The following is a 72,089-nucleotide window of genomic DNA, read 5'->3' on the forward strand; positions in this document are numbered from 1 at the left end:
ATTGGTAAATAACTATTTTTGCATGTAATCCTTTGCTCAACATATTACAAAGGGTATTTAAACTGATGAGATAACTTATATATTTATATACATAAACAATTTTACATATCCAAATATGTATATTTGGGAAAAATATAAGTTTATAAAAGAGTTCAATATTTGTAGTATTTTTGATGCTTTAAAATCGTTTTATCGTGATTTGAAATCATTTATTTATAACATAAAGTTTTTGTGTTATACTTGTATTCCCCCCCCCCCCCCCCCCCATTGAAACAATAGAAATTATGAAGATATAGGGGTATGAACTCACATGATAGATGGTAATTTGCACAGAGTTTTGACAGGAGGGAGGATGAATTTTCAAGAATTTCGGGGCTTCAAGGCTTACTTCGGGTTCGAGTCTTAATACCGGGGTTTTAGGGGTTGTATATGAGCTTAGGGGAGTGGAGAATGTGAAAGAGGGTGAAATTTGGGGTGAAAAAGTGAAAATTCTTTGGAGCCCTCGCATGCCTTATATAGGCCGAAGCCTCGGATTTTCGATTGGTCATAACTTCTTTGTTATAACTCGGATTTTAGTGTTCTTTATATTTTTGGAAACCTTGTTACAATCTCTATCACTTGGTTTATCCCAATCGAGATTATTTAATAATTTATTTTTGAGGGTCAATTATGTAAATACACATAGCATGCTAAAATTTCTCTTTATTAATTTACAAAGAAGTACAAATTGACCTATACTATTACATAGGTTTGAAATAACGGTTTGTTACATTATCCCCCCGTTAGAGAGAATTTCGTCCCGAAATTTACATTAGAGATAGACTAGGGAAAAAGATGTGGGTATTTCTGTTGCATTTGATCCTCCAACTCCCAAGTGAATTCAGGTCCCCGCCTTGCATTCCAGCGAACCTTCACTATCGGGATGCGGCTTTGTTTGGTTTTCTTAAATTCTCTGTGTAGTATCTCTACGGGTTCTTCCGTAAAATTGAGGCTCTCGTTTAACTCGATTTCCTCGAGTGGTATCACAAGAGTCTCGTCGGAAAGACACTTTTTCAAGTTCAAAACGTGGAAGGTAGGATGAATGTTACTTAGTTCTTGGGGTAATCGTAGTTTGTAAGCTACAGGGCCGATTCGGGTAAGAATCTCGAATGGTCCTATGTACCTTGGATTTAGTTTGTCATTCTTTCCAAAGCGTATCATGCCCTTCCAGGGTGAGACCTTCAGCAAAACTTGGTCGCCAACCTGGAATTCCAAGGGTTTTCTCCTTTTGTCTGCGTAGCTTTTCTGTCTATCTCTGGAAGCTTTAAGTCGTTCCCGAATTTGTATGATCCTCTCAGTAGTTTCTCAAATAATTTATGGGCCTGTGAGAGCACTGTCAGGAGTTTGACCTTTAGCTAGCTGCGTGTCTCCCACTTCTTCCCAACACAGAGGGGATCTGCACTTGCGGCCATAAAGGGCTTCAAATGGAGCAGCTTTTATGCTAGTGTGATAACTGTTGCTATAAGAGAACTCAACAAGGGGTAAATGAATATCCCATGCCTTCCCATAGTCTATCACACAAGCTCATAACATATCTTCTAACGTTTGAATCGTCCTTTCACTTTGTCCATCGGTTTGCGGATAGTAGGCTGTACTCATGTCTAGCCTAGTTTCTAGAGAGTTTTGTAAAGACTGTAAAAAACGAGAGGTGAATCTACTATCTCGGTCTGAAATAATGGACATTGGTACACCATGCAGTCGGACAATCTCCTTGAGGTATGTTCTCGTTAGCTTTTCCATCTTGTCAGTCTCTTTGATTGGTAAGAAGTGTGCGGATTTGGTTAATCTATCGATGATTACCCAAATAGTATCATAACCACTTGATGTCTTGGGTAACTTGGTTATGAAATCCATTGTAATCCACTCCCACTTCCATTAAGGGATTTCAGGTTGTTGTAATAATCCTGAAGGTTTCTGGTACTCTACCTTAACTTTGGTGCAAGTAAGGCACTTGCCCACAAAGGTAGTGATTTCGGCCTTCATTTTAGGTCACCAATATAGTTTCTTAAGGTCCAGATACATCTTGTATGAACCTGGGACTTCAAGATATGGACTTAGAACATTTAAAACTTTGATTTTGAGCCATTTGAAGGAGTTTACGGCCAAGGCATAAGCTTAGGCCGTAAACTCATGTAAAAAGGGGTTTTTCATGCCCTAAAACCCTTCCAAATCACTTCTATGGCTTAGATATGAATTATAGGACCTTGGTTTAAGCATTTGGACACTTGAAACATAACTTTTGAGGGACTTATGTGAGTTTACGGCCAAGGTATGTGCTTGGGCCGTAAACTCCCCAAAACTTGACATAAATCTAATTCTAAGGTGTTAGAAAGCCATCCAACACCACCAAAAGCCTTGGAATAAATCAAGGGACCAACCAAAAATACTTTAAGGGCCTAAAACACATCATTTGTGGGATTTATAAGAGTTTACGGCCAAGGCTTGTTCTTGGGCCGTAAACTCCAAGATTTTTGGTGTTAGAATGCAAACTAAACACCCCTAAAGCCTTTAGATGAATTTTAGAAGCCCTTCTATGCAAGTTTTAGACCTTGAAACACTTTGTATGACCCTACATAAGAGTTTACGGCCATGAGGAGGGTCTCATGGGCCGTAAACTCCATAACACCCCTCAAATGTCCCATAAAACTCATGCTAGGCCTTGGAATAATTCTATTAATCACATGTGATTTGTTTTAACAACATTTAACACCATTTTCATGAAGATTAAGGAGTTTACGGCCAGGAGCCTATACTGGGCTGTAAACTCCCATATAATAATCATTTTGATGATTTAAATTCATTCCAAGTGTTCCAATGCAATTTAGATAATCCATTCTAGCAACCCCTATGTCCATTTGAGCCCCTAAACCATCAAAACCACACCCACATGAGTTTACGGCCGTAAACTCATGTATGTGTGTGTTCCATGGTTGTAAACTCATTTAAATGTTTACTTATGGAGAGTAAACTCAAGTCCCAAGTCCCTAGTGCCATTACAAGTCCGAAGATGTCACCCGCGTCACTCCGAACGCTCGTTATGAGGTGTTTAACCTCATTGGAGTGTAATGTTCCATATGATTAGTGAATGTATCTCTAATTGTATATATATGGACATTATATCATTTTACATAGGATCATTGCGAGTAATCAAACCCCGAACCGACATATAGCATTCAAAACCGACACGTTTCCGAGTCCGGTGAGTTCATACCCCTACCCTTTTTCACTGTTTTTCACTGTTTTCAGGGGGGGAACACAAGCAAAGTACAAGGGAATTCTTGTACTCAAAACATGTTTTCAAATGTGTGTTTCATATTTCGTACGCTTTTATAACTGATTACTACAACTGATAACAGATCGAACATACAGATGACGTAACATATATTTGTGAAATAAGTCTTTAAACTAGTATGTTATACATATATTTCACAAATAGTTTTCCACATTTTGTCAGTTAAAAGCATAACATTAAACATTTGAACATAATACCTGTACACTGTTCTGTCCTCGGTAACACTCCCCACACATATACGAGTGGAGGAGTATCATATTATTACTAGTAAATTTGTTATTCCTGTATGATTGGAGACACGTCCTCGGAGAACACTCCACCTAGATTACGCGAGTGGAGGACTACACCCATAACCAGAATCTATGGTATTTAGAGAGCGTGACTTGAGTGTATAGATCTATACGGGGCTGACTATCCCACACCTGGCTGCTAGCTACAGCCGAACAGAAATGGTTCAAGGGTGACGAAAGTCATAAGTATGTGGATGAGTTATTGCCACATGTGGACTACTTATTTCCACAGGTTTCAGTCTATTGTATGGTTATGGAACTCGCAATTAGGATAACAGAGATTTACTTACAGTAATAATGGATTACTTTATACATCGTTTACATCTTTTACATCTTTTACATCTTTTACTTACTGTAACCAACATTCAGGAAAGTACGGGACTTTCCTAGGGAAAACATGGAACCTAATTACGATTACATCTTTTACATCTTTAACATCGTTTACCTTAGATACATACATGCAGGAAAGCATGGGGCTTTCCTGGGTAACACTTACATAACTAGAAAGAGTAACAAACTGGATAACATTACATCTTTTAAAATTCGTAACATACAATAAGGAAAGTATGGGACTTTCCTGGTAACACATGATAAGTAAACAGAACAGTTTAACCAGTCAGATAACCAACTATACATTTTCACATGAGTAAACATGTTTTCAGTGTACAAACTTACTATACTTTACATCTGTGAAACAATAACCAACTTTTAAGAAAATACGGGATTTTCTTGGTGTACATAACATTTCAGAAACAGAAAGGAAACCGATGCATTTTCGTAAAACAAAACCGCTTATGAACTCACCAGCTTTATGCTGATTTTCAAACCGCTTGTGTTCTCAGGTCAGCGTTAGAACAGGTACCCGAAGGTCCTTTTGCTCGAAGACGGAGTACATGAAGATCCGTTTCATTTTGTTTATATATATATATATATATATATATATATATATATATATATATATATATATATATTGTATCACAACTGTACAAACTTTACTTTTGAAACAACTGTAAAATTTTCTTATGTAATGTATTGGTTGTTTTACTTTACTTACTATGTGCATTGGAATTGATACTCAACGTGGTAGTCAACCCCGGAAATGTTTCCGCCTTCGGTTTTCGGGGTGTGACACGGGTCTTGTGTGCTTCATTCATAACCACGTCTCTGTAACCACCGAACTTTGGTGTCCAGATTCGGTTCATGAAATAATACACTCCGTCATCCCTGACTTCGAAGTTCTTATCCATTCCTCTCAGGGTTTCACCTGCCACGTTTTCGGGTTTTTAGGCTTCAAATTGAGCTTCCTTGATCTGCGTGCACAGATGCAAATGGATTTTAATGGTCAACGACTTTACCCAGCGTCCCGAGTATTCTTTTCTACTAAGGGCGTCAACTACTACGTTTTCTTTACCAGGGTATTAAAGAATTTCACACTCGTAATCGTTCAGTAGCTCCACCCATTGTCGTTGTCTCATATTCAGCTCTTTCTGATTGAAGATATGTTGGAGACTTTTATGGTCCGTGAATATTGTGCATTTCGTGCCATATAAGTAATGTCTCCAGATCTTTAGAGCAAACACCATTGCTCCTAGTTCAAGGTGATGTGTTGTATAGTTGACTTCATGTGTCATTAGTTGTCTTGAGGCATAGGATATAACCTTTCCTCTTTGCATAAGAACACATCCAAGCCCTTGATTAGAAGCATCACAATACACTACGAAATCCTCTGTCCCTTCAGGGAGAGACAGGATCGGTGCACTACACAAGGCTCGCTTCAGCATTTGGAACGTTGTTTCTTGCTTTTCTTTCTAACTATAAGTTACACCCTTTTGGGTCAGAGTAGTAAAAGGCTTAGCTATTCGAGAGAAATTTTGAATGAATCTGCGATAATAGCCAGCAAGACCTAAGAATTGACGGATTTTTGTAGGTGTTTTGGGTGCTGACCAGTTTTCAATGGCCTTTATTTTGGAATGGTCGACGTGTATTCCTTCTGAACTGACCACGTGACCTAGGAAATCTACCTTCTTGATCCAAAATTCACACTTTGAAAACTTCGCATAGAGCTTCTCCGATCTAAGTGTTTGTAATATTTGACGAAGATGTTGGCCATGTTCCTCTTTGCTCTTTGAGTAGATAAGGATATCGTCAATGAAGACTATAACGAATTTGTCGAAGACGACACACTCTGTTCATTAGGTCCATGAACACTGCAGGTGCATTCGTCAATCCGAATGGCATCACTATAAACTCGTAATGACCATAACGATTTCTGAACGCGGTTTTGGGAACGTCTTCCTCCAAAATTCGTAACTGGTGATACCCGGATCTTAAGTCTATCTTCGAGAAGTAGTTCGCCCCTTGAAGTTGGTCGAACAGATCGTTAATGCAAGGCAGAGGGTATCGATTCTTGATGGTAAGTTTATTCAGTTCACGGTAGTCTATACACATGCGGAATGATCCATCCTTCTTCTTTACGAACAAAACCGGTGGTCCCCATGGTGAGAAGCTTGGGCTTATGAAACCTTTGCTTAGGAGTTCGTTAAGTTGGCTGGATAATTCCTGCATTTTAGAAGGTCCAAGATGGTAAGGGGATTTGGCTACAGGGGTAGCTCCAGGGATTAAGTCGATTCAGAATTCGACTTGTCGTTCGGGAGGCACTCCTGGAAGATCATCGAGAAATACATCGGAAAAGTTGCAGACCTCTGGAATGCTTGCGATGTCTTTCACTTCTTTATTTTTGTCTACTACATGAGCTAGGAATGCACAATACTCCTTGCGAAGGTATTTCTGTGCCTTAATGCAAGAAATGATCTGAAGGTTCGTTCCGGGTTTGTCGCCGTAGATAATAAGAGTTTCGTTAGTTGGCAAGTTCAAATGAATAGCTCTTGCATAGCATAGGATGTCGGCATGGTTGGGGCACAACCAATCCATACCTATTATGATGTCAAAACTTTTGATAGAGACTGGCATAAGGTCTATTGGGAAAGATAAGTTATTTAAGGTAAGGATACATCCCATGTATATATCATTGGTGGATTCGGATTTCTCATTAGCCATTTCTACTGTGAAAGTTTTATTTAGTGGTTGGGAGTTCTGATTTAGTAGATGTTTAAAGTTATGGCTCACGAAGCTCCTCTCGGCACCACAATAAAAAAGAATGCATGCATAAGTATTGTTGAGAAGGAACGTACCCGTGACCATTGCAGGGTCTGCCACCGCTTCTTCGTGACCTAGTGCTAGAATTCTCCCAACCCCACTGGCATTTCCAGCTTTTGGACAATTTTTCTTGAAATGCCCCACATCACCGCATTGGTAGCATGCTCGACTTACTCCAGCGGCAGGTACTTGGTTAAGGGGTTGAGGTGGTGTTCTACAGAATCGGGCAGTATGCCCTTTCCTGTTGCAGTTACGACACTGCATTTCAGGGAAATTCCCGGTGTGGTGAAAATTACACTTGTTGCATTTAGGGAGTCTACCGGCATAGGGTTTAGTTGGTGCTGGATAGTTAGGGCAACAGTAGGTGCAGTAGTAGGTATGGTAGTAGGCACAATAGTAGCATGGACTGCCACTATTTGTTGCTTCTTTGAAGGTTCCAAAGGAGATATTCACTTTCTTTTGTTCCAACCCTTGTTGTTGTTGTTGTTCTCCCTAGGTTGTTCTGGGGCAGTAACCACAGAGTTTTGATGGTTTCCGTGGTCAATAGGTGACTGTGCCAGTTCTTTGGCACTGTCAAAGGTGACAGGTTTAGATGCAATGACGCTTGCTTGTATTTGGGGCGACCGTCCCCAAATATACCTTTCAATCTTTTTGCTCTCTGGAGTAACCATCTCTGGACACAAAATCGCTAAGTCACAAAATCGATTTGTGTAAGTCGTTATGTCGGTACCAGTCATAGTAATACCCCAGAGTTCTTGTTCCAGTTTCTGAATTTCCCCTAGCGGGCAGTATTCCCGCATCAACATGGCTTTCAGGTCCTCCCAGTTTATAGTATTAGCCACTGCTAAAGTTAGTGACTTAACATGGCCATTCCACCATGTTAGGGCCCTATCTAAGAAGGTAAAGGCAGCAAATTTAACTTTTCTACCCTCTGGACAGGAGAAAATTTCAAAGACCGCTTCTATCTTCTCAATCCACTACCTTAAAACCATCACTCCTCCAGTTCCATTAAAGGTCCTGGGTTTGGCATTCGAGAAGTCTTTATAAGTGCACTCTCTCGAGTGCTTATGGCCCTCGACAAAGTTAGAAGGACGTGGATCAGCTCCCGACTCACTAGTACCAGGAGCATTGATATGAGATAAGGCAGCCGCTACCGCTGCTGTGACTGCCGCTTGGAACATGGCAGCATCGAACTGAGGGGGTGGTGGTGGAGGTGGCGTCGATGCTTCTGGTTCATTGTTACGCCTTGGATTCCTACGAGGCATCTTTTTCTATAAAAGACAATAAAAAGATAGTGAGATATCAAGAATGAATATGAATTTGATATCTTTGAACTTAAACACTCAATTCGCAAGAAGCTTGTAAAGAATTGGGAATAGGTGTCCACTGCAAGTATAACTTGCAATAGAATAATATAAAATGGAGTGGTTATTTTTCAAAGAGTATCTACATACCTGTCGATTGTCTTGATATGTATGTAATCTGTATATTTTGACTCTCAAATAGGTCCACAATATTATGAAAGTATCAATATCAAACCGACCTACCGAAATTAAAAATTTTCGCGGCCGTATAGAAAAGTATGAAAAACAACACTGGAATATATATCCCAAAACTTTAGAATGGAAAGTTTGTGAAAATTGTAATAGCTCTTGTTGAACTAAGGTGCTTATTATTTTATTGATGCTTGATTTTGTACATGTGCTGAAAGTAGTCTATACATTCAGTATATCAAACTAGAAATGTAGTGTAAACACTACTTGTGACGGTTGCTGCGACTGTTACTGGGTTCCGCTTCGTTTTGCGATTTCCAACACTTTTCTTGGGCAGCTTGATGCTCCCTTAGTTCTTTGATTTCTAATTCAGCATTATTAAGTTGTCTTTGAAGGGCTTCAGTATGGTGCTGGGTATCATCTTGCATCTCGTCAAGACGAATGATATCTGCGGCGTTAGCCTGCGCAGCCGCATTTACTTCTAGGATTTGGTTGATTGACATCCTTGATTGATCAAATTGTCGGGCTATTTGGTTCACTATAACTGGAAGAGCTCTATCAGCTGTTCCTCCTTCTGAGACGTTATAGAAGCCCCGTGCCATTCCGTAGGGAGGGTGTTGGCCGTCTTGTCGACTCCAATAGTTTATGTATTGGCCCTACTCAGGTATGGGGATTGCTTCCTTTTGCCTTTGGGGATGTATCCCCGGGTTGCAAACTTGTGGCTCTATATCCGTACCACTTGACTCGCTGTCCTCAAAGGGTTCTTTGTCTGAGTCTTCTTTTGGATCTTCCTCTATCCATCCTTGATTTCCATGATTTAGAAAATAAGGGTCCCCTGGTAGATGATGTCCTGCCGTTGTGTCTGTACGAGAATAAGATTACGAGAAATGCCTGACAAACTAAAGCATATCAATGTTTAAATATTCTTATAGTATTTTAGGTTATGTTCTAAAGTTTCTTCTGTAGTTGGTATGTTTTAGACACGTCACAACACTACTATTACTCCCAAACATATGTTGGTCATATCCGAAATCAATATAGTTGATCAGGCTATATTAATTCTAGATGTGATTACATAATTGTCTGGGTTTGACTGTAATGTTCAACATCCAAATACTTTTAAGTTCTCATGACTATGTACTTGTAGGTATGAGGGTTAGTATACTTCTTGTAAAAATACTCAGAATTCTTAAAATATACTTGTAGTCAGAGTTCTCAGCCCTAATACATTTATAGTTTGTATATCTTTTATGGATTGATATACTGAGTTAACTATAAACAATGCTCTGATACCAATCTGTCACACCCTCAAACCAGACAGCGGAAACGTCCGGGGGTGGAGGTCTTCATTTGTAGTATCACAACACATGCATCATAGTAATCAAAGTACAAACAATCATTGTATTTAAAAGTATAATATTTACATGTATTCAATCATTGTATATTGAAACCAAAATAGTTTTACAAAAGAAGAAGATAAGACTCATAATGGCTCCATCATCTCAAAAAGCTCGGGGAGTACCTGTTATTATTTCCGTGAGAATACAAGTAATTTGAAAAGAGAGTATCAACAATAAGTTGAGTGAGTACATAAGTCTTTATGTTTGCATGGGTGTCTTTGTATGTTGAATATGAAAACTGTTCTAGAAAATCCCATATTTTTTGTGGTATGTGAAAAGTAGTTTTATTCACATAAAACCGTCCTATTTGTGAACCAATGTATTTGTAAAACTTGTAACTGAGTGTGTGCCTGGCTTCGCCAGCTGTTATTGAAATATGTAGCATACCATTGTACTTTGTATTTTGTAAACTAGTACTTTGAAGATGTACTTACGTTTAGTTGTCTATACACTAACATATTGTTTATATCTTTTTAATGAGTTATTATAACCATACTAAGACCTGAACACCTGAAACAAACGCCATGTGAGCGCTTAAATTGTTGATAACAATTGCCACTCATTGGTGTGTATGCCTGACTGTAGCTAGCAGCCTGAGTGCGGGGTTGTCAATCTCGATATAGATCTACACACAACTTATTTCAATCCCCGGACTGGAGATTCTGGTTATAATGTCAGGGATTTACCTTGGTTGTCTAAAATGAATTAAACAATCTAAATTGGATATCTCATAAAAAGCATATAAACGTTACATGTATATTAGTTATGAAAACTCAATCATTCTGAAATAAATGATTGATAATATGTTCTTGAATTAGTATTCCGAACATGTATTTGACAAGGGTAAACCCTTGATTTGTTTTAATTTAAAACCCTTGTTTCATGTAAAACAGTGTATTCATGTATACTTAAATCATGAAGTATTGCTCTATGTATTATAAATTATACCTATTATAACTTATATGTACTTTATGAATTGGTAAATAACTATTTTTGCATGTAATCCTTTGCTCAACATATTACAACGGGTATTGAAACTGATGAGATAACTTATATATTTATATACATAAACAATTTTATATATCCAAATATGTATATTTGGGAAAAATATAAGTTTATAAAAGAGTTCAATATTTGGAGTATTTTTGATGCTTTAAAATCGTTTTATCGTGATTTGAAATCATTTATTTATAACACAAAGTTTTTGTGTTATACTTGTATTACCCCCCATTAAAACAATAGAAATTATGAAGATATAGGGGTATGAAATCACATGATAGATGGTAATTTGGACAGAGTTTTGACAGGAGAGAGGATGAATTCTCAAGAATTTCGGGGCTTCAAGGCTTACTTCGGTTTCGAGTCTTAATACTGGGGTTTTAGGGGTTGTATATGAGCTTAGGGGAGTGGAGAATGTGAAATAGGGTGAAATTTGGGGTGAAAAAGTGAAAATTCTTTGGAGCCCTCGCATGCCTTATATAGGCCGAAGCCTCGGATTTTCGATTGGTCATAACTTCTTCGTTTTAGTATTCTTTATATTTTTGGAAACCTTGCTAAAATCTCTATCACTTGGTTTATCCTGATTGAGATTATTTAATAATTTATTTTTGAGGGTCAATTATGTAAATACACATATCATGCTAAAATTTCTCTTTATTAATTTACAAAGAAGTACAAATTGACCTATACTATTACATAGGTTTGAAATAACGGTTTGTTACATCGACTATCTTAGAGAATGTGGGATTGTCTCACAATTGACACCTCCCAGGACATCACAGTTGAATGGTGTGGCTGAGAGGCATAATCGAACCTTTTTGGATATGGTTCGTTCCATGATGTGTCGAGCTTCGCTACCAATCTCATTCTGGGGGTATGCCTTAGAGACTGTCGCCCATATTCTTAATCTAGTCCCTACAAATAAAGTTGCCAAAACTCCTCACGAGATGTGGACTGGTAAAGTACCTAAACTAGACCACATCAAGATTTGGGGTTATGAGGCTTTTGTGAGGCGCGAGTCTCATGATAAGCTAGAACCCCAAAGCAAGAGGTGTATTTTCATCGGCTACCCACAAAGATCCTTTGGTTACCTCTTCTACAGACGTAGTGATAATGTGGTCTTTGTAGCAAGAAGAGGAGTCTTTAGAGAGAGAGAATTTATAAGCCAAGGAAACAGTGGGAGGCAAATTGACCTTGAAGAACTTCAAGAGTCAAGAGGTGAAGGAACTTCAAACCCTAGCCCTAAACTTGAGGAGGAAACTCTTGTTGAGCCAATTGACGAGTATGTACCTCTGAGGCATTCCACGAGAGTTAGGAATGCACCTGAGCAATACTATGGTTTCCATATTACTGCGGAAGGTGAGACACTTATTAGTGATGAGACAGTAGTAGGTCTGGATGAACCTAATAGCTACACGGAAGCCATGGTAGGCCCTGACTCTGCTAAATGGAAAGAGGCTATGGATAGCGAGATACAATCCATGTATGACAATCAAGTTTGGAACTTTGTTGAGAATGTACCAGGTCGTAAGACTGTAGGGTGCAAATGGATCTTCAAGAAGAAGACCGACACTTATAAGGCTCGACTGGTTGCAAAGGGCTTCTCTCAAATTCCTGGAGTTGATTATGATGAGACTTTTTCTCCACACGAAGAAGCTTATAACCAAATATGACAACTCCGATGAGATTCATCCTGTCACTCCCACAAATCTCATCAAGCATTACCCAGTCGGGTTTATCTCCTCAACCACCTGGTCCACCGTCTCGGCCACCCTACCGTTTTGCATTTTGATTATGTTAATAGTTCTTTTTTACCTTCTAGCAATAATAATAACAGTTCATGTGATGCTTGTTCCTTAGGAAGACATTGTCGATTACCTTTTTATGATTCATTTTCCATTACTTTTTCTCCATTCGATATTATTCACACTAACATTTTGACATCACCTTTACCCAACAAACTTGTCCATAAATACCACCTAGTCCTTCTTGATGATTTTTCACGGTACTTATGGACTTTACCACTCAAATCTAGGTGCAAAACATTTCACACACTTCTTTAGTTTGACAAATATACTCAAACACAATTCACAAGAAAAATCAAATGATTTCAGTGTGACAATGGTCGAGAATTCAACAACGCCTCATTTCACCATTTTATGAGTCTAAAAACATTCACATGCGTTTCAAATGTCCTTACACATATTCCTAAAATGGTAAAGCTAAAAGAATTATTCGCATTCATAACAATATGCTAGGCACGACTCTCATACATGCCTCTCTTACACCATACTTTTGGAACTATGCCTTGAAAACATCCGCATACCTTATAAGTATACTTCCCTCTCAATGTATAGCAAATTGAACACCCACCTAACTCCTATACCTCCGTACCCCCAACATATTCATATCTTTGTACATTTGGGTGTCTATGCTATCCCAACATTTCTTCCATTGTTCCTCATAAACTCCCCCCAAGATCCACCCCTCGTGTCTTCCTTGCTTATCCCAATAACCATCATGGATACCTTTGCCCCCCTCTCTCAAATTCCACTCCTATCATATCTCGGTATGTCGCATTCCAAGAAAAATATATTTCCCTACTCCAATATAAACAAATACCAATCAACTTCATGTGATTTCACAATAAAGTAGAACATTCTCCCTACATTACTCACCCCAACTCATTCCATCCAACCATCCTCCTCCAACTTTGATTCCTCCTGCGCCCCATCCCCTTCGGTTCCTAACCAAAACTCTACCATTACCTCCACCTCCATCTCACCCCTCCTTCATCTCACCCCATGCAAACTCGCTTAAAAAGCGGGATCACCAAACCAAAGACCATCTTCTCTCTACACACCCAAAACATCTCTCCTGTTCCACCAAATCCAAAAGTTTCTCTACTTGATAAAAATTGGCTCGATACTATGACCACATAATATAATGCTTTATTGAAACAGGAAACATGGTGTCACACCCCGAAAACCAAAGGCGGAAACATTTCCGGGGTTGACTCCACGTTGAGTATCAAATCCAATGCACATAGTAAGCAAAGTAAACAACCATTACATTACATATATGAAAGTTTACATTTGTTTCAAAAGTAAGTTGTACAATTGTGATACATAGTATATATGAACAAAAGAAAGACGTGTCTTCTACACACTCCGTCTTCACCAAAAGAGATCATCGGGTACCTGTCTAATGCGGACCTAGGAATACAAGCAGTTTGAAAATCAGCATAAAGCTGGTGAGTTCATCAGATGTTTATTTTCTGAAAAATGTACCAGTTTCCTTTAGTTTTCTGAAAAAGGTTTGTTACCCAAGAAAATCCCATATTTTTTATGAAAAACAATTTAGTTACCACTTGTTACCAATTCGATTATGTGTTGTATTTTACCCGAGGAAAATCCCATATTTTCCTATTAGTTTAGTTTATCCGTTCTTTTCTTAATTCGTTTATAAGTTGTTATGCTATCTCAGAAAAATCCCATATTTTCATAAGTGTAAGTTCGATTAAATATCACAGATTATAGTTTAATACATAAAACTATACATTGAAGATCATGGGATTACTATCCCGGACTAGATATAAGATAGTTGGATATACACACAACTATAGATAGAAATAGATTGAAAACCATGGGACTACCATCCCGTACTAGATATAAGATAGTTTGATATACACACAGCTATAGATAGAAATAGATTGAAAACCATGGGACTACCATCCCGTACTATATATAAGATAGTTTGATATACACAAAAGTATAGATAGAAGTAGATTGAAAACCATGGGACTATCCTCCCGTACTAGATATAGATTGAAGATCATGGGATTACCATCCCGAACTAGATGTATATATTGAAAATTATGGGATTATTATCCCGTACTAGATCTAAGTTGAAAACCATGGGATTACCTTCCCGTACTAGACATAAGTTGAAAACCTTGGGATTACCTTCCCGTACTAGATATAGAGTCTAAAGACTGAAAATAGATATGAAATCAAATCAAAAACCAAGATCAAACCCAAACCGAAACCGTGAATAAACTTATATTAATATGTATTGTGAGTCGGGTAACCATGCTGATACGACAACGAGACCTCCTTAACGCTTGTCAAACATCGGATGATATCCAGAATTTATCACCCCTGGCGTGCCCGCTTAACTGTAGCTAGCAGTTAAGGTGTGGGATTATCAGTCCTGAATAGATCTATTCACAAATTCCACGCTCTCCCTCCAGGAGACTCTGGTTACACTTCCAGGGAGGATTTACTGATGACCCAAAAGAGTAATGAAGAAACTCACAAGCTAGTACTAAAGTATTCACAGAGTTCTCATACGATATCAAACATACTAAACATTATGAAACATAATACAGTGAATACAGTTATATACAATGAAATTATCTGGCAATACACTCTAAATGAAACAGAGATAAACTGAATCAGACATAGTTTATCTAATAACTATATATATATATATATATATATATATATATATATATATATATATATATATATATATATCAGTACACGTCTAAACAAGAACTAAAGATCCCCAAATTATTCCCATAATAATTTGATTAGTAAGGTTGTTTCCTTTACTGTAATTCATATAGTTGTAGTTGATAAATTATCCCTTATGCTCAGCATAATACATAAGGGGTAAATATATTTATAAATTTGCCAAATATTTATTGAAATACATCAATATTCTGTTTTGAAAATATTTGTAGTTTGCTTGTATTCCCTCCTGAAAACATTGAAAAACCATTGAAAAAGGGTAGGGGTATGAACTCACCAATCGCGGAATGTGTCGGTTTGGATGCTAAACGTCAATCCTGGGTTTGCAAATGCACAAGGTTCCTATGAATTATAAAAGATACACATTTGTATCTAATTAGGACTTCAATTATTTATTTGTTAGGGACAAACACTTCTAGTTGCGGAAACACCTCATTACAAGTGTTTGGAAGGACCTAGGTGGCATTTGAAGTCATGTAAGGCTTGGATATGGAGTTTACTCTTCAAGAGTAAACTCATAGAGGAGTTTTCGGCCTTAAACACCCCATCCACATGATTTCACGGCCGTGAACTCATGGAAGGTGTTTTTGGGTGATAATGGCTTAATAACTCATGGATAATTTAGCTAGGATTGCATCTAAGGCATTGGGATGAATTTAAACTCACTTAAGGACCATTTATTGGAGTTTACGGCAGTAAACATGGATTTTATGGCCGTAAACTCCCCGTCACACAAATCCTTAATGTTTTACTCCCTTAATCAATCATATGTGATTCCAAATGATTTTTCCAAGCCTTGTATAAATTTTTGGGGGACTTTTGGCATGGATTTAGGAGTTTACGGCCCATGAACCCCCTCATGGCCATGAACTCCTTGAAAGAGTGTTTTAATATGTTTTAAGGTCCCAAACTTGATTGTGGTCACTTCTAGAATTTATCCCAATGCTTATGGTGTGTGTAAATGGAATTTTAACACATTAGAAGGAGTTTACTCCCCATGTAAATGATTTTATGGCCCAAGCATGTTCTTGGGCAGTAAACTCATGTTTACTCCTCTAAATTAATGTTCAAGGTGTTCTAAGGCCAATTCCATAATTCTACAAGTCATATCTAAGCCTTAATGGAGTTTTAGAAGGGTTTAAGGGCATACAAACCCCTTTAATATGTGTTTACGGCCCAAGCATGCTCTAGGGTGGTAAACACATGAACAAGGCCCTAAATCATGGTTTAATCTCGAATTTGAAAGCCAAAGATGTTCTACTAGGAGTTAGGGAAGGTACCTTGGTGATTAGAAGCCTTAAATTGGTGATTTTGGACCCTTAAACTTGGTTGAGGAGAGAGGTTAGAGAGAGAGAGTAGAGAGAGGAAGAAAAAGCTTCAAATTAAAGTTTGACCTTCTTTTAATAGGTTCCAAAACTTGGACACGGTGGAATTCTACCCGATACCGGCATTAAACAGGGCTTTTGGTCGCACCCAATTAAATTGTCGTAACCCGGCGGGGACTTTTCTAAAACTTTTGAAATACACATTTTGGGCTAATTTCATGAGTTCCTAAGAGGTTTGGACACTCATGAGATTAAAATTAACATATAACTTTAAATAATATAGCCCAAAAACAAAATCGGACCAAATTGGTAAACCGCGGATTTTTACGGGTAGAACGGGTCTTCGGCAATGGACAACTTCGGGTTGTTACACATGGGATCTTGTCCTACGACCAACGGATGAAAACATAATTTGTTGCCACTGGATTTTTGACACAAATTTAAGGCTGATGGTACTCTAAAACACCACAAAGCACGATTAGTTGTAAATGGCAAAAACACAAGAGATCGGTATTGACTGTAATGAAACATTCAGTGTTCTTGTCAAACCTCCACCATATGTACTCTTTTTTCCCTTTCTTTGAGTTGAAATTGGGATGTCCATCAATTTTATGTTAAAAATGTCTTCTGACTTGTCCGCATGAATGAAACAGTATACACGCACCAACCTCTAGGGTTCTTCGACCCTAAATAGCCATACTATGTTTGCAAACTAAAGAAATCTCAGTACAGACTTAAGCAAGCGCTGAGGGCTTGGCGAAAACGGTTTGCTACATATCTTCTGACTATTGGGTTTGTTTGTAGTAAAAGTGAAACTTTCTTATTCATCTACAAAAAGGGTAATGGCATTGCTTACCTTCTCATTTACGTGGATGACATTTTCTTAACAACCTCCTCTAAAACTCTCAAAAATAGTCTCAGCCTTTCTCTAAAACAAGAATTTGTGTAACGCTCAATTTTTCAAGGTGTTTATTTAATTTGATTTATGTTGTAAATATTTCTGGTTAGACCTTGGATTTCTTGGACTTTCTCCATTTTGGGCCTTAAGGGGGTGTCGTACGCTAGGCATACCGCCTTATGTATACTGAGCGTACTAGTTGTTTATGGGCGCAGATGCCATGTACGTACGCGTTGCATACTAAAGCGTACACGTAGTGTTTGTGTCCATAATCAAAACCCTAATTTTTATGGTTGAGCAATGTATTAAGGACGTTATATCTTAAGGACCAACTTCCCCCTCATCTTTAAGTAGCTCCCACAAAATCCTAATTCGTATATTGTGTGTTCTTGTGCTTGGAAGGCCCCTTGAGTGAATTCTGGTGTTTTGAATCACTTTTCCAAGGAAGTAAAGGTTAAAGCAAGGTGGTGGTTCAAAGGAGAAGGTGTAGATCCAAGTTGGTTGCTTCATTTCAGGCTTTTGGAAGGTATAAAGTCTTCAACTTCCTTATGAATACTTAGATCTCTTGTGTTGAGTTTGTGGACCTTTTTGGTCCCAAGGATGAAGCTTTATTATTCAAGGTCAATTTCTAAGCTTAGGGATACCACCCTTGGTGTTATAAATAATAAACCACTTACCTTGCAATATTTACGGGTTCTAGAGGATTTCATCATCCAAAGATCCGCATGTCTGTCTTCGTGTCTTTTCATATATATATATATATATATATATATATATATATATATATATATATATATATATATATGTGTGTGTGTGTGTGTGTGTATGTGTATGTATCCATATATACATGTGAATGAATGTATGTATGTATGTATGTATGTATGAATGGACAGACATATACATTCATATGTTGATTTGTATATACAAACAAACAAATGTATATATAAAATCTTATTTAACAAATTATTATAACATTAAACTAGGTTACAGACTTGTGCATTACACGGGTTTGGAAATTAAAATATCAAACTACATTGATATAATACGAAAATGGGATAATGACTTAAAAGGGTAATATATTATTTGATTTGTACACATTAAGTCACTGACTTTTTTTTCGTCGACATTTACCCCCTTCAACTTGTGAAACTGTACACATTTAGTCTTTATGACCAGCTACTCTAGGTTAGCCGGTAATATGACTTAATAGGGTAATATATTTCTCACTTTGTACACATTTAGTCCTTAATATTTTTGTACACATTTAGTCCTTAATATTTTTTTGTTGCAAAATGAGTCATTTTTTTTGTACTCATTCAGTACTTATGAATGATTTCTTTAGGTTTTCTCATGACATCTTATGTGGGTTAGTTATATGTTGGTGGGACAGGTTCAGGTAGTCCTGCTATATTTTGTAGGCTAAGATACTTGGTGCGGTCCGGATGTAAGTCATTGGCACGGAGGCTCAAGAAGAGTGCTTGCGTTAAGGCAGCATGCCAACAAACCCTGAGTATTCTAGTCCGCTGACCGATTGGACTTGTTGCATGTTGGCATTCGAGTCCGATAACTAATTAGGCCAAGGTATTCCTATCTGATGAGTGTGGGCACATTATGTATGATAATACGTTTGTTGTATTGGGTTTTTTGGGAGAAACCCACTAAAATTTATGCCTACCCAATTTTTTATGTTTTGAGGTTGTATCGTTGATCGTTGGAAGGCGAAGACATGACTTTACAAGACTTTATATAGTTATCAATAGTATTGAGGATTCCGTGTTTTTTATATTCCTCTGAATTTGGATTAATGTATTTTGGAATAAACATTTTTTCTTAATAATGGATTTATAATTAGGAACTTTTTCCTTATTTAAAATGAAAATTTTGATTGTGAAAATGAGACATTACACATAAACATCAACAACACCACACATTCATAAGTACCGAATGAGTAACCGGTCATAAGGACTGAATGTGTACAATTTAGCAAATTGAAGGGGTAAATGTGGACCAAAAAAAACACAGCGACCAAATGTGTACAAATCGAAAAATATATTACTCTTTTAAGCATTATCCCTAAGAAAATTTTAAAATTCAATACTAAAATATGGTGAAATATAGAAAATATTAAAGTTTATAAAACTATAATGGTATGGATTTCAATGTAGAACGTTATTGTACTTTAATAAATGAGACTTTAAAAGTACAATGCTAAAATAGTATAAATTGGAAGTATAATGTTGAAATTTTATTTATTTATTTCCATATAATATCTAATGGATATTACAAATACATATTTATAAACTTAAGAATAAGAGAATAAAGATGGAACGTGGATGAAAGATTGAAGGAGAAGCAACTTCGATGCTTGAAATCAAAATAGTGAGTGTCTAAAATGTTGTGAGTTAAAAGAATAAGAACAATGGTATTTAGAGAATAAATTGAATATAGAAAAAAAATTGATATCAAATTAATCGGGATCCTAATCAATAAATAGAATGATTATACTCTATATTAATGGTAATATATCAATTAAGTGATTTTAAATTTCAAAATTAATTGCTAATTAGTTTCATTTTTTATGAATTATCGGTAGATATGGAATAAGTATGGATTACATGTATTTTAATTTTGAATGAAGCTAAAATTCTCGTGTTCAAAATTAAAAATGAATATATATTTCTTTGGATGATTTTTAGAGTACATTAAATGAAAATGTTTATTATCTATTTTATTTATTTAATGTCAAATCCTATAAAAAAAATGTAAATAAGGAATTAATTGTTTGACATTTAAGATCAATTAATTGATTACCAGTATTTTAATTTGGAATAAAGTTAAAATTCCAGTCTTTAAAATTCAAAATGAATGGACCTTTTTTTGTTGATTTATAGATTAATTAAATGAAAATGTTAATTAGATAATTTATTTATTTAACGTCAATACCTATAAATAAGGAAGTAAATAATTTAGTAAAATATCATTATATTGACTATAAATATGTATGTTACAATTTTTTTAAAAATTAATCAATAAAAGTCACAAAGTATCGTTCACCATGTCTTGCTGTGGATCTTAACGGTCTACACATATATGTGTATATAAGGTCCAACAAATCCTTGCCTCTTTCACAGTTACTTATTAATGGTGCTTTTATCATCTTGCAAAGTAAGCATGGTTCGCATACATGTCAAATGATTCCAAGATATCATTTAATTGGAGCTTGATGATATGTTTCTATTTTATATGGCCAAGATGACGATGTCATATACATGATTTATCTGAAACATTTTCGGAAGAATAAATGTTTATGATTAGATAATTAGATTTACTAACACAAATAACGTTTTCATATGTACCATTGCAAATGCTAGCTTTAAAGTAAAAATAACCATTCTTACAAACCAAAATATCAAAATTTTCATTATCAAAAGAAAAATGAAAACCACCATTGTACAATGCATAAAAAGAAATAATGTTGCATGCCAAATAAGGCGAGTAACAAGAATTTAATAATCTAAAAGTAACACCACTACTAATCACGAGCTACTAATCCCCAATCCTTATAATAGGTGCGGTGTGTTTATGTCTTTTGATTGGGTTGTGCCCCTTATGCTTCAGCTTCCTACTTTCCTTTACTCCTTGCCTATTAGAGTAAAAATGAGTATCACATCATGTACCAAGAACCCAAGAATTGGAAGTTGATGTACTATGGAATTCAATCCTCAATATATCTGAGGCGCTACGCTCCTTGACTTTGTTCTTCTTTAGATCCTCCATGTATTTAGAGCGACTACATTTCCAATGTCCATTTGACTAGCAGTAGAAACAAACACCTCCTTTGGTTAACTGGTAGGAACTATCTCGAAATCGACCTTTCTCTTGAGACCTTGATTGGAGTGTCCGACCAAGGTCTTTCACTTGCCTTTAGGAGGAGAAACCTTTTTTTTTCCTTTTAGCAGTATCCTGGCCAATGGTGAATCATTAATATACCTAAAATTGTGCACTTTCGACTTTGGTTGAAATATAAAATGTCAATAATATATGAACCATGGACCATGATTAAAAATTTAAGATTATGCCCTCAGCCTTTTTGCAATGTACACGTTCCACAAACAATAACAAGAGGAAACCCTAATCACTCTCATTTCATTGTATGCAGCCGAGATAATTAGAAGAAAAATCATTTAGATTGGGAAAGGGAATTCCAGGAAGAAGTAACGCAATCGATTTTCATATATATCAAAGTCAAATTTGGTAAGTTTTTTTACATGTCTAATTTGAAGATTGTAATGATTAAAAAATGAATGATATATATAGATGTGCGTATCTTCTAATTTCTCAATCGCTACAACATTGATTACTATAATGATTTTTAATTTGATTTAAGCGTGAATGGAAACAATATCATGAAATAATACTTATGATGAAATAAATTATTCCCTAACAAGAATATGAAAAATGGATTAAAAGGGGTTATAGAAAATACAATTCGATCCATTATAATGTAAAATTATAAATTCAAATTTAGATGATATAGAAAGTTTTACAAACACTATTATTTTGTTAATACTGTTGGAATATCATTTTGATGATGAATCGACCTTACTAACAGTTATGTTATGCACAACCTGAGTTTTACCATACAAATAATTGCTTTTACCATACAAATAACTAATACTTAACATGATATTTTAAGACTTTTTTTTTAATATGTAAGACCATGTGGGATTTTCATTAATACATTATTTGTTGTATAATGAGTTGAATAAGCTTATGGATAACTTTATAGTGAGGTAGATTCGTAACCATTTACAGTTTTATTTATTTATTTAATTATTATTTTTTTAAAGAGAAAATATAAGTATTTTATTTTAGTGTTAGTCTATACTATGAATTTTAGGTCTGTCCACATTTGATTAGGAATCACCATGATCTTTAATTACTTTTTAAAATATATAAATTTATAAAATTACAACAGGATTTTTATTAATATGCCATCTATATCATTTGTAACCGGGAACTACTTAATTACTCACCAAATATAACATTATATTTTACCACTTTTAGGGCACTAACTTTTATATACATGAAAATTATAAGGCTTAAATTTGAAATTTCTCATGAAATAGTGCATGAGAACTAACAAATTTAGACCAATAATTTTTCAAAATTATAAGAAAGACGATCAGTAACAAAAAAAATTTAATCTAGTGCCTCGAATAAATAAAATGAATAATCCCTTAATAATTAACTTATTAAAAAAAATTGAATACTTACTCTAGTTTATATCAATAGACATTTTCAGCGTGTTATATAGATGCAGAGAGCATCTTCATGACCGAGTATAACCTCTAGATCAAACAATTCTTTAAGATGATACATAAATTTTTACAAACCAAGTATGTTAAACAACTCGTTAATAGGTCACCTAGTAAGACATAGTAAGACATGTTAAGCTACATGTCATAGACACCCTAATTTGAATCTAAAGAGATTCTAAGGGATGTCGAGGTGTATGGTGTGTGAATCAGTGTTGTCAATGGGCAAGTTTTTTCAATTTGTGTCATAACTTAGGGACCCACAAAAATATAAAACTATTCATGTCGCTCATAACTAAAATATTTTATATGGTTACAATCGTTGTACTAGAAAGAATGTATTGTACCTATTCATTTAATGATTACCATGATACATTTAATTTAGAAAGATTTATCTTACTGGAACATTCATTTATTTTTTTCAAGGCATAAAACATCTTTTGTTTTATTGTAGAATCATTTACAACTCTAATAATACATGAGTTCTATTTTCCTAGGAAGTATAAATATATGTCATAAAGCATTATGAAGAATTGAAACCTATTAAGGAACTTTCACATAAACACACACTTGAATTCATCGATTAGTACCAAGATCAAGGTATAATTCAATCCCACTCACCAGTTTCTTCCATCTTTCTTGATTAGCTTTACAATGAATACGGTAAATAATTTTCTTTTGTATGAGCCCATGACAATCCAAGGATTCTAGTTTCCAAATGGCACCTTTTGTATATCGTTGCTTTTTTAGAAAGTATAATCTCCACTTCATTTTTATGGTTATAATTCTTATAATATTTGAATATATTCTTGTCATAAGATTTGGAAAATATATTGTGATAGATCCCTTGGTACTAAAAGTTCACCGTTGCTCAAAGGTTGCAAACCATACGTTAACTAAGTTTATTTAGTCCTGCTAGAAGAAATTTAAATCTCTAGATTATGACTTATGGACGATTTAACTATTTGTGCTTTATCATCATGTTCTTCGTTATTCAAAGTTTGGTCCTAGAAATAGCTAATGTATTTCTAAGATAGAATTTTTTCATAAAATCATGACAAAACAATTTCAATACCTATCATAGACATAAATTTAGTGTATGTTTCAGAATTTTGATACTTATTATGGTTATAGTAGCGACTATTCATCTAGACATAATTTTTTTATATATACACATTAAATTATTGTTGCCCCATTTATGGTCAAGTTTTAGGAAATTGAAAGAGAACGGTTTCTTTCAATCATGATTTCTTGGGTGATACAATAATGTAACACCACAATATTAATACATAGAACACCCATAAAAGAAAATACTTTCTAGATCCTCATATCTCATATAGTTTATAAGCAAAGTCCTTGCCTTTGCTACTAGCATACACATATGTAATAGTGAAACATACAAGCAACCAGAAACTGCAATAAGCTTATTCGGCAATCTAAAATTTTCTACATCATAAAGTCATCATATACGTAACAATAATGTGATCATCATATTCTTCAAGAAACATGTGAAGAATAACAATTTATAACCATAAATAATATTGACTTATACATTTGGGTTTGGCCCCACCACACTTTTGGGTGAACTTAGCTTGGGTCACTAAATAATCACCCCTTTTAGCTTGCATTTTGGATCACTATATAGTGTTGGTAACCCATCTACATTATATCATCAGTGCCTTCAGATCATGATGTAATGTCAAGCGGACCTCTACACTTACGAAATACCCATGGTTAACTAGGTAGTCCCACATGAACACCATTTTCAAAATAAAAATCATAAGAACCATAAAAATAGCTGTGTTTACTCACCTTGATATTTCATGGTTAAAAAATTCCTAACTCCTTGTATTCATTTGCTTCCAATACCTAAGAAACTTGTGTTTTACCATCTATGACTTTCTATTGTCAACGTACACCACTTTAAATAGCATCAAACAAGTCTGAGTTATATAAATCCACAAATCTACTTAATATTTATTATATTTTAGTCTAATTTTAGCGTTTTTCACTTCAATTGACAACAATAAAAACAAACCATCATACAAGATCTAATTTTACTATCACCACAAGTAGATACCAAATCAACTACTCTGAGATTCATGAATCTAGATATAATTATGGAATAAACAAAATACTTTTTACCTCTTATTTGGTAGCCAAACATGTAATATAATCTACTTACTAAATTTCATCAGTGAGTACTCTTTCTTCATAATTGGCAAATCATTTTCCTTTTCCTTAATACGAAGGATATAAAACGAAGAGTGTTTACCATTTTGATCATGGATAAAAGTGATTGATAATTGTTGATGAAAAACTACTCAATTTGATATTTATATAATTTACCCTATTCATTCCCCTGTAACTCTCTTTCTAACGTTTAAAATTGAACCACACGAAGAATGTTGTGAAATAATAATTACCCATCTAATTAAAGACAAACCATTTTTCACACGCGTTTACCGAGAACCCTTTTTTTTCTTAATTTTTATTTTTTATTTTTTTAATGTGCTGCCCATAGTGGTTGGCCAACTGAAAATCTTCAAAAATACGATATGATTGGGCCACATACATTCTCCTTTCAGATGGTGCGCGGGTCACATGTAATTCTTTCTTTTATCGTTTTTGACGTAGCTTTCACTGCCACCACTTCATTAAAGTAGATAAGTTCCAATCATCCATAGTTTGTAACAGATGGTCATGATAGGTCGTTTTATAAACGACCATACATCATTCCTTGTGTATGTTCATCTAGATAGTTTGTTTTTCATGGCCTATTCTTCTGAAGGTATTTAAGCTTAAGATGAAACTCGAGATGGAAACAAGTTAAAATCCTTATGGTGTTTCTACTTTCTTGGATTATCCTTGGACCTGCAAAGCCCCATGAAGATCTGTTGGTCTGCATATTGGAGGAAGGAAAGGTTGGGCCTGGAGTTATGCATGTCAATCCGGTGAAAGAAAAAACATGTCCCTGGACGTGTGATAGGTTGTAGGTTGATTGGGCTGCAAATTAATGTTTCTTTCCTGTGTTCTATTCCTAAGCAATGCCCACGACTCCAAGATTGGTATCGGTTTGGACAATATCAATAGAAAATAAATGCCCAAAAGATAACAGGCTGCTTCTCTCAAGAGTCAAGACTACAAGCGATATATATGAGATTTCTGGTCATTTACCCTAGGCGTGCCAAACATATCTTCTGCCGCCGTCAGATCACGCACCTGATCACTGTCTGCTGAAACGCTGCTATCCGATTTTTATTTCTACGTTCCATCTCTGCAGCTCTCCATCGTCTTGTCGATTATAGAACGTTTTACCTTCTGTCGTTGATGATTGCTATTTTTATCCTCTTATTGGCGCCGGCTCTAAAGAAGAGGAACAAATAAATAGCAATTATAAGTTGGAGATTCTTCTGGAAGATCAAACTCACCGGATAATCAAGGAAAGAAGGTAAAACAATGACTTTATCCTTGAGTCTGATTATATAATCATCAGTCATTTTTGGCATTCAGATTTCTAGACCTGTAGACCTAATCCAAAATTCTTTTTTGTTCGCTTAATTAAATATGTATGTGGCAGATTCAGTCGTCCAAGCAGGCTAAAGATCAATCAACTACGGATATGAGGACAGGAATCAAAAAACGAAAGAGGAGAAATAAGCAGCAAAATACTGTTGAACTTGCACCTTCTTTTTGGAACAGGATCTGTCCACAAGATGTGGTTGACGCTGGAATGCATCTGAATCCAGCAAAAAAGAATCATTCTGCTTGGTTCAGTTTAACTCCTTCCTGTGATCAGTGAGCTATAAAGATCCCTTTTAAATTTAATCATATAGCTAATAGTATCTTCACCATCTTATCTTTTTTATTTTCTTGTCTTTGATTCGGTACCAACAGAAAGAACACTCTGCAACTTCTAGTGGAACCATACTTACAGATAACGTAAGTACATCGGCCTTTTCAGTATAATGTTGTTTAATGTCCATATAATTCACCAGTTTATTAGGAAATAAATTTTTGACATTCATTTTTCTGGTCATTGTAACTTGCATGTACTGATTAAAAACAAATTATTCTAGCATGGAGGGGAATCCAGATGTGTCTATTCTCATGAAGTATATCGCGTTGCAACTTAAGCATGTTCACCAACAGGAGGTATCTTGTAATTTTTCTGATTCAATTAATTGCATATAACTTTGGTTCCATTCATCAAAGAACTAGTGGATTTTAGTTATAGATTTTTAAACATATATAATTTAGTAAATGTAAACTCCTTTTGAAGTGCTAAGGGGACAAAGTGCATTGGAATATGCAGCTGCTATCAATGCATCATGCACAAATTGCTATAATGAACAATATTTCATAGGCAGAAGGAAATTGTCCCCATGTAAATCTAATAACTAAAAAACATGAAACTGTTAGAGAGTATGTTTTGCGTTTCTTATGTGTTCTTGCATAAACATTGAACCATGCGACTCTTAACTACATACAATAACTTGATTTTTGTATGCCTAAAAAACTTCAGTTTTCGTTAGAGTTCAGTTGTCCGTTAATTGTTCTTTTTCCATGGAGATTCAGCAAATATAGACTTTACTAATAGAACAAGGACGTCACAGTCTCATAGACATGTATTTGTTCTTCTTTTTCATGTTTTTGTATCACAAAAATATTTTCTGTAATGACTTATATTTTAATAATCTGAACAGGTTGGTATCTTCTTGAATGGAAAACTTCTTGCCCCGGAAATGAAGCTGCTTGACGTGGTGAAGCAGTGGATGGCTATTGTTGATTCAGAGAGGAAAATAACCAAGATAGGAAGTTCTGCCGAGAACTTCTGTGTGAAGCTGACTTATGCTTGAAGAGAATAGACAAAACTATGCATTTATAATAAAATCCGACAAATGTTTGTTCCTTAATTATGCCATTTAGCCGATTGACTTTTACAATTTCTTGGTTAATGGTGATGGAATGAATTAATTAGTTGGTTCCATAGTGATTATTAGACTTTTAAAACTAATAATGGTTACATTATTTTTGAGTAACCAACCAGCAATGATCTTTGAAAATAACTTACATTGGAGTTAGGGCTCATTGACAAGTTCTAAATTTTTAAGATCTGAATTTATAAAAGTTCTAAATTTTTAAGATTCTGAATTTTGAAGATCTGAATTTTAAAATGTTGTTTAGTTGAAACATCTGAATTGTTGTGCATAATGATAAAAATGACCATTCCCTTGATTTTTATGTATTATTTTTTATAAAATAACTGACTAAACTTAGTAAATAATTATAACAAAGATACCGCTAAAATTTTATTTTCAAAACACCCAAAAAGATACAAACAAATGTTCCAAAACCAACGCCAATATAAATATTGTCAACATCAGAGTAAATCCAAGTAACAATGAGGAATAAAAATCAAGGGGATGTTGCGATCACGGCGGACCCTTTCCTTTGGAACCAGAAGTACCTGAAATGTTTTAACCACACAACTATAAGCATAAAGTTCAGTGAGTTCATCAAAATACCACATATGATACGTAACATCAACTCCCACTTACAAATTTGGCCCCGCCCATCATAACGAGCCCCGCGTAGCATAAAAATGGGCCTTACACAACATACAAACGAGCACGTCCAACCTACATGCAAGAGTCACAAAGATAGTTAACATCCTACACGGTATAGTGAGAAGACTCACCTCACTCACAAAGCCATACAAATCCCAACTCAACCTCACGAAATAGGTGTTACAACCTACCTATCGAATCACACAAGGTCACACCTTAGTCTACACTTTAGAACTAGCAATTTAACCAAAACTCAGGGTCAAAAAGTCAACGGTCAATGTTCTTTGACGATATATATACATTCTATATTTTTGTATTTGATTTTGTCCATACAATGTTTATCCTTTCCTTATTTACACGAATGGTTCTCTATTTATAATTGATTTAGTATAATGAGAAGAATCAATCGAGAATACCATTTTTATGGTATCAGAGCCTTGCCCTAGCCTTAACCGTTGCTGCCCTCTTCTTCTCCAACATCCGTCTCATAAAACATTGTAGCACCAGGCGAATCTTCTTATTCTTGGAAGACACCATTCCACCCATCATTCACTGTCACTAACATTAAGAATGGTGTCCTTCACATTCTGAATCAAACTTAAGAGCAATATGCTTCGTGGGTACTGTTTCACATCCACACATGTGTTTAGAATCTACTTGATCGCATTGATCCGAACACTCCGTGGCCAACATACATCAAAGAAGAAACATGGAATCGTGTTGATGCTATTGTTAAATCATGGATTTACAACAACAGTCTGTTGCTTCTTGGCGGAGTTCTGCGTCGGTTGTTTCTTGTTTATTGTCCCAGAACTTCCTCTTGTTGTTCCCTCCTTTTGTTGGGTCGGTGGTGGCTATCACAGTACCACGGCTAGCCCTGTGATCGATAAGTTGTTGTTCCAATTCCTTGGTACTCTCAAAGGTAGTAGGTTTCGAGGCCAGTACACTATCTTGAATCTGGGATGACAGCCCCCAAAGGTATCGCTCCACCTTCTTCTCCTCTGGAGTGACCATTGTTGGACAGAGGAGTGCTAGGCCATTGAAGCGGGCAATATAAGTTTCAAGATATGTGCCCGACATCCTAAGGTTCCAAAGTTCTTCTTCAAGTTTTTGTATTTTGCCTCTCAGGCAATACTCCTTTAACATCAAAGCATTTAAATACTCCAAGCTTATAGAGTTAGCCACTGTAGGAGTAAGTGATTTAACTCGGCCATTCCACCAAGTAAGAGCTTTTCCGGTGAAACTGAATGCAACATACTTGACCTTGCTCGCTTCGGGACAAGCACAGATTTCAAAGACTGCCTCGGTCCTTTCGAACCATTGCACCAGTGTGATGACGCCCCCGCTTCCATTGAAAGTGTCAGGTTTTCCATTCGTGAAGTCTTTGTAAGAGCACTCATTTGTACGCCCAATGCTGTCCCCATGAATTGAATTGGTAGCTCCGGATCCAAAACTGCCAGAACCATTTGTACCCATTTGCAACGTTGCTGCCATCACGGCTGCCGTCACTGCAGCCTGGAACATCGCAGGATCAAACTGCGGAGGTGGTGGCGGAGGGGGCGGCGCTGTGTTGCCGGAAGGTCTTGGTCTTTTCCTTGGTGGCATGGTTTTGTCATAATTTAAAAAAAATGACCAGACGGTAAGACCTCAATGGTAATAACGAGTCGAGTGTTACTTGTTTCATCTCATTTGTATTTTTATCACGACTTTATTATTTGTAAACTATTTGTGTGATCGGGTTATGAAGTCCAGAGCCAAACATTCAATAAAATAAAACGCAAGCCGAAATTCATTGATAAACTTTTAGTACATAATGTTTTGGGGAAAATTTGACCTCATAAGGGTCTACATTACATTAATGCAAAAGATAGTTTCGGCAGCACAAAAGCCCTTTGAATAGTGTAGTCACTTAGTCGCAGGGTCAACATACATACAAAAGAGTAGCACCAATGCGTACTCATAAACTTTTACTACAAAGATGTGAGAATAGTAATGCGTTCTAATCATGACGATCCTTCCCTGATGGAGTCTGGGATGATGTCGATGCGCCCTGTAGTTCTGCAAATCTCCATTCGGCTGCGACAATTCTCTCTTCGAGTGCCATGTATCTTTCCCGATACTCCCTTGCTTCTGCTCGAGCAGCGAAAAGGTCCTGAATGAGTTGGTCTCTGTAGTGGGAGTCTTGTTCCAGAGCTATGGTGCGAGAAGTGGTAGACTCTACGATGGCACTCAGCTCCCTGACCTGATCGGTCGTCGTCCTATCATGATCATCCATACTTGCTATTCGTTGAGTCATGACTGGGAGGGCTCGATCAACCGGTCCACCATGGATGAGGTCAAAATAACCTCGTTGGTCGCCATATGGTGATCGCACACATTGTTTTCGGCTCCACCTTTCGATCACCGTTACCTAACGGGGCTCAGGTCCGTTGTATCCAAAGCAGTGTGCGGGTACCCTCGTGATGTAAGGAGGGTTAAATACTTCCGGTTCTTCTTCAATTTCGTTCTCAATCATGACTATATCATCGTCTTCCTCTTCTTCTTTTTCGTTTTCCTCCTCTTCTTCTTGTTCTTCCTCGGATTCCTCCTCGGGTTCCTCCTCGGGATCCTCTTCGGGGTCCTCTTCAATTTTTTGCTCAGGCTCTTCTTCGATCCATCCAACATTTCCCTGATTGGGAAAGTATGGGTCCCCGAGTATGTGAAATCCTGCCATGTCGTCTGCACGAGAAATGGGGGGTAAGAAGCACATATCGGATAATAATAATAACATGGCGCTATAGCAATATACGAATACTCCTATAGTATTTTTAAATTTTTATATTTGGTTCTTAGAGCATTCTTTGTAGGGTGAAGTTAGGTTATTAAATTTGTCGGCCATTACGACTATCCCCCGGTATGCGTAAGTCACTTCTCGGACGGATATAGTTGATCAGGCTATATCCTTCCCAGAACTGATTACACATGCTAGGGCATACTCGTAGTGTTCAACTCCTCCTCTTTCACTTTATGTTCTCCTTAGTTATGACACTATGCGAACATGTAATGTATGTTATGTACACTTTAACAAGAAAAACTATTTATTTTCTAAAATGTATCTAATTGAGAGATGTTTAAAATCAGAGACTTTTAGTCCTAAATGCGTTTATAGTTTGTATATCTTATGTGGTTTGATATACTTAATTCACTATAAACCATGCTCTGATACCAATCTATCACACCCCCAAACCAAGGATGGCGGAAACGTCCGGGGGTGGAGGACTTCATGTATAGTATCATAACCACAATGGCAATAGTGATGAAAGTAAACACAACCAACATATATATATATATATATATATATATATATATATATATATATATATATATAATTGAAAGAGTTACATCATTGTATTAATTACATGTTTCAAAATCAATTACAATATGTTGACAAAATATGAAAAGTTTGACGCCTTAACTTCCCATCCTCAAAAGCACTTGGTTACCTGTTTAGTGATTCCTTAAGAAAACAAGTTGTTTGAAAAAGTGTCAACACAAAGGTTGGTGACTTCATAAGAAATTTCTTTAGAGAAGTAAACCGTTTTCCTTATAAAAGCGATAGAAAATGTATCCAAAAAATCCAATATTTTCTTTAATATGTGTATGTAGTTCTAAATCCCAAGTGGTGTGTAGTCTTAAATACCCAGACCGAAAGTGTACAGTAATATCCGTACTTATTGATATAAAAAGTGATTTTAAATCGACATAAACCCCTTTTTGTTTTATAAAAATCCCATAAACTTTATTTATTGTTAGCTCCCTATATGAATCGCTATAACCATACTATGACTAGAGGTAACCTGCACAACGTCTTTCAGACGCCCTGATCCTATGACTCTTGTCACCCGCAGACCAGCTGATCCGGTTGTAGCTAGCAACGAGGTGTGGGATGTCAACCCTAATATAGATCTATACATAATTATCATGCTCTCCCTACAAGAGATTTTGGTTATAACTCACAGGAATTTGGATCCCGTACTCGGACGTACGGGGAGTGAATGTCTCACCACTTAAGTTAACAAGTTTACGTGTAGTGTGCGTGAGTGTAGTTTATCATAAACCATACCTATTATAATTTGGATCCCGTACTCCAGCCGCATTCATGGACCTAATGAATCGTGTATGCAGACCGATGCTGGATCGGTCTGTGATAGTATTCATAGATGATATCTTGGTGTACTCCAAGACTCAGGAGCAGCATGAGGAGCACCTGAGGGAGGTGCTAGAAGTTTTGAGAAGGGAGAGGCTTTTCGCAAAGTTCTCCAAGTGCGAGTTTTGGTTGCGTGAGGTGCAGTTCCTTGGTCACCTCATCAACCAGAAGGGTATATTGGTAGATCCGGCCAAGATACAGGTCGTGATGCAGTGGGAAGTCTCGAGGTCTCCATCCGAGATTCGGAGTTTCCTGGGGTTGGCAGGGTATTACCGGAGGTTCATTCAGGATTTCTCCAAGATAGCAGTACCGCTCACCCGACTGACTAGGAAGTTGGTGGTGTTTCGTTGGGGGCCTGAGCAGCAGACGACATTCAAGACCCTCAGGCAGAGGTTATGCGAGGCTCCGATTCTTTTCCTGCCCGAGGGAATAGAGGATTTTGTAGTCTACTGTGATGCCTCAAGCCCATGTATGGGAGCAGTGTTGATGCAGCGAGGGCATGTGATAGCTTACGCCTCGAGACAGTTGAAGCCTCATGAAGCTAACTATCCTACGCACGATTTAGAGCTGGGGGCAGTGGTGTTTTCCCTCAAGATTTGGAGACATTATCTTTATGGGGTCCGTTGTACCATCTACATGGATCACAAGAGTTTGAGATACCTTATGGATCAACCGAGTCTAAACATGAGGCAGAGGAGATGGTTGGATGTGCTGAAGGATTATGATTGTGAAATCCTTTACCATCCAGGGAAGGCCAACGTAGTGGCCGATGCCTTGAGTCGGAAGGTGACAGTAGCCCCTATCAGAGATTTGTGTTTGAGAATGACAGTGATTACTCCGTTGTTGGAACGGATCAGGGAGGCTCAGGTTGAGGGCCTCAAGGAAGAGAAGCAGAAATGTGAGAGGATTGTGGGCCGAGCAGCTGCGTTCGATTATGATAGTCGGGGGTTGTTGACCCTTCATGGGAGAGTGTGGGTACCGTACGGAGGCAGAGTACGACAGGTGTTGATGGACGAGGCTCATAAATCTCGATTTTCTATCCATCCCGGGGCAATGAAGATGTATAGAGATCTTCGACCCGATTATTGGTGGCCCTGCATGAAACGGGATGTTGCTTGGTATGTAGAGAGGTGTCTGACTTGCAGGAAGGTCAAGGAAGAACATCAGAGGCCTCACGGCAAGATGCAGCCGTTAGACATTCCCGTGTGGAAATGGGAGGACATCACCATGGATTTTATCACTAAGCTTCCCAGGACCGCACGAGGGGTAGATTCGATTTAGGTGGTAGTGGATCGGTTGACGAAGAGTGCTCATTTCATACCGATCCAGGAGAGCATATCAGCGAAAAAGTTAGCCAATATTTATGTGCAGGAAATAGTTGCATGTCATGGAGTGCCGATACCAGTGGTGTCAGACCGAGACGTCCATTTTACATCCAGATTCTGTAAGCGGTTCCATGACGAGATGGGTACTCGTCTTTATTTCAGCACCGCTTTCCACCCTCAGACGGACGGGCAGAGTGAGAGGACGATTCAGACTCTCGAGGACATGCTCCGAGCATGTGTTTTAGACTTCGGGGGCAGTTGGGATACGTATCTTCCGTTACCGGAATTTTCGTATAACAACAGTTATCATGCGAGCATTGATCGACCTCCCTTTGAGATGCTTTATGGGAGGAAGTGCAGGACCCTGATTTGTTGGGGCGAGGTCGGTTAGCGGGTTATTGGGAGCACGGAAGTGGTGCTCAAGACGACCGAGTTGATTCAGCAAGTTCGTGGTAGACTGCAGACTCGTCGAGTAGGGTCGCGTTGTTGATCAACTTATAGATTGGCGACTCGGCGAGTCCATATTCGGGACTCGGCGAGTCGGCCTGCCAGGTTGAAAACCTAAATCTCCGGGTTTGCACCCTATTTAAACCACCTTATCAGCCCCAAACTCGCCTCCTTCACCTCAGAGAGCTGTGAGAAACCCTAAACCCATCCCTTGATTGATTGAAGTGTCTTTGTGTGGATTCTTGAAGGCTTGAAGAAGAAGAAGAAGAAAGGAACAAAGAGAAGAGGTGTAGAGCAAAGATCCAAGGTCAAAATCAGAGTTCTTTAAGGTATTTCTCAGAATCCTCCTGTTTTATGCTTAAAATCTCCATTATAACATTTCTAGGGTTAGTTGATGTATTTTTCCAACCTTATAGTTGATTAGATGCCTTAATAGGTCGAAATATCCTTAGATCTGCTCATTTGGGAGTTGTAAAGCCCAGATCTATTGCCTTTTTGAAGTTGCTTTGTATGAGAACCCTAGATCGAGCCTTTATCATGCTTTTTGAACCTTATTATATTCTTGGATGCTTATGTACACGTAATGGTAGAATCTTTACGTGTTAATTGAGCTAAGGAAGCCCAGATCTATAAGTTTTAGATGCTGGATTCAAGCAGAATCGAGTTTTGAGTAGCTGCATGGATGCGACTCGGCGAGTCGGAAGAACGACTTGGCGAGTCAAGCTGCGAGTCCTGATTTTTCCCCTTTTGAGTGATGTCGAGTGGGAACCTGTCAGTGGTAGAGTGGACTCAGTGAGTTGGAGGGCAGACTCAGTGATGGAGGGACTCGACGAGTTGTTCATACAACTCGGCGAGTCCAAGGCAATCTTCTTATGATTCAAGAACAACTCGTCGAGTTATTCATACGACTCGGCGAGTCGGATGCAGATGACCTGAGTGTTGATATAGAGCGGGAACTCGACGAGTAGCAGCGAGCAGGGTTGAGAAATGAGAGTAGGGACTCGGCGAGTTGGCGGCCCAACTCGGCGAGTCAGGTCAACTGTAAAGTTGACTTTAACCAGGAGGGTTGACTTTAGCCAGGGGTAAAAGAGTCATTTACCCCAATGCAGTTATTAGTACTTTGATTGAGTGTAATTGTGGATTTGTAGTCGGGGAGATACCGGAGCAACAGCAGATAGTTCCCGGAGCCACACACTCAGCAGCCAGATCACGAGGTGAGTTTCCTTTCAGTATGAACGGGTCTAAGGCCACAATGTCGGCCCGTTCAGCTAGCAGTAGTATCCGGATTTCGGTTCGATCCAGATTCTAGTATGTTTGATGCCTTCGTGGCTCAGACAATATTTTGTGTTATGTGTTCCGGGTTACATCCTGATGTAGTATGTTATCTATGTACTCATGTTAATTGATATGCTTATGTGATGCTATGTTTAGTATGTTCCGGACTTCTGTCTGATGCAGTCAGTTCCGGACTTCGGTCCGATGTAGTTAGTTCTGGACTTTGGTCCGATGCAGGAGGCAAGGCCTCAGTAGTTACGGATCCCGATCCGATGCATAGGGCAAGGCCCTGGTTAGTTCCGGACTTTGGTCCGATGCAGTTTCCGGACTTCGGTCCGATGCAGTGGGCAAGGCCCAGTATGTGTTTATATGTATTATATGGTATGTGGTAATTTGGGGGAGCTCACTAAGCTTCGTGCTTACAGTTTCAGTTTTGGTTTCAGGTACTTCCGCAAGCAAAGGGAAGAGCTCGGGTTGATAGCATCGCACACACACCACAGCTTCAGCTGTCCTGGGAGTTGTTTTGATTTTCATAGATGTGATCGATATAGTCTTGATACAGTTTACTCATAACACTTTACTTTTGTTTGTGAGATATTGACAGACGAGTTTATCTTATGATTTTATCATGGTGTTTTAGTAATTATTCAACAAAAATTTTTGGGTCGTATTTTGGGATGTTTCAAATTTAGCTTTTACACTTGACATATTTAAATTGTTTTTAATTCTTTTTAAAAATAGTAATTCATTTTTTTAAGTATATTTGATCTTTTTATTTAAGTATTTTGTTTAATATGTATATTTATATCCATATGTTAATTACATTTTGCTAATAGTTCAAAAAACCAACCAATTTATGTTTAGATTTTATATTTAACAAAAGTAATAATCTAAAAAATATCTTTTAATAATTTTCTCTAATTTATTAAAGTTCCCATTTGTATTTTGAAATTGAAATTATATTTAAATTAAGAAATTAGTTATATTTGATTAATAACTTTAAAATGTTATCATTAAAATATAAGTTTACATCCAATTGAAATTATTAAATTAAACATATTACCTTTGAAACTGGAAAAGTAATATTATGCTTAGAATAATAATTGAGTTTAATGTATTATCTATTATTTTCATTTTTAATTTCAATCATGATCATGGTTAATTGATATCTAACCATTGTTTGTAAGTTAATACAATATAAGTGTTTCATTGTTTGTAAGTTATCACAACGTACTTTTTTATGTTAGTTATTTAAAAACCACTTATTTTGAAAAAATTAAATTATAATAAAAAGTAATTTTTTTATATTTTTTATTTGATTTGTATTTTTGTTTTATATTTAATATGTAAACATTCTTAAATATTTTGAAAATAGTATTTGAAATACTTTCTAAGTTTATTTAAAATTTTGATTTACTTATTGGATTTAAACTAACATGTAAACTAACAAACAAGTGCATTATAATTGTCATTTTAAAAGTCTACCAATAATAAAATAATATTTTGCATTGAAAAACATATTTTAAATTAATAGATTAAATATATTAAGTTTAAGGGTTTAGGTCATTTTCGATCACTTAACTTTTGGTTTTATACCCATTTGGTCACTTAACTCTTTTTAAGTTTTAAAAGATCATCAAACTTTTGGCTTTGTGCTCATTTAGTCACTTAACTTTTGGTTTGGCCACATTTAGTCACCTAACTTTTAAAATTGTGCTCACTTAGTCACTAAACTTTTAAGTGGTTTCAAAAGTTTAGTGACTAAATGAGCACACTTTTAAAAGTTAGGTGACTAAATGAGCACAAATCAAAAAATTAAGTGACCAAACCAAAAGTTAAGTGACTAAATGAGTACAAAGTCAAAAGTTTGATGACCTTTTAAAACTTAAAAAGAGTTAAGTGACCAAATGAGTACAAAACCAAAAGTTAAGTGACCAAAAATGACCTAAACCCTAAGTTTAAAATTGAAAGGTCATTGATGCTTCTAATGCATAATACATTAGTATAGTACGTATGATTTTTAACTATTTTGCCCATCATTGCTTTTGTTTAGTAGGTTGCCTTTTTTTTTTTTCCCTTTGCATTTTATTTAGTTATACTTCTTTTTATATGTAAGTGAAAATCTTGTGAGAGGCTTTGGCATATATACGTTGTTGGATCTGTTTGTGCTTGGAACACCTTTGCTTATCTAAAAGGAATTCTAGATCTCAAGCATATGAGTTATGAGCGTTTTGTATGGATTACTTTTGTTTTATCATTTTTTTATAATTCCTTTTATTCAAAGTCCAAATTACTTGATTTATTTTTTATTCACATTCTTTGGTTTAGTTATGGATACAAATAAATGTAACATTGAAATCACAAACTAAAAAATTATAGTTGTACTTTAGGCTTAAGCACCTTTTATTTTATTTGATCACATACCTTGTTTATAAAAGTGATAGTGACTTAAAAGGGTACCATATTTTTTTTGATTTGTACACATTTAGTCACTGAGTTTTTTTTGTCAATATTGTCTAATTGAAGTCATTGAACTGTTCAATAAACATCATCATGGCATGTAATCAGTGTTGTAAAACTCGCTGAGTTAGCCGATTACTCCTCCGAGTACTCGCTACTCCCCCCCCCCCCCTTACCGATGCGAGTTACATTATCCCGAGTACTCCCCGATCAGCCCCTTACGAACTGAGTAGTGTTGTTAAATTCGGTCTACTCGGTGATTAATATATATAATATACTTAATGATTTATTATTTAACACACACATGTGATTATTACTACATATATGATGCAACATCGACCTCCGACAAGTCTTCTCGTCTTCTGCTACGGCGGAGATCTGGACATCACAGAGCAAAGTTCTTAGAGCTGCCCCAGGGGCTGTGCCCCGGGATCAGACTCCGACGGTCAAGTTAGATCATCTGGTAGATCTGAGATGGTTCTCTTTAGCTAGAGAGAACCATCTTGGTGCTGGTGGTGGTGTATGGTGACTGACGGCGATGGGTGGTGGCTGAACCACCCTACCAGAATATAGTGTGGTGGCTGAACCATGGGGAACAGATAATCTAGGAAAGGTTCTAGGGGAAAGGTCTAGGAGAGGTCCAAGGGAAAAGCTCTCCCTTCATGGAGGAGGTACTGCACTATTCTATTTATAGGGGAAAACTAGGTCAAGGGGAATTAGGTCAGGCCTTAGGCCAACCCAATTCAGGCCCAACTAGCAAGGAGTTGGGCAAGGCCGCCCGGAAGCGCCGGGCAGGGCTGGCGGGCGCACCCAAAGCAAAGCTAGCGGGCACGCACTAGGAAAGGCTGGCAAGGGGGCGCCAGGAAAGGGAGCGCCAGGTCGGGCCGGGAGGAGAGTCCTCAGCATGGATGACTAGGGAGCACCAGACCGGGCTGGCGGGAGAGGTCCCAGCAAGGCTGGCAAGGGAATGCCAGGCAGGGTTGGCAGGAGTGTGCCAGGCCAGTCTGGCGCTCTAAATCAGTCTAGGCTATGTTAATGGATCATATATCATCAATATATCTTATATTTTCAGTAATTATTCACAAAGTGAGACCATTATGTGTTTTTCATTTTTTGTGTATTCACATGTATCCAATTTTGTTATATATTTCAATCAACTTATGATTTTATCTTATGATTTTGACATATATAATTTCCCTAAAAATATTTCTACACAAATTTCCAAATCCGAGTACTCCCCGAGTACTCTCTACTCGGTAGTTGGCCGAACAGGTACCGAGTAACGAGTTCTACAACCATGCCTGTAGTCATAGGTTTCTCCGGTTTCCAACGTATTTGACAACTCAAGTGAGTCTCCGGTTATCTTCTCCATCAAGGCTGCAATGTTCATGATTTTTCTGGCGAAACATAACCTTTTTAGAAAATAAAGATTAACACATCAAATATATTACAAATTCAAGAAAACATACACAAATACACATCAAATTACTATTCATCATCTTCAACCTCCAAGCCACCATTAAAATCGAGTTATAGGGTTTATGATTTTCAGATGATGGTGTTTGATGGGGATTGAAAGGTGGTATGTGTTGTTCCAAAATCAATTTCGGAAAGTAGAGAAGAGAGAAGTGTACATGTGTTGTTCTAAAATTGAGCATAAACACACAGTGATTTGAAAATCGTTCCAAAAACCTAAAACCCAAAACTAGGGAAAAGATGAGCATGATGAAGATCTATAAACAAAGAAGATGAACACACACTTCGATTTCTTTGTGGAGGATGAAACACGTACATCATATAGGAGCATGAAGACACACACACACACACTTCAATACGATTTCTTGAGCAAAACTTCGATTTTTTGAAGAATAAAACCCCAGAAACAATTTCCTGAGCAAAATGATTTCATCAATGACAGATCTAGTAAAAAACAAAATCATACACACATGTAGATATGGGTTTGTGTTCTGATCTAACACACACACACATTTAAATCTGAAGAAGCTCTCAAGAGCAAGATGAACAAACCAGATGAACCCGATAAAGATCTCAACGACATGAACAAACCCATCAGAAGCTCTCGATAGATCTGGAATTTTTAATCGAAGAAGATGAAGATGGAGAATTATTTTCTGGGTTTGAGTTCTTGAGTTTGAACAACAAAAGATGAAAATGAAGAATTGATTTTTAGGTTTGGGTTCTTGAGTTTGAAAATCGAACACACATATGGGTTTATGTTTGAAATTTGTTCAGATCCAACACACACATACACACACTCACACACAAATCTGAAATCATTTATGGTGTTTTTAGCCGGAGACTCGCCGGAGCCTTTGGAAACCAGCTAAACCTCTCATAGCAGGTTATAAAGATGTTTTTTGAACAGTTCAACAAATTCAATCGAAAAATATAAACAAAAAAGAAATCCAATGACTAAACATGTACAAATCTAAAAATATATTAGCCTTTTAAAACATTATCCATTTATAAAATTATAACAAAAAATAACTTACTAGGCGTACATGACAGCCCTATCTTAGCTTCTATCAAGAGTCAAAGACTAGAAGTTAGATGGGCTTTCTGGTCAATTACATTGGGCTCCTTAAGAGAGTGTATTGGTCTAGGGATCGGTTAGTATTTAACCCTAGTCGTTGACATGAAAACCCTATCATATCTTTCCCGTCGGATCACACACCTGACTGTCTGCTGAAATCTCGCCATCGCTTTTTTATTTCTATATATATTCCATCTCTGCCCCCATAGTCTTGTCGATTACCGAAGATTTTGCCTTCTTTTCTGATTATCTGGATCTTCCAGATGGTGGAAGAATCTCAAATTTTGGTTTTTCCATTATGATTGCAAATTGTTGGTCTGATTCAGAGGGTCAACCACTTCATGTAGACAAATCCTTTTCCCACAAGAATGTTAAGTCCCTTTTTTCTGTTTATTTCTCCTATTTGATTTGTTGATTTCTGTCCTCACTTCCATAGGCGTTTTATTTTTGGATTTGGTGAATATCATGGCATTTTCATGGACATGAAGTATGACTTTGATGGTGAACTGATATTAATCTTTAATGGCATTGACTCTCACAAATCGTTTCGTTTAACTGGTAACTCATTAATTTTCTCATTCCTCCATTCTCTTGTTGTTGGTTATTGGACTATTTAAGGAAATTGTCATTGGTATAATTTTGAGATAGTATATATTATTCAGAATTACAATGACTAGATCCATGAATCTGATTATATAATAGCTTCATTCGTCCAAACAATCTATAAACACCAACAAGGGGAAGAAGAAAGTTAATGTGTTACCAGCGAAACACAATGATTTGTGTGAGTCTATGTCATTGAGATACCATACAAAAGGGATTACTATTTGTTCACCATCAAAGTCCCACTTCCTGTTCATTAAAATGCCATAATATACATCAAATCCAAAAATAAAACACCTATGAAATAAAGGATAGAAAACAAGAAACCAAACATGAGAAATAAACAGAAAAATGTTGTTGAACTTTATTTTCTTGTGGGAAAATGAATTGTCCACAAGATGTGGTTGAGGCTGGAATACATTTGAATCCAGCAAAAAAGGAGCATTCTCCTTGGTTCAGTTTAACTCCTTCCTGTGATCAGTGAGCTATATCCCTTTTAAATTTAATCATATAGCTAATAGTATCTTCACTATATATCTTTTTTTTTTTTTTTTTTCTTATCTTTGAACCTTTCTGTTTGGTTCAGTTTAACTCCTTCCGTGATTATTGATTATTGAGCTATAAAGCTTCCTTTTAAATTTAAATGTATAGCTAGTACTATCTTTACTATCTTATCTTTATATTTTATTGTCTTTGACTCTCTAGGAACAGAAAGAACATTCTGCAACTACTAGTGCAACCATACGTAAGTACATCTGCATTTTCAGTATAACGATTGTTTATATAATGTCTGTTCAGTAGGATATAAATTATTGACAATCTTTTTTCTGGTATTTGTAATTGCATATACTGATTAACAAGTTATTCTTGCGTGGATTGGAATTTTCATCCATATGTGTCTGTTCTCATGAAGTATATCGTGTTGCAAGTTAAGCATGTTTGCCAACAGGAGGTATGTTCTTTTTTCTATGATTCAGTTAACTGGATATAACTATTGATTTTGTTCATCAAAGAAGTGTCGTTCTTTTCTCATGATCTCCACTGAGTTGATTTTAGTTAGAGAGTTTTAAACATATATAATGTAGTAAATGTAAACCCCTTTTGAAGTGCTGTGAGGAAAAAATCCATTGAAACATGGAGCTTTCAGTGCATGATGCAGAAATTGGTATACTAAACACTAACGGATATTGTCCCCATGTAAATTTAATAACTAAAAAGCATTAAACTGTTAAGAGAGTATGTCTTGCTTTTCTTAATTGTTTGCATAAACATTAAACCATGCAACCCTTAACTACATACAGCAACGTGAGTTTTGGTTGACTAAAAAAACTACAGTTTTGGTTAGACTTAGCCAATAGAACAAGTACATCTAGTGGCCATGCGTATGTATTTGTTCTTTGTTTTTTGGATTTTTTTTACAAAAATATTTCCTTTAGTGACTTATATTTTTAATAATCTGAACAGGTTGGTATATTCATGAATGGTAAACTTTTTGCCCCGGAAATGAAGCTCCTTGATGTGGTGAAGCAATGGATGGCTATTGTTTGTTCAGAGAGAAAAATAACCGAAGGATGTTCTTCCGAGAACTTCTGTGTGAAGCTCACTTTCGCTCGAAGAGAGTAGACAAGCAGTGGATAACTATTTTTGGAATCACCAGGAAAACATCCCAATTGACATTTGATTCTAATGCTTCCTATCAGTCCAATAAACTTCACAAGGGTTTTGAAAAATGCTACATATTTATCTTTAAATGATTGATCTTGATCTTTTTTTCATGAGATTATTGATTTATCTGTCAATTTCACATTCATACACTATTAGGAAATCAGTTTTCATCCTGGTTGCCGCCCACGGTAAAAAAATAAACATTATTGATGAATGGTCACAAATTGTTTTACAAATTTAGTGATGAATTCGCAAAAACTATATAACGTGCTATAATTACTTTGTTTGAAATCAGCGACAAATTTGATAGAGAACAGCTATGAATTTACCCATGTTGCTCATCATTTGAAATAGTTTTCCATACTCTATCACTAACTGTCACTGTATCTCTGCTGTTGATCCATCACGAAGTTTCCATTAATAGTTCATCTTAAAGTTTCCATTACAAACTCTATCCTGATCTCATATATTTTTATAATTGTGAAGCATAATAGCATGGGATAGGCCTAGGCATATCTCAAGATTTTTGGCTTGTTCAAGCCGCTATTCTTGTGTTGCTAAGCGTACTGCAATTGCATAAATGATGAATATGCTATAAATATTATATTTACTGATAAATACGGGGAATAAAGGAGAAGATAATTTTATTGTACAAAACATAACATAAAACTGTCTCATCTTACAAAAGAATAAGATAATGGTTTTTAGGGGTATCAAATATTTCTGACACGACATGAAAATGATTTATATAACATGAACACGACAAAACAGAATGACAAGTTTATTCATGAAAAAAAATCAATTAATACACGACAAACACGGCACGACATGAAAGTTGTCTTGCTTGCTTGTTTTCTTTTTGTTTACGCTTAGTGTAAACAACACAATAGCATAGGCTAGGTTTGACTTGTCTTAACGGATACCAACACAACAATAGCCAATAAAATATAAGCAACACAAACCATAATATATATGTAGTTCCACTTCTCAAGCTTGCTCCACTAAATAAAAAGTCACTAATAATTTAGGAACTAACTAAAGGTTACTAATAATTTAGGAACTACAACAAGGATACTATAATATATTAAATTCCACATTATATAATAACATAAACTTCTTGTCAACATTATAACCTAGTTCTCATAAATTAGTAGAACATGAGACATTTGTTGAGCTTAAACCATGGAAATGAATATATGCTTTACGATGCCAACTATTTACGAAATTTATAATGGTAAATGCACCATGTCTTTGCTTTCTTGGGAAGGCTAAAAAAATCTATCTTAGAGGGGAAGCTTTTACTCTGAATGCTAGGCCTTTTGGCTCTAAATAAAGTTTTTGTAGCATAATCAAAGTGAAGGTATGGTGTTTAACAAAGAACATGACATATATCTAACTCTGGGTTTCTAAGTGCATAACTCTTGAGCAGACGAGAAGATATGATCTCTTCATGACTTTTGTGTAAGAATCATGAGAATTTGCTAACCCGAGAACCTAAGACAATACTTGATTCTTCTCGGGGAGATACTTTAATAGCTTTAAAAGATGTGTCATGACCTTCGATGCTTGATGTTCTCTAAAAGTTGTGTTGTCCAAAGGTAACTCTTCCAGAAATACGTGCATCCAAATGTTCAATTATTGTATCTACGATCTCAATAGTGTCTGCGAGAACTTGGAGTAAGCTACAGAAGAAGAATACGACAAGCTCAATGGAAGGAAAACAAATTCAAAAGAAAACTGGCTGAAAGTCTTCGGTTGTTGTTGCACCAATAAAATATTCTTTTTCGCAACTAAGAAATTGTAAATAGGACTAATCACTCCATATTCTTTTTCGCAACTAAGAAATTGTAAATAGGACTAATCACTCCATCAATTTTTTGCTCCTAGCAGATTTTATCAATAGTACTAGTCCATCCAGGATGTCATGTTGATTGTATCAGAAAAATAAACTATATAAAGTAATAAACCACTTAACTTGCAATATTTGCGGGCTATAGAGGGTTTCATCATCCAAAGATCCACATGTCTGTCTTCGTGTCTTTTCATATATATATATACATATATAAATGTGTGTGTGTATGTGTATGTATCCATATATACGTATGTATGTATGTATGTATGTATGTAAAATATGTATGGACACACATATTCATATACAAATATGTATATACAAACACACACATGTATATATAAAATCTTATTTTACAATTTTGTATAACATTAAACTAGGTTAGAGACCTGTGTATTACACGGGTTTGTAAATTAGAAAATCAAACTACATTGATAGAATAAGAAAATTTTAAAATTTAATACTAAATATGGTGAAATATAGAAAATATTAAAGTTTAATTATAAAACTCTAATGATGAATAGGTATAAAGTATGACTTTCAATGTAGAATGTTATTGTACTTTAATAAACGGGACTTTAAACATACAATGCTAAAATACTATTAATTGGAAGTATAATGTTGAAATTTTATTTATTTATTTCCATATAATACAAAATTGATATTGCAAATACATATTTATAAACTTAAGAATAAGAGAATAAAGATGGAATGTGGAAGAAGGATTGGAGGAGAAGCAACTTCGATGCTTGAAATCAAAATCGTGAGTATCAAAAATCATGTGAGTCAAAAGAATAAGAAAAATGGCATTTATAGAATAAATTGAATATAGAAAAAAAATTGATATCAAATTAATTTGGATCCTAATCAATAAATAGAATAATTATAGGCTATATTAAAGGTAATATATCAATTAAGTGATTTCAAATTTCAAAATTATTAGCAGAGTTTAATTTTTTTTTATTGAATTATCGGTTGATATGGATTAAATATGGATTATCTGTATTTTAATTTTGAATGAACCTAAAATTCCCGTTTTCAAAATTAAAAATGAATATATATTTCTTTTGATGATTTATAGAGTACATTAAATGAAAATGTTTGTTAGATATTTTATTTATTTAATGTCAAACCCTATAAAAACAATGTAAATAAGGAAGTAATTTTTTGACATTTAAAATCAATTAATTGATTATCAGTATTTTAATTTGGAATAAAGTTAAAATTTCGGTTTTAAAAATTTAAAATGAATGTACCTTTCTTGCTGATTTATAGATTACATTAATTGAAAATATTAATTAGATAATTTATTTATTTAAAGTCAAAACCTATAAATAAGGAAGTAAATAATGTAGTAAATTATGATTATATCGACTGTAAATATGTATGTTACAATTTTTTAAAAAATTAATTGGGATTGATTGTGAGGAATATCACTTCAAAGGTTTCTGACTTATATTTGATTAAATAGATATATCTATATCTACAAAAATAATCAATAAAAGTCACAAAGTATCGTTCACCATGCCTTGTTGTGGATCTTAAACGGTCTAAACATATATGTGTGTATAAGGTCCAATAAATCATTGCCTCTTTCATAGTTACATATGAATGGTGCTTATGTCATCTTGCAAAGTAAGCATGATTTACATACATGTCAAATGATTCCAAGATATCGTTCGATTGAAGCTTGGTGATATGTTTCTTTTTTATATGGTCAAGACGACGATGCCACATACATGATTTATCTGAAACATTTTCGGAAGAATCAATGTTTATGATTAGATTATTAGATTTCTAACACAAATAACATTTTCATATGTACCATTGCAAAGGCTAGCTTTAAAGTAAAAATAACCATTCTTATAAACCAAAATATCACAATTTTCATTATCAAAAGAGAAATGAAAACCATCCTTGTACAATGCATAAAAAGAAATAATGTTTCGTGCCATATCAGGCGAGTAACAACAGTTTAATAATCTAAAATTAACACCACTACTAATCACGAGCTCGTAATCCCCAGTCCTTATAACATGTGCATTGTGTTTGTTTCTTATGAGTACCACATCATATATCAAGAACCCAAGAATTAGAAGTTGATGTACTATGGAATTCAATCATAAATATACCTGAGGTGCTACACTCCTTGACTTTGTTCTTCATTAGATCCTCCATGTATTTACGGCGACTACATTTCCAATGTCCATTTGACTCGCAGTAGAAACAAACGCCTACTTTAGGTAACTAGTAAGAGCTATCTCGAAATCGACCTTTCTCTTGAGACCTTGATTGGACTGTCCAACCAAGGTATTTCACTTTCCTTTAGGAGGAGAAACCTTTTTCCTTTTAGCAGTACCATGGCCAATGGTCAATCATTAATATACCCAAAATGTGCACTTTCAACTTTGGTTGAAATTAAAATGTCAGGAATATATGAACCATGGACCATGATTAAAAATTAAAGATTAGGCCCATTAGCCTTTTTGCAATGTATAGGTTCCATAAACAATAACAAGAACAAACCCTAATAACTCTCCTTTCATCGTACACAATCGAGAGAATTAGAAGAAAAATCATTTAGATTGGGAAAGAGAATTCCAGGAAGGAGTAACGTAATTGATTCTTAGAACTATCAATGTAAAAGTTGGTAAGTTTTATTACATGTCTAATTTGAAGTTCGTAACGATTCAAAAATGAAAGATGTATATAAATGTGCGTGTCTTCTAATTTCTTAATCACTACAACATTGATTACCATAATGATTTCTAATTTGATTTTAAGTGTGAATGGAAACAATATCATGAAATAAAACTTGTGATGAAATAATTTATGCCTTAACAAAAATATGAAAAACGAATTAAAAGGGGTTGTAGAAAATACAAACACTATTATTTTGTTAATATTGTTGGAAAATCATTTCGATGATGAGTCGACCATACAAACCATCATGTTATGCACAACCTGCTTTTTACCGTACAAATAACTAATAGTTAACATGATATTTTTAGACATTTTTATTTTCAATATATAAGAGCACGTGGGCTTTTCATTAATACATTAATTGTTGTATAATGAGTTGAATAAGCTTATGGATAACTTTATAGTGAGGTATATTCATAACCATTTTAAACAAATCTTTTATGGTTCTTTATTATTATTATTATTATTATTATTATTATTATTATTATTATTATTATTATTATTATTATTATTATTATTATCTTATTTTATTTATTTATTTTTTTAAGAACAAATATAAGTATTTTGTTTTAGTGTTAGTCTGTACTATGAATTTTAGGTCCATCCATGGTTGATTAGGAATCATCATGATCTTTAATTACTTTTTAAAATATATAAATTTACAAAATTAGTATATAACTTTTCTTAATATGCCATGTGAGTTCATTTGTAACCAGGAGCTACTTAATTACTAACCAAATATAACATTATATTTTACCACTTTTAGGACACCAACTTTTATATACCTGAAAATTATAAGGCTTAAATTTGAAATTTCTCATGAAATAGTGCATGATAAGTAACAAATTTAGACCAATAATTTTTCAAAATTATACAAACACGATCAGTAACAAAAACAATTTAATCTAGTGCCTCGAATAAATAAAATGAATAATCCCTAAATAATTAACTTATTAAAAAAATAGAATACTTACTCTAGTATATATCAGTAGACATTTTCAGCGTGTTATATAGATGGAGAGAATATCTTCATGACTGAGTATAACCTCTAGATCAAACAATTCATTGAAATGATACATAAATTGCTACAAAGCAAGTATGTTAAAGCACTCGTTAATAGGTCACCTAGTAAGACATGTTAAGCTATATGTCATAGAGACCCATGTTCGAATCTAAAGAGATGCTAAGGGATGTCGAGTGTATGATGTGTAATGTAGTGCTGTCAATGGGCAAGTTTTTTCAATTTGGGTCATAACTTAAGGATCCACAAAATATAAAACTATTCACGTTGCTCATAACTAAAATATCTTATATGGTTACAATCACTGTAGTAGAAAGGATGTATTGTACCTATTCATTTTATGATTACCTTGATACATTGAAGTTAGAAAGATTTATCTTTTTGGAACATTCATTTATTTTTTTCAAGGCATATAACATCTTTTCTTTTACTGTAGAATCATTTCACAAATCTTATAATACATGAATTTTATTTTACTAGGAAGTATAAATATATGTCATAAAGCATTATGAAGAATTGAAACCTATTAAGAATCTTTCACATAAACACACGCTTGAATTCATCGATTAGTGCCAAGATCAGGGTTATAATTCCATCCACTCACTAGTTTCCTCTATCTTCCTTGATTAGCTTTACAATGAATATGGTAAATAATTTTCTTTTGTATGAGTCCATGACAATTCAAGGATTGTAGTTTCCAAATGGCACCCTTTGTGTATCATTGCTTTTTTAGAAAGTATAATTTCCACTCCATTTTTATGGTTATAATTCTTATTATATTTCAAATAAATTCTTGTCATAAGCTTTGGAGAATATATTGTGTTAGATCGCTTGGTACTAAAAGTTCACCGTTGCTCAAAGGTTGCAAACCATACATTAACTAAGTTTAGATAGTCCTGCTAGAAGAAATTTAAATCTCTAAATTATGACTTATGTATGATTTAACCATTTGTGCTTTATCATCATGTTCTTCGTTATTCAAAGTTTGGTCTTAAAAATAACCATTTGTGCTTTATAAACAAAGTCCTTGCCTTTGCTACTAGTACACACATATGCAATAGTGAAACATACAAGCAACCATAAGCTGCAATAAGCTTATTCGGCAATCTAAAATTTTCTACATCATAAAGTCATCATATACGTAACAATAATACGATCATCATATTGTTAAAGAAACATGTGAAGAACAACAATTTATAACTATAAATAATATTGACTTATACATTTGGGCTTGTCCCCACCATACTTTTGGGTGAACTTTGCTTGGGTCACTAGATAATCACCCGTTTTAGCTTGCATTTTTGGATCGCAATATTGTGTTGGTAACCTATCTATTTTATATCAGTACCCATGATGTAATGTCAAGCGGACCTCTACACATACGAGATACCCATGGATAACTAGGTAGTCCCACATCAACACCATTTTCAAGATAAAAATCATAATAACCATAAAAATAGCTATGTTTACTCACCTTGATATTTCATGGTTGAAAAATTCCTAACTCCTTGTATTGATTTGCTCCCAATAGCTGAGAAACTTGTGTTTTACCATCCATGACTTTCTATTGTCAACATACACCACTTTAAATAGCATCAAACAAGTCTGAGTTATATAAATCCACAAATCTACTTAATATTTATTATAGTTTAGTCTAATGTTAGTGTTTTTCACTTCAATTGACAACAATAAAAACAAACCATCATACAAGATCTAATTTTACTATCACCACAAGTAGATACCAAATCAACTACTTAGGGATTCATGAATCTAGATATAATTATGGAATAAACAAAATACTTTTTACCTCTTATTTGGTCGCTAAACATGTAATATAATCTACTTACTAAATTTCATCAGTAAGTACTCGTTCTTCATGATTGGCAAATCCTTTTCCTTTTCCCTAATTCGAAGGATAGAGAATGAAGAGTGTTTACCATTTTGATCGTGGGTAAAAGTGATTGATAATTGTTGATGAAAGACTAATCAATTTGATATTTATATAATTTACCCTAATCATTCCCCTGTAAGTCTCTTTTAATGTTTAAAATTGAACCACACGAAGAATGTTGTGAAATAATAATTACTCACCTAATTAAAGACAAACCATTTTTCACACGTTAAAGTTGCGTTTACCGAGAACCTTTTTTTTTCTTAATTTTTTATTTATTTTTTTATTTTTTTAATGTGCTGCCCACAGTGGTTGGCCAACTGAAAATCTTCAAAAATACGATATGATTGGGCCACATATATTGTCCTTTCAGATGGTGCGCGGGTCACATGTAATTCTTTCTTTTATCGTTTTTGACGTAGCTTTCACTGCCACCACTTCATTAAAGTAGATAAGTTCCAATCATCCATAGTTTGTAACAGATGGTCATGATAGGTCGTTTTATAAACGACCATACATCATTCCTTGTGTATGTTCATCTAGATAGTTTGTTTTTCATGGCCTATTCTTCTGAAGGTATTTAAGCTTAAGATGAAACTCGAGATGGAAACAAGTTAAAATCCTTATGGTGTTTCTACTTTCTTGGATTATCCTTGGACCTGCAAAGCCCCATGAAGATCTGTTGGTCTGCATATTGGAGGAAGGAAAGGTTGGGCCTGGAGTTATGCATGTCAATCCGGTGAAAGAAAAAACATGTCCCTGGACGTGTGATAGGTTGTAGGTTGATTGGGCTGCAAATTAATGTTTCTTTCCTGTGTTCTATTCCTAAGCAATGCCCACGACTCCAAGATTGGTATCGGTTTGGACAATATCAATAGAAAATAAATGCCCAAAAGATAACAGGCTGCTTCTCTCAAGAGTCAAGACTACAAGCGATATATATGAGATTTCTGGTCATTTACCCTAGGCGTGCCAAACATATCTTCTGCCGCCGTCAGATCACGCACCTGATCACTGTCTGCTGAAACGCTGCTATCCGATTTTTATTTCTACGTTCCATCTCTGCAGCTCTCCATCGTCTTGTCGATTATAGAACGTTTTACCTTCTGTCGTTGATGATTGCTATTTTTATCCTCTTATTGGCGCCGGCTCTAAAGAAGAGGAACAAATAAATAGCAATTATAAGTTGGAGATTCTTCTGGAAGATCAAACTCACCGGATAATCAAGGAAAGAAGGTAAAACAATGACTTTATCCTTGAGTCTGATTATATAATCATCAGTCATTTTTGGCATTCAGATTTCTAGACCTGTAGACCTAATCCAAAATTCTTTTTTGTTCGCTTAATTAAATATGTATGTGGCAGATTCAGTCGTCCAAGCAGGCTAAAGATCAATCAACTACGGATATGAGGACAGGAATCAAAAAACGAAAGAGGAGAAATAAGCAGCAAAATACTGTTGAACTTGCACCTTCTTTTTGGAACAGGATCTGTCCACAAGATGTGGTTGACGCTGGAATGCATCTGAATCCAGCAAAAAAGAATCATTCTGCTTGGTTCAGTTTAACTCCTTCCTGTGATCAGTGAGCTATAAAGATCCCTTTTAAATTTAATCATATAGCTAATAGTATCTTCACCATCTTATCTTTTTTATTTTCTTGTCTTTGATTCGGTACCAACAGAAAGAACACTCTGCAACTTCTAGTGGAACCATACTTACAGATAACGTAAGTACATCGGCCTTTTCAGTATAATGTTGTTTAATGTCCATATAATTCACCAGTTTATTAGGAAATAAATTTTTGACATTCATTTTTCTGGTCATTGTAACTTGCATGTACTGATTAAAAACAAATTATTCTAGCATGGAGGGGAATCCAGATGTGTCTATTCTCATGAAGTATATCGCGTTGCAACTTAAGCATGTTCACCAACAGGAGGTATCTTGTAATTTTTCTGATTCAATTAATTGCATATAACTTTGGTTCCATTCATCAAAGAACTAGTGGATTTTAGTTATAGATTTTTAAACATATATAATTTAGTAAATGTAAACTCCTTTTGAAGTGCTAAGGGGACAAAGTGCATTGGAATATGCAGCTGCTATCAATGCATCATGCACAAATTGCTATAATGAACAATATTTCATAGGCAGAAGGAAATTGTCCCCATGTAAATCTAATAACTAAAAAACATGAAACTGTTAGAGAGTATGTTTTGCGTTTCTTATGTGTTCTTGCATAAACATTGAACCATGCGACTCTTAACTACATACAATAACTTGATTTTTGTATGCCTAAAAAACTTCAGTTTTCGTTAGAGTTCAGTTGTCCGTTAATTGTTCTTTTTCCATGGAGATTCAGCAAATATAGACTTTACTAATAGAACAAGGACGTCACAGTCTCATAGACATGTATTTGTTCTTCTTTTTCATGTTTTTGTATCACAAAAATATTTTCTGTAATGACTTATATTTTAATAATCTGAACAGGTTGGTATCTTCTTGAATGGAAAACTTCTTGCCCCGGAAATGAAGCTGCTTGACGTGGTGAAGCAGTGGATGGCTATTGTTGATTCAGAGAGGAAAATAACCAAGATAGGAAGTTCTGCCGAGAACTTCTGTGTGAAGCTGACTTATGCTTGAAGAGAATAGACAAAACTATGCATTTATAATAAAATCCGACAAATGTTTGTTCCTTAATTATGCCATTTAGCCGATTGACTTTTACAATTTCTTGGTTAATGGTGATGGAATGAATTAATTAGTTGGTTCCATAGTGATTATTAGACTTTTAAAACTAATAATGGTTACATTATTTTTGAGTAACCAACCAGCAATGATCTTTGAAAATAACTTACATTGGAGTTAGGGCTCATTGACAAGTTCTAAATTTTTAAGATCTGAATTTATAAAAGTTCTAAATTTTTAAGATTCTGAATTTTGAAGATCTGAATTTTAAAATGTTGTTTAGTTGAAACATCTGAATTGTTGTGCATAATGATAAAAATGACCATTCCCTTGATTTTTATGTATTATTTTTTATAAAATAACTGACTAAACTTAGTAAATAATTATAACAAAGATACCGCTAAAATTTTATTTTCAAAACACCCAAAAAGATACAAACAAATGTTCCAAAACCAACGCCAATATAAATATTGTCAACATCAGAGTAAATCCAAGTAACAATGAGGAATAAAAATCAAGGGGATGTTGCGATCACGGCGGACCCTTTCCTTTGGAACCAGAAGTACCTGAAATGTTTTAACCACACAACTATAAGCATAAAGTTCAGTGAGTTCATCAAAATACCACATATGATACGTAACATCAACTCCCACTTACAAATTTGGCCCCGCCCATCATAACGAGCCCCGCGTAGCATAAAAATGGGCCTTACACAACATACAAACGAGCACGTCCAACCTACATGCAAGAGTCACAAAGATAGTTAACATCCTACACGGTATAGTGAGAAGACTCACCTCACTCACAAAGCCATACAAATCCCAACTCAACCTCACGAAATAGGTGTTACAACCTACCTATCGAATCACACAAGGTCACACCTTAGTCTACACTTTAGAACTAGCAATTTAACCAAAACTCAGGGTCAAAAAGTCAACGGTCAATGTTCTTTGACGATATATATACATTCTATATTTTTGTATTTGATTTTGTCCATACAATGTTTATCCTTTCCTTATTTACACGAATGGTTCTCTATTTATAATTGATTTAGTATAATGAGAAGAATCAATCGAGAATACCATTTTTATGGTATCAGAGCCTTGCCCTAGCCTTAACCGTTGCTGCCCTCTTCTTCTCCAACATCCGTCTCATAAAACATTGTAGCACCAGGCGAATCTTCTTATTCTTGGAAGACACCATTCCACCCATCATTCACTGTCACTAACATTAAGAATGGTGTCCTTCACATTCTGAATCAAACTTAAGAGCAATATGCTTCGTGGGTACTGTTTCACATCCACACATGTGTTTAGAATCTACTTGATCGCATTGATCCGAACACTCCGTGGCCAACATACATCAAAGAAGAAACATGGAATCGTGTTGATGCTATTGTTAAATCATGGATTTACAACAACAGTCTGTTGCTTCTTGGCGGAGTTCTGCGTCGGTTGTTTCTTGTTTATTGTCCCAGAACTTCCTCTTGTTGTTCCCTCCTTTTGTTGGGTCGGTGGTGGCTATCACAGTACCACGGCTAGCCCTGTGATCGATAAGTTGTTGTTCCAATTCCTTGGTACTCTCAAAGGTAGTAGGTTTCGAGGCCAGTACACTATCTTGAATCTGGGATGACAGCCCCCAAAGGTATCGCTCCACCTTCTTCTCCTCTGGAGTGACCATTGTTGGACAGAGGAGTGCTAGGCCATTGAAGCGGGCAATATAAGTTTCAAGATATGTGCCCGACATCCTAAGGTTCCAAAGTTCTTCTTCAAGTTTTTGTATTTTGCCTCTCAGGCAATACTCCTTTAACATCAAAGCATTTAAATACTCCAAGCTTATAGAGTTAGCCACTGTAGGAGTAAGTGATTTAACTCGGCCATTCCACCAAGTAAGAGCTTTTCCGGTGAAACTGAATGCAACATACTTGACCTTGCTCGCTTCGGGACAAGCACAGATTTCAAAGACTGCCTCGGTCCTTTCGAACCATTGCACCAGTGTGATGACGCCCCCGCTTCCATTGAAAGTGTCAGGTTTTCCATTCGTGAAGTCTTTGTAAGAGCACTCATTTGTACGCCCAATGCTGTCCCCATGAATTGAATTGGTAGCTCCGGATCCAAAACTGCCAGAACCATTTGTACCCATTTGCAACGTTGCTGCCATCACGGCTGCCGTCACTGCAGCCTGGAACATCGCAGGATCAAACTGCGGAGGTGGTGGCGGAGGGGGCGGCGCTGTGTTGCCGGAAGGTCTTGGTCTTTTCCTTGGTGGCATGGTTTTGTCATAATTTAAAAAAAATGACCAGACGGTAAGACCTCAATGGTAATAACGAGTCGAGTGTTACTTGTTTCATCTCATTTGTATTTTTATCACGACTTTATTATTTGTAAACTATTTGTGTGATCGGGTTATGAAGTCCAGAGCCAAACATTCAATAAAATAAAACGCAAGCCGAAATTCATTGATAAACTTTTAGTACATAATGTTTTGGGGAAAATTTGACCTCATAAGGGTCTACATTACATTAATGCAAAAGATAGTTTCGGCAGCACAAAAGCCCTTTGAATAGTGTAGTCACTTAGTCGCAGGGTCAACATACATACAAAAGAGTAGCACCAATGCGTACTCATAAACTTTTACTACAAAGATGTGAGAATAGTAATGCGTTCTAATCATGACGATCCTTCCCTGATGGAGTCTGGGATGATGTCGATGCGCCCTGTAGTTCTGCAAATCTCCATTCGGCTGCGACAATTCTCTCTTCGAGTGCCATGTATCTTTCCCGATACTCCCTTGCTTCTGCTCGAGCAGCGAAAAGGTCCTGAATGAGTTGGTCTCTGTAGTGGGAGTCTTGTTCCAGAGCTATGGTGCGAGAAGTGGTAGACTCTATGATGGCACTCAGCTCCCTGACCTGATCGGTCGTCGTCCTATCATGATCATCCATACTTGCTATTCGTTGAGTCATGACTGGGAGGGCTCGATCAACCGGTCCACCATGGATGAGGTCAAAATAACCTCGTTGGTCGCCATATGGTGATCGCACACATTGTTTTCGGCTCCACCTTTCGATCACCGTTACCTAACGGGGCTCAGGTCCGTTGTATCCAAAGCAGTGTGCGGGTACCATCGTGATGTAAGGAGGGTTAAATACTTTCGGTTCTTCTTCAATTTCGTTCTCAATCATGACTATATCATCGTCTTCCTCTTCTTCTTTTTCGTTTTCCTCCTCTTCTTCTTGTTCTTCCTCGGATTCCTCCTCGGGTTCCTCCTCGAGATCCTCCTCGGGATCCTCTTCGGGGTCCTCTTCAATTTTTTGCTCAGGCTCTTCTTCGATCCATCCAACATTTCCCTGATTGGGAAAGTATGGGTCCCCGAGTATGTGAAATCCTGCCATGTCGTCTGCACGAGAAATGGGGGGTAAGAAGCACATATCGGATAATAATAATAACATGGCGCTATAGCAATATACGAATACTCCTATAGTATTTTTAAATTTTTATATTTGGTTCTTAGAGCATTCTTTGTAGGGTGAAGTTAGGTTATTAGATTTGTCGGCCATTACGACTATCCCCCGGTATGCGTAAGTCACTTCTCGGACGGATATAGTTGATCAGGCTATATCCTTCCCAGAACTGATTACACATGCTAGGGCATACTCGTAGTGTTCAACTCCTCCTCTTTCACTTTATGTTCTCCTTAGTTATGACACTATGCGAACATGTAATGTATGTTATGTACACTTTAACAAGAAAAACTATTTATTTTCTAAAATGTATCTAATTGAGAGATGTTTAAAATCAGAGACTTTTAGTCCTAAATGCGTTTATAGTTTGTATATCTTATGTGGTTTGATATACTTAATTCACTATAAACCATGCTCTGATACCAATCTATCACACCCCCAAACCAAGGATGGCGGAAACGTCCGGGGGTGGAGGACTTCATGTATAGTATCATAACCACAATGGCAATAGTGATGAAAGTAAACACAACCAACATATATATATATATATATATATATATATATATATATATATATATATATATAATTGAAAGAGTTACATCATTGTATTAATTACATGTTTCAAAATCAATTACAATATGTTGACAAAATATGAAAAGTTTGACGCCTTAACTTCCCATCCTGAAAAGCACTTGGTTACCTGTTTAGTGATTCCTTAAGAAAACAAGTTGTTTGAAAAAGTGTCAACACAAAGGTTGGTGACTTCATAAGAAATTTCTTTAGAGAAGTAAACCGTTTTCCTTATAAAAGCGATAGAAAATGTATCCAAAAAATCCAATATTTTCTTTAATATGTGTATGTAGTTCTAAATCCCAAGTGGTGTGTAGTCTTAAATACCCAGACCGAAAGTGTACAGTAATATCCGTACTTATTGATATAAAAAGTGATTTTAAATCGACATAAACCCCTTTTTGTTTTATAAAAATCCCATAAACTTTATTTATTGTTAGCTCCCTATATGAATCGCTATAACCATACTATGACTAGAGGTAACCTGCACAACGTCTTTCAGACGCCCTGATCCTATGACTCTTGTCACCCGCAGACCTGCTGATCCGGTTGTAGCTAGCAACGAGGTGTGGGATGTCAACCCTAATATAGATCTATACATAATTATCATGCTCTCCCTACAAGAGATTTTGGTTATAACTCACAGGAATTTGGATCCCGTACTCGGACGTACGGGGAGTGAATGTCTCACCACTTAAGTTAACAAGTTTACGTGTAGTGTGCGTGAGTGTAGTTTATCATAAACCATACCTATTATAATTTGGATCCCGTACTCCAGCCGCATTCATGGACCTAATGAATCGTGTATGCAGACCGATGCTGGATCGGTCTGTGATAGTATTCATAGATGATATCTTGGTGTACTCCAAGACTCAGGAGCAGCATGAGGAGCACCTGAGGGAGGTGCTAGAAGTTTTGAGAAGGGAGAGGCTTTTCGCAAAGTTCTCCAAGTGCGAGTTTTGGTTGCGTGAGGTGCAGTTCCTTGGTCACCTCATCAACCAGAAGGGTATATTGGTAGATCCGGCCAAGATACAGGTCGTGATGCAGTGGGAAGTCTCGAGGTCTCCATCCGAGATTCGGAGTTTCCTGGGGTTGGCAGGGTATTACCGGAGGTTCATTCAGGATTTCTCCAAGATAGCAGTACCGCTCACCCGACTGACTAGGAAGTTGGTGGTGTTTCGTTGGGGGCCTGAGCAGCAGACGACATTCAAGACCCTCAGGCAGAGGTTATGCGAGGCTCCGATTCTTTTCCTGCCCGAGGGAATAGAGGATTTTGTAGTCTACTGTGATGCCTCAAGCCCATGTATGGGAGCAGTGTTGATGCAGCGAGGGCATGTGATAGCTTACGCCTCGAGACAGTTGAAGCCTCATGAAGCTAACTATCCTACGCACGATTTAGAGCTGGGGGCAGTGGTGTTTTCCCTCAAGATTTGGAGACATTATCTTTATGGGGTCCGTTGTACCATCTACATGGATCACAAGAGTTTGAGATACCTTATGGATCAACCGAGTCTAAACATGAGGCAGAGGAGATGGTTGGATGTGCTGAAGGATTATGATTGTGAAATCCTTTACCATCCAGGGAAGGCCAACGTAGTGGCCGATGCCTTGAGTCGGAAGGTGACAGTAGCCCCTATCAGAGATTTGTGTTTGAGAATGACAATGATTACTCCGTTGTTGGAACGGATCAGGGAGGCTCAGGTTGAGGGCCTCAAGGAAGAGAAGCAGAAATGTGAGAGGATTGTGGGCCGAGCAGCTGCGTTCGATTATGATAGTCGGGGGTTGTTGACCCTTCATGGGAGAGTGTGGGTACCGTACGGAGGCAGAGTACGACAGGTGTTGATGGACGAGGCTCATAAATCTCGATTTTCTATCCATCCCGGGGCAACGAAGATGTATAGAGATCTTCGACCCGATTATTGGTGGCCCTGCATGAAACGGGATGTTGCTTGGTATGTAGAGAGGTGTCTGACTTGCAGGAAGGTCAAGGAAGAACATCAGAGGCCTCACGGCAAGATGCAGCCGTTAGACATTCCCGTGTGGAAATGGGAGGACATCACCATGGATTTTATCACTAAGCTTCCCAGGACCGCACGAGGGGTAGATTCGATTTAGGTGGTAGTGGATCGGTTGACGAAGAGTGCTCATTTCATACCAATCCAGGAGAGCATATCAGCGAAAAAGTTAGCCAATATTTATGTGCGGGAAATAGTTGCATGTCATGGAGTGCCGATACCAGTGGTGTCAGACCGAGACGTCCATTTTACATCCAGATTCTGTAAGCGGTTCCATGACGAGATGGGTACTCGTCTTTATTTCAGCACCGCTTTCCACCCTCAGACGGACGGGCAGAGTGAGAGGACGATTCAGACTCTCGAGGACATGCTCCGAGCATGTGTTTTAGACTTCGGGGGCAGTTGGGATACGTATCTTCCGTTACCGGAATTTTCGTATAACAACAGTTATCATGCGAGCATTGATCGACCTCCCTTTGAGATGCTTTATGGGAGGAAGTGCAGGACCCTGATTTGTTGGGGCGAGGTCGGTTAGCGGGTTATTGGGAGCACGGAAGTGGTGCTCAAGACGACCGAGTTGATTCAGCAAGTTCGTGGTAGACTGCAGACTCGTCGAGTAGGGTCGCGTTGTTGATCAACTTATAGATTGGCGACTCGGCGAGTCCATATTCGGGACTCGGCGAGTCGGCCTGCCAGGTTGAAAACCTAAATCTCCGGGTTTGCACCCTATTTAAACCACCTTATCAGCCCCAAACTCGCCTCCTTCACCTCAGAGAGCTGTGAGAAACCCTAAACCCATCCCTTGATTGATTGAAGTGTCTTTGTGTGGATTCTTGAAGGCTTGAAGAAGAAGAAGAAGAAAGGAACAAAGAGAAGAGGTGTAGAGCAAAGATCCAAGGTCAAAATCAGAGTTCTTTAAGGTATTTCTCAGAATCCTCCTGTTTTATGCTTAAAATCTCCATTATAACATTTCTAGGGTTAGTTGATGTATTTTTCCAACCTTATAGTTGATTGGATGCCTTAATAGGTCGAAATATCCTTAGATCTGCTCATTTGGGAGTTGTAAAGCCCAGATCTATTGCCTTTTTGAAGTTGCTTTGTATGAGAACCCTAGATCGAGCCTTTATCATGCTTTTTGAACCTTATTATATTCTTGGATGCTTATGTACACGTAATGGTAGAATCTTTACGTGTTAATTGAGCTAAGGAAGCCCAGATCTATAAGTTTTAGATGCTGGATTCAAGCAGAATCGAGTTTTGAGTAGCTGCATGGATGCGACTCGGCGAGTCGGAAGAACGACTTGGCGAGTCAAGCTGCGAGTCCTGATTTTTCCCCTTTTGAGTGATGTCGAGTGGGAACCTGTCAGTGGTAGAGTGGACTCAGTGAGTTGGAGGGCAGACTCAGTGATGGAGGGACTCGACGAGTTGTTCATACAACTCGGCGAGTCCAAGGCAATCTTCTTATGATTCAAGAACAACTCGTCGAGTTGTTCATACGACTCGGCGAGTCGGATGCAGATGACCTGAGTGTTGATATAGAGCGGGAACTCGACGAGTAGCAGCGAGCAGGGTTGAGAAATGAGAGTAGGGACTCGGCGAGTTGGCGGCCCAACTCGGCGAGTCAGGTCAACTGTAAAGTTGACTTTAACCAGGAGGGTTGACTTTAGCCAGGGGTAAAAGAGTCATTTACCCCAATGCAGTTATTAGTACTTTGATTGAGTGTAATTGTGGATTTGTAGTCGGGGAGATACCGGAGCAACAGCAGATAGTTCCCGGAGCCACACACTCAGCAGCCAGATCACGAGGTGAGTTTCCTTTCAGTATGAACGGGTCTAAGGCCACAATGTCGGCCCGTTCAGCTAGCAGTAGTATCCGGATTTCGGTTCGATCCAGATTCTAGTATGTTTGATGCCTTCGTGGCTCAGACAATATTTTGTGTTATGTGTTCCGGGTTACATCCTGATGTAGTATGTTATCTATGTACTCATGTTAATTGATATGCTTATGTGATGCTATGTTTAGTATGTTCCGGACTTCTGTCTGATGCAGTCAGTTCCGGACTTCGGTCCGATGTAGTTAGTTCTGGACTTTGGTCCGATGCAGGAGGCAAGGCCTCAGTAGTTACGGATCTCGATCCGATGCAGAGGGCAAGGCCCTGGTTAGTTCCGGACTTTGGTCCGATGCAGTTTCCGGACTTCGGTCCGATGCAGTGGGCAAGGCCCAGTATGTGTTTATATGTATTATATGGTATGTGGTAATTTGGGGGAGCTCACTAAGCTTCGTGCTTACAGTTTCAGTTTTGGTTTCAGGTACTTCCGCAAGCAAAGGGAAGAGCTCGGGTTGATAGCATCGCACACACACCACAGCTTCAGCTGTCCTGGGAGTTGTTTTGATTTTCATAGATGTGATCGATATAGTCTTGATACAGTTTACTCATAACACTTTACTTTTGTTTGTGAGATATTGACAGACGAGTTTATCTTATGATTTTATCATGGTGTTTTAGTAATTATTCAACAAAAATTTTTGGGTCGTATTTTGGGATGTTTCAAATTTAGCTTTTACACTTGACATATTTAAATTGTTTTTAATTCTTTTTAAAAATAGTAATTCATTTTTTTAAGTATATTTGATCTTTTTATTTAAGTATTTTGTTTAATATGTATATTTATATCCATATGTTAATTACATTTTGCTAATAGTTCAAAAAACCAACCAATTTATGTTTAGATTTTATATTTAACAAAAGTAATAATCTAAAAAATATCTTTTAATAATTTTCTCTAATTTATTAAAGTTCCCATTTGTATTTTGAAATTGAAATTATATTTAAATTAAGAAATTAGTTATATTTGATTAATAACTTTAAAATGTTATCATTAAAATATAAGTTTACATCCAATTGAAATTATTAAATTAAACATATTACCTTTGAAACTGGAAAAGTAATATTATGCTTAGAATAATAATTGAGTTTAATGTATTATCTATTATTTTCATTTTTAATTTCAATCATGATCATGGTTAATTGATATCTAACCATTGTTTGTAAGTTAATACAATATAAGTGTTTCATTGTTTGTAAGTTATCACAACGTACTTTTTTATGTTAGTTATTTAAAAACCACTTATTTTGAAAAAATTAAATTATAATAAAAAGTAATTTTTTTATATTTTTTATTTAATTTGTATTTTTGTTTTATATTTAATATGTAAACATTCTTAAATATTTTGAAAATAGTATTTGAAATACTTTCTAAGTTTATTTAAAATTTTGATTTACTTATTGGATTTAAACTAACATGTAAACTAACAAACAAGTGCATTATAATTGTCATTTTAAAAGTCTACCAATAATAAAATAATATTTTGCATTGAAAAACATATTTTAAATTAATAGATTAAATATATTAAGTTTAAGGGTTTAGGTCATTTTCGATCACTTAACTTTTGGTTTTATACCCATTTGGTCACTTAACTCTTTTTAAGTTTTAAAAGATCATCAAACTTTTGGCTTTGTGCTCATTTAGTCACTTAACTTTTGGTTTGGCCACATTTAGTCACCTAACTTTTAAAATTGTGCTCACTTAGTCACTAAACTTTTAAGTGGTTTCAAAAGTTTAGTGACTAAATGAGCACACTTTTAAAAGTTAGGTGACTAAATGAGCACAAATCAAAAAATTAAGTGACCAAACCAAAAGTTAAGTGACTAAATGAGTACAAAGTCAAAAGTTTGATGACCTTTTAAAACTTAAAAAGAGTTAAGTGACCAAATGAGTACAAAACCAAAAGTTAAGTGACCAAAAATGACCTAAACCCTAAGTTTAAAATTGAAAGGTCATTGATGCTTCTAATGCATAATACATTAGTATAGTACGTATGATTTTTAACTATTTTGCCCATCATTGCTTTTGTTTAGTAGGTTGCCTTTTTTTTTTTTTTCCCTTTGCATTTTATTTAGTTATACTTCTTTTTATATGTAAGTGAAAATCTTGTGAGAGGCTTTGGCATATATACGTTGTTGGATCTGTTTGTGCTTGGAACACCTTTGCTTATCTAAAAGGAATTCTAGATCTCAAGCATATGAGTTATGAGCGTTTTGTATGGATTACTTTTGTTTTATCATTTTTTTATAATTCCTTTTATTCAAAGTCCAAATTACTTGATTTATTTTTTATTCACATTCTTTGGTTTAGTTATGGATACAAATAAATGTAACATTGAAATCACAAACTAAAAAATTATAGTTGTACTTTAGGCTTAAGCACCTTTTATTTTATTTGATCACATACCTTGTTTATAAAAGTGATAGTGACTTAAAAGGGTACCATATTTTTTTTGATTTGTACACATTTAGTCACTGAGTTTTTTTTGTCAATATTGTCTAATTGAAGTCATTGAACTGTTCAATAAACATCATCATGGCATGTAATCAGTGTTGTAAAACTCGCTGAGTTAGCCGATTACTCCTCCGAGTACTCGCTACTCCCCCCCCCCCCCCTTACCGATGCGAGTTACATTATCCCGAGTACTCCCCGATCAGCCCCTTACGAACTGAGTAGTGTTGTTAAATTCGGTCTACTCGGTGATTAATATATATAATATACTTAATGATTTATTATTTAACACACACATGTGATTATTACTACATATATGATGCAACATCGACCTCCGACAAGTCTTCTCGTCTTCTGCTACGGCGGAGATCTGGACATCACAGAGCAAAGTTCTTAGAGCTGCCCCAGGGGCTGTGCCCCGGGATCAGACTCCGACGGTCAAGTTAGATCATCTGGTAGATCTGAGATGGTTCTCTTTAGCTAGAGAGAACCATCTTGGTGCTGGTGGTGGTGTATGGTGACTGACGGCGATGGGTGGTGGCTGAACCACCCTACCAGAATATAGTGTGGTGGCTGAACCATGGGGAACAGATAATCTAGGAAAGGTTCTAGGGGAAAGGTCTAGGAGAGGTCCAAGGGAAAAGCTCTCCCTTCATGGAGGAGGTACTGCACTATTCTATTTATAGGGGAAAACTAGGTCAAGGGGAATTAGGTCAGGCCTTAGGCCAACCCAATTCAGGCCCAACTAGCAAGGAGTTGGGCAAGGCCGCCCGGAAGCGCCGGGCAGGGCTGGCGGGCGCACCCAAAGCAAAGCTAGCGGGCACGCACTAGGAAAGGCTGGCAAGGGGGCGCCAGGAAAGGGAGCGCCAGGTCGGGCCGGGAGGAGAGTCCTCAGCATGGATGACTAGGGAGCACCAGACCGGGCTGGCGGGAGAGGTCCCAGCAAGGCTGGCAAGGGAATGCCAGGCAGGGTTGGCAGGAGTGTGCCAGGCCAGTCTGGCGCTCTAAATCAGTCTAGGCTATGTTAATGGATCATATATCATCAATATATCTTATATTTTCAGTAATTATTCACAAAGTGAGACCATTATGTGTTTTTCATTTTTTGTGTATTCACATGTATCCAATTTTGTTATATATTTCAATCAACTTATGATTTTATCTTATGATTTTGACATATATAATTTCCCTAAAAATATTTCTACACAAATTTCCAAATCCGAGTACTCCCCGAGTACTCTCTACTCGGTAGTTGGCCGAACAGGTACCGAGTAACGAGTTCTACAACCATGCCTGTAGTCATAGGTTTCTCCGGTTTCCAACGTATTTGACAACTCAAGTGAGTCTCCGGTTATCTTCTCCATCAAGGCTGCAATGTTCATGATTTTTCTGGCGAAACATAACCTTTTTAGAAAATAAAGATTAACACATCAAATATATTACAAATTCAAGAAAACATACACAAATACACATCAAATTACTATTCATCATCTTCAACCTCCAAGCCACCATTAAAATCGAGTTATAGGGTTTATGATTTTCAGATGATGGTGTTTGATGGGGATTGAAAGGTGGTATGTGTTGTTCCAAAATCAATTTCGGAAAGTAGAGAAGAGAGAAGTGTACATGTGTTGTTCTAAAATTGAGCATAAACACACAGTGATTTGAAAATCGTTCCAAAAACCTAAAACCCAAAACTAGGGAAAAGATGAGCATGATGAAGATCTATAAACAAAGAAGATGAACACACACTTCGATTTCTTTGTGGAGGATGAAACACGTACATCATATAGGAGCATGAAGACACACACACACACACTTCAATACGATTTCTTGAGCAAAACTTCGATTTTTTGAAGAATAAAACCCCAGAAACAATTTCCTGAGCAAAATGATTTCATCAATGACAGATCTAGTAAAAAACAAAATCATACACACATGTAGATATGGGTTTGTGTTCTGATCTAACACACACACACATTTAAATCTGAAGAAGCTCTCAAGAGCAAGATGAACAAACCAGATGAACCCGATAAAGATCTCAACGACATGAACAAACCCATCAGAAGCTCTCGATAGATCTGGAATTTTTAATCGAAGAAGATGAAGATGGAGAATTATTTTCTGGGTTTGAGTTCTTGAGTTTGAACAACAAAAGATGAAAATGAAGAATTGATTTTTAGGTTTGGGTTCTTGAGTTTGAAAATCGAACACACATATGGGTTTATGTTTGAAATTTGTTCAGATCCAACACACACATACACACACTCACACACAAATCTGAAATCATTTATGGTGTTTTTAGCCGGAGACTCGCCGGAGCCTTTGGAAACCAGCTAAACCTCTCATAGCAGGTTATAAAGATGTTTTTTGAACAGTTCAACAAATTCAATCGAAAAATATAAACAAAAAAGAAATCCAATGACTAAACATGTACAAATCTAAAAATATATTAGCCTTTTAAAACATTATCCATTTATAAAATTATAACAAAAAATAACTTACTAGGCGTACATGACAGCCCTATCTTAGCTTCTATCAAGAGTCAAAGACTAGAAGTTAGATGGGCTTTCTGGTCAATTACATTGGGCTCCTTAAGAGAGTGTATTGGTCTAGGGATCGGTTAGTATTTAACCCTAGTCGTTGACATGAAAACCCTATCATATCTTTCCCGTCGGATCACACACCTGACTGTCTGCTGAAATCTCGCCATCGCTTTTTTATTTCTATATATATTCCATCTCTGCCCCCATAGTCTTGTCGATTACCGAAGATTTTGCCTTCTTTTCTGATTATCTGGATCTTCCAGATGGTGGAAGAATCTCAAATTTTGGTTTTTCCATTATGATTGCAAATTGTTGGTCTGATTCAGAGGGTCAACCACTTCATGTAGACAAATCCTTTTCCCACAAGAATGTTAAGTCCCTTTTTTCTGTTTATTTCTCCTATTTGATTTGTTGATTTCTGTCCTCACTTCCATAGGCGTTTTATTTTTGGATTTGGTGAATATCATGGCATTTTCATGGACATGAAGTATGACTTTGATGGTGAACTGATATTAATCTTTAATGGCATTGACTCTCACAAATCGTTTCGTTTAACTGGTAACTCATTAATTTTCTCATTCCTCCATTCTCTTGTTGTTGGTTATTGGACTATTTAAGGAAATTGTCATTGGTATAATTTTGAGATAGTATATATTATTCAGAATTACAATGACTAGATCCATGAATCTGATTATATAATAGCTTCATTCGTCCAAACAATCTATAAACACCAACAAGGGGAAGAAGAAAGTTAATGTGTTACCAGCGAAACACAATGATTTGTGTGAGTCTATGTCATTGAGATACCATACAAAAGGGATTACTATTTGTTCACCATCAAAGTCCCACTTCATGTTCATTAAAATGCCATAATATACATCAAATCCAAAAATAAAACACCTATGAAATAAAGGATAGAAAACAAGAAACCAAACATGAGAAATAAACAGAAAAATGTTGTTGAACTTTATTTTCTTGTGGGAAAATGAATTGTCCACAAGATGTGGTTGAGGCTGGAATACATTTGAATCCAGCAAAAAAGGAGCATTCTCCTTGGTTCAGTTTAACTCCTTCCTGTGATCAGTGAGCTATATCCCTTTTAAATTTAATCATATAGCTAATAGTATCTTCACTATATATCTTTTTTTTTTTTTTTTTTCTTATCTTTGAACCTTTCTGTTTGGTTCAGTTTAACTCCTTCCGTGATTATTGATTATTGAGCTATAAAGCTTCCTTTTAAATTTAAATGTATAGCTAGTACTATCTTTACTATCTTATCTTTATATTTTATTGTCTTTGACTCTCTAGGAACAGAAAGAACATTCTGCAACTACTAGTGCAACCATACGTAAGTACATCTGCATTTTCAGTATAACGATTGTTTATATAATGTCTGTTCAGTAGGATATAAATTATTGACAATCTTTTTTCTGGTATTTGTAATTGCATATACTGATTAACAAGTTATTCTTGCGTGGATTGGAATTTTCATCCATATGTGTCTGTTCTCATGAAGTATATCGTGTTGCAAGTTAAGCATGTTTGCCAACAGGAGGTATGTTCTTTTTTCTATGATTCAGTTAACTGGATATAACTATTGATTTTGTTCATCAAAGAAGTGTCGTTCTTTTCTCATGATCTCCACTGAGTTGATTTTAGTTAGAGAGTTTTAAACATATATAATGTAGTAAATGTAAACCCCTTTTGAAGTGCTGTGAGGAAAAAATCCATTGAAACATGGAGCTTTCAGTGCATGATGCAGAAATTGGTATACTAAACACTAACGGATATTGTCCCCATGTAAATTTAATAACTAAAAAGCATTAAACTGTTAAGAGAGTATGTCTTGCTTTTCTTAATTGTTTGCATAAACATTAAACCATGCAACCCTTAACTACATACAGCAACGTGAGTTTTGGTTGACTAAAAAAACTACAGTTTTGGTTAGACTTAGCCAATAGAACAAGTACATCTAGTGGCCATGCGTATGTATTTGTTCTTTGTTTTTTGGATTTTTTTTACAAAAATATTTCCTTTAGTGACTTATATTTTTAATAATCTGAACAGGTTGGTATATTCATGAATGGTAAACTTTTTGCCCCGGAAATGAAGCTCCTTGATGTGGTGAAGCAATGGATGGCTATTGTTTGTTCAGAGAGAAAAATAACCGAAGGATGTTCTTCCGAGAACTTCTGTGTGAAGCTCACTTTCGCTCGAAGAGAGTAGACAAGCAGTGGATAACTATTTTTGGAATCACCAGGAAAACATCCCAATTGACATTTGATTCTAATGCTTCCTATCAGTCCAATAAACTTCACAAGGGTTTTGAAAAATGCTACATATTTATCTTTAAATGATTGATCTTGATCTTTTTTTCATGAGATTATTGATTTATCTGTCAATTTCACATTCATACACTATTAGGAAATCAGTTTTCATCCTGGTTGCCGCCCACGGTAAAAAAATAAACATTATTGATGAATGGTCACAAATTGTTTTACAAATTTAGTGATGAATTCGCAAAAACTATATAACGTGCTATAATTACTTTGTTTGAAATCAGCGACAAATTTGATAGAGAACAGCTATGAATTTACCCATGTTGCTCATCATTTGAAATAGTTTTCCATACTCTATCACTAACTGTCACTGTATCTCTGCTGTTGATCCATCACGAAGTTTCCATTAATAGTTCATCTTAAAGTTTCCATTACAAACTCTATCCTGATCTCATATATTTTTATAATTGTGAAGCATAATAGCATGGGATAGGCCTAGGCATATCTCAAGATTTTTGGCTTGTTCAAGCCGCTATTCTTGTGTTGCTAAGCGTACTGCAATTGCATAAATGATGAATATGCTATAAATATTATATTTACTGATAAATACGGGGAATAAAGGAGAAGATAATTTTATTGTACAAAACATAACATAAAACTGTCTCATCTTACAAAAGAATAAGATAATGGTTTTTAGGGGTATCAAATATTTCTGACACGACATGAAAATGATTTATATAACATGAACACGACAAAACAGAATGACAAGTTTATTCATGAAAAAAAATCAATTAATACACGACAAACACGGCACGACATGAAAGTTGTCTTGCTTGCTTGTTTTCTTTTTGTTTACGCTTAGTGTAAACAACACAATAGCATAGGCTAGGTTTGACTTGTCTTAACGGATACCAACACAACAATAGCCAATAAAATATAAGCAACACAAACCATAATATATATGTAGTTCCACTTCTCAAGCTTGCTCCACTAAATAAAAAGTCACTAATAATTTAGGAACTAACTAAAGGTTACTAATAATTTAGGAACTACAACAAGGATACTATAATATATTAAATTCCACATTATATAATAACATAAACTTCTTGTCAACATTATAACCTAGTTCTCATAAATTAGTAGAACATGAGACATTTGTTGAGCTTAAACCATGGAAATGAATATATGCTTTACGATGCCAACTATTTACGAAATTTATAATGGTAAATGCACCATGTCTTTGCTTTCTTGGGAAGGCTAAAAAAATCTATCTTAGAGGGGAAGCTTTTACTCTGAATGCTAGGCCTTTTGGCTCTAAATAAAGTTTTTGTAGCATAATCAAAGTGAAGGTATGGTGTTTAACAAAGAACATGACATATATCTAACTCTGGGTTTCTAAGTGCATAACTCTTGAGCAGACGAGAAGATATGATCTCTTCATGACTTTTGTGTAAGAATCATGAGAATTTGCTAACCCGAGAACCTAAGACAATACTTGATTCTTCTCGGGGAGATACTTTAATAGCTTTAAAAGATGTGTCATGACCTTCGATGCTTGATGTTCTCTAAAAGTTGTGTTGTCCAAAGGTAACTCTTCCAGAAATACGTGCATCCAAATGTTCAATTATTGTATCTACGATCTCAATAGTGTCTGCGAGAACTTGGAGTAAGCTACAGAAGAAGAATACGACAAGCTCAATGGAAGGAAAACAAATTCAAAAGAAAACTGGCTGAAAGTCTTCGGTTGTTGTTGCACCAATAAAATATTCTTTTTCGCAACTAAGAAATTGTAAATAGGACTAATCACTCCATATTCTTTTTCGCAACTAAGAAATTGTAAATAGGACTAATCACTCCATCAATTTTTTGCTCCTAGCAGATTTTATCAATAGTACTAGTCCATCCAGGATGTCATGTTGATTGTATCAGAAAAATAAACTATATAAAGTAATAAACCACTTAACTTGCAATATTTGCGGGCTATAGAGGGTTTCATCATCCAAAGATCCACATGTCTGTCTTCGTGTCTTTTCATATATATATATACATATATAAATGTGTGTGTGTATGTGTATGTATCCATATATACGTATGTATGTATGTATGTATGTATGTAAAATATGTATGGACACACATATTCATATACAAATATGTATATACAAACACACACATGTATATATAAAATCTTATTTTACAATTTTGTATAACATTAAACTAGGTTAGAGACCTGTGTATTACACGGGTTTGTAAATTAGAAAATCAAACTACATTGATAGAATAAGAAAATTTTAAAATTTAATACTAAATATGGTGAAATATAGAAAATATTAAAGTTTAATTATAAAACTCTAATGATGAATAGGTATAAAGTATGACTTTCAATGTAGAATGTTATTGTACTTTAATAAACGGGACTTTAAACATACAATGCTAAAATACTATTAATTGGAAGTATAATGTTGAAATTTTATTTATTTATTTCCATATAATACAAAATTGATATTGCAAATACATATTTATAAACTTAAGAATAAGAGAATAAAGATGGAATGTGGAAGAAGGATTGGAGGAGAAGCAACTTCGATGCTTGAAATCAAAATCGTGAGTATCAAAAATCATGTGAGTCAAAAGAATAAGAAAAATGGCATTTATAGAATAAATTGAATATAGAAAAAAAATTGATATCAAATTAATTTGGATCCTAATCAATAAATAGAATAATTATAGGCTATATTAAAGGTAATATATCAATTAAGTGATTTCAAATTTCAAAATTATTAGCAGAGTTTAATTTTTTTTTTATTGAATTATCGGTTGATATGGATTAAATATGGATTATCTGTATTTTAATTTTGAATGAACCTAAAATTCCCGTTTTCAAAATTAAAAATGAATATATATTTCTTTTGATGATTTATAGAGTACATTAAATGAAAATGTTTGTTAGATATTTTATTTATTTAATGTCAAACCCTATAAAAACAATGTAAATAAGGAAGTAATTTTTTGACATTTAAAATCAATTAATTGATTATCAGTATTTTAATTTGGAATAAAGTTAAAATTTCGGTTTTAAAAATTTAAAATGAATGTACCTTTCTTGCTGATTTATAGATTACATTAATTGAAAATATTAATTAGATAATTTATTTATTTAAAGTCAAAACCTATAAATAAGGAAGTAAATAATGTAGTAAATTATGATTATATCGACTGTAAATATGTATGTTACAATTTTTTAAAAAATTAATTGGGATTGATTGTGAGGAATATCACTTCAAAGGTTTCTGACTTATATTTGATTAAATAGATATATCTATATCTACAAAAATAATCAATAAAAGTCACAAAGTATCGTTCACCATGCCTTGTTGTGGATCTTAAACGGTCTAAACATATATGTGTGTATAAGGTCCAATAAATCATTGCCTCTTTCATAGTTACATATGAATGGTGCTTATGTCATCTTGCAAAGTAAGCATGATTTACATACATGTCAAATGATTCCAAGATATCGTTCGATTGAAGCTTGGTGATATGTTTCTTTTTTATATGGTCAAGACGACGATGCCACATACATGATTTATCTGAAACATTTTCGGAAGAATCAATGTTTATGATTAGATTATTAGATTTCTAACACAAATAACATTTTCATATGTACCATTGCAAAGGCTAGCTTTAAAGTAAAAATAACCATTCTTATAAACCAAAATATCACAATTTTCATTATCAAAAGAGAAATGAAAACCATCCTTGTACAATGCATAAAAAGAAATAATGTTTCGTGCCATATCAGGCGAGTAACAACAGTTTAATAATCTAAAATTAACACCACTACTAATCACGAGCTCGTAATCCCCAGTCCTTATAACATGTGCATTGTGTTTGTTTCTTAT

At 35.8% G+C, this 72,089-nt stretch overlaps 2 protein-coding genes and 2 long non-coding RNA genes across 4 annotated transcripts; all 4 read left to right on the forward strand.

Moving 5' to 3' along the window:
* Nucleotides 1-25,469: 25,469 nt before the first annotated feature.
* Nucleotides 25,470-27,735, forward strand: LOC144997384 (E3 ubiquitin protein ligase DRIP2-like). Its single transcript, XM_078957287.1, has 5 exons — nucleotides 25,470-26,196; nucleotides 26,326-26,543; nucleotides 26,643-26,687; nucleotides 26,825-26,900; nucleotides 27,452-27,735. Exons 2-5 carry the CDS (start codon nucleotides 26,368-26,370, stop codon nucleotides 27,602-27,604), a joined length of 450 nt encoding a protein of 149 aa, XP_078813413.1. The 5' UTR covers nucleotides 25,470-26,196; nucleotides 26,326-26,367; the 3' UTR covers nucleotides 27,605-27,735.
* A 12,980-nt stretch (nucleotides 27,736-40,715) lies between these two features.
* LOC144997494 (uncharacterized) lies at nucleotides 40,716-42,940 on the forward strand. Its single transcript, XR_013659821.1, has 4 exons — nucleotides 40,716-41,645; nucleotides 41,871-41,910; nucleotides 42,027-42,117; nucleotides 42,630-42,940. It is a non-coding gene; the product is annotated as an uncharacterized LOC144997494 (long non-coding RNA).
* A 7,853-nt stretch (nucleotides 42,941-50,793) lies between these two features.
* Nucleotides 50,794-53,069, forward strand: LOC144997387 (E3 ubiquitin protein ligase DRIP2-like). Its single transcript, XM_078957289.1, has 5 exons — nucleotides 50,794-51,530; nucleotides 51,660-51,877; nucleotides 51,977-52,021; nucleotides 52,159-52,234; nucleotides 52,786-53,069. The coding sequence occupies exons 2-5, from the start codon at nucleotides 51,702-51,704 to the stop codon at nucleotides 52,936-52,938; spliced, it is 450 nt and encodes a 149-aa protein (XP_078813415.1). The 5' UTR covers nucleotides 50,794-51,530; nucleotides 51,660-51,701; the 3' UTR covers nucleotides 52,939-53,069.
* A 13,725-nt stretch (nucleotides 53,070-66,794) lies between these two features.
* On the forward strand, nucleotides 66,795-68,289 carry LOC144997664 (uncharacterized). Its single transcript, XR_013659897.1, has 4 exons — nucleotides 66,795-66,994; nucleotides 67,220-67,259; nucleotides 67,376-67,466; nucleotides 67,979-68,289. It is a non-coding gene; the product is annotated as an uncharacterized LOC144997664 (long non-coding RNA).
* The last annotated feature ends 3,800 nt before the right edge of the window (nucleotides 68,290-72,089 follow it).

The sequence above is a fragment of the Lactuca saligna genome, chromosome 5 (assembly GCF_052625555.1).
Source record: "Lactuca saligna cultivar CGN05327 chromosome 5, ASM5262555v1, whole genome shotgun sequence".
NCBI classification, from domain to species: Eukaryota; Viridiplantae; Streptophyta; class Magnoliopsida; order Asterales; family Asteraceae; genus Lactuca; species Lactuca saligna.

Coding starts and splice junctions, on each gene's coding strand:
- LOC144997384 (XM_078957287.1), top strand. CDS start 26,368: ATGAGGACAGGAATCAAAAAACGAAAGAGGAGAAATAAGCAGCAAAAT. Junction 26,544..26,642: donor TTAACTCCTTCCTGTGATCA/GTGAGCTATAAA, acceptor CGGTACCAACAG/AAAGAACACTCTGCAACTTC. Junction 26,688..26,824: donor GAACCATACTTACAGATAAC/GTAAGTACATCG, acceptor AAATTATTCTAG/CATGGAGGGGAATCCAGATG.
- LOC144997387 (XM_078957289.1), top strand. CDS start 51,702: ATGAGGACAGGAATCAAAAAACGAAAGAGGAGAAATAAGCAGCAAAAT. Junction 51,878..51,976: donor TTAACTCCTTCCTGTGATCA/GTGAGCTATAAA, acceptor CGGTACCAACAG/AAAGAACACTCTGCAACTTC. Junction 52,022..52,158: donor GAACCATACTTACAGATAAC/GTAAGTACATCG, acceptor AAATTATTCTAG/CATGGAGGGGAATCCAGATG.